The 72089-nt window shown below is 37.2% G+C and overlaps 1 protein-coding gene across 1 annotated transcript; it reads left to right on the plus strand.

Annotated features, from left to right (window-relative positions):
* Positions 1 to 11096: 11096 nt before the first annotated feature.
* On the plus strand, positions 11097 to 32995 carry smtla (somatolactin alpha). The gene is made up of 4 exons (XM_053235019.1): positions 11097 to 11162; positions 27642 to 27725; positions 31427 to 31602; positions 32920 to 32995. Exons 1-4 carry the CDS (start codon positions 11097 to 11099, stop codon positions 32993 to 32995), a joined length of 402 nt encoding a protein of 133 aa, XP_053090994.1.
* The last annotated feature ends 39094 nt before the right edge of the window (positions 32996 to 72089 follow it).

The following is a 72089-nucleotide window of genomic DNA, read 5'->3' on the forward strand; positions in this document are numbered from 1 at the left end:
GATAAGTCAGATTAAAGAGCAAAAAAGGTATACACTATATGGACAAAAGATTGTGGAAACCTGAGCATCACACCCATATGTGGTTCTTCCCCACACGTGCTACACAGTTGGAAGCAAACAATTGTATAGAATGTCTTTGTATGCTGTAGCATTACAATTTCCCTTCACTGCAACTACAGTTAGGTCCATAAATATTTGGACAGTGACACAATTTTCAGAGACAAAGACATTTTGCCTCCGTACATCACAACAATGGATTTGAAATCAAGCAATCAACATGTGATTGAAGTGTAGAATTTCAGGTTTAATTCAAGCTGTTTAACAAAAATATTGCATTAACCCTTTAGGAATTACAGGATTTACAGAAACCCTCCATTTTCACAGGCTGAAAGGTAATTGGACAATTGACTGATAAACAATTTCATGGTGGGGAGTGGCCTGACAAATTAAGGAGCTAAAAGGTCTGGAGCTGATTCCAAAATGCCTGGAAGACCACGAAAGAAAACTAAAGTGGATGATTGCAGAATTCATTCCTTATTGAAGAAAAACCCCTTCACAACATCTAGCCAAGTCAAGACCACTCTGGAGGAGGTAGGCGTATTGTATATGGTATGTGGTATAAGGAATAAATGTGGTAACAGCAACTCCGCTTCATGTTGATTATCTTCCTTTAACAGCATGCCCTTATACATTTCATCAGATATCAATTCTCAATTCAATTCACCAATTCTTGGTTTTTATTTTGTCTCCACACAGGTCTCAATTTGTAACTCAATTATGAAACTTTATGGAGGTTAAGGTTTTGGCACTCTCTAATTCAAAAAAAAAAGAAAAACTTTTGAGCAATGTGCCACAATGAGCTTTTTGTAGTAAGATATAATCACTGAATTGCAGAAAGTTTAAAAAATAGCTTCGTATTCATTCATCCATCTTCAAGGTTTTATCTTGGTCGGGGTTGCAGTACATAACCTCAGAACATTCCGCATTCAAGGCCTGGAGAGATGTCAGCCCATGGAAGTTATTTTACAGTTTTGTGTAAATTGCGTATTGGTGAGAAAATATAGTATGTTGTCTGAATTGTCAGTCGAAAGGCCACAAAGTCAAAAGTGGGCGGTTCTTGACCTCATTTAGTAAGTAAGTAAGTAAGTTTTATTTATAAAGCACACCAAAGTGCTGAACAAAACCAATACAACGAATTCTAAAATAGAATAAAAAAACAACAACAATAATAATAATAAAGCAATAATATCAACAATGACAACAGTACACAATAAATTATAAGCCCGGAAAAGCAAGAGAATAAAAATGTGTCTTAAGTCTAGACTTGAAAATAGAAAGAGACGAGGCACTCCTAATGTCAGGTGGCAACTGATTCCACAGACATGGAGTAGCGACTGCAAAGGCTCCGTCCCCTTTTGATTTAAATCGAAAATAAGTGAAAGTTGAAGTTTGGTGAAATGAAATGGTGTCATATTTTTGGATAAAAATTCTACCCAATATCATGAAAAAAAATCGTAGGAATTTCGACAAGTGAAGAACAATTTTGTTGAGTTAAATACAAACTAAGTGGAAGTAAAACGTACACATTTTTCTAATAATTTCATGATCATTAGTTCATCATCCTTAACCTCTCAACTGCTCAGTTGTATATTTATGGAATTGTAAGTCACATTGGATATTTAAAATGCACAATTTTCATGAGTTGTTTTAATTTCTTGTTAACCTTGTTAACCTTGTTAAGTGTAAGAACATCGAATATAACTTCTGTGTAAGAACATTGAATATAACTTCTCAGCCTGTGCAATCCTACAGCCTGCAAGTTGTTGCTCAGATCTGATATTCAGGTTGTATCCTTCCCATGGTACATCGCAATCCTTCAGACCTTCTTCTCAGGGCTTGTTTGGCCACTCTCTTAGATCTGGCCAAATCCTGGACGTTTGAAGACTCCTCTGATGCTGTATATCGATTGGGTTTTACTGAAAATGCTATCCTCGGGCAGGGTTTAGATAAAGTCCATGTTTAGTCATTGCGATCTTTTCAACAGGCTGTGTTCTACTTTGGAGTTACATTTTCCTCTTCTTATAACACTTTATTTTAGGATAGTGTGAACATCTTTGTACATCTTTGCATCTCTAAAAGGTGTGTGATTATTAAATTAGATGTGTTTTTAACATAGCAAGAAAGACGTGTTGTAAAAACATATGACTCTTCAGTTTCTGACTTTGGATTAAACCTTTTTTTTCTCCATCTTGCTCCACTCAGGGCAGAAGCAGAAGCAAGTCATTTTATCTAAATGGCCTGTGGTAGGAAATGCTTTGGAAGTCTTGCTCTTTGATTTTCAGAGGCGTCTGGCTCTCAATTGGATCATTACTATCATGGTTGAACAGTGTAAGCCAGGGTTGCTGGTCCCCTAATGTCCACCTCTACTGGCAAACCAAAAGCATGAGATGTGAGATCAAAAACCAGTCACTGTCTATGCCATCTCTGAGGAAAAGGGCTTAAAAAGACTCAGCTTCACAGCCTTGCCTTCTAGTTATTATCATGTATTTCTTCTTGATCAGAGCACATGAAACATCGGCTGCATTTCCCTTTTCTGAGATGATTGAAGCTGGATGAGATGTGCCATCTCTACATCTCTCTGTATCTGCCTCTATACATCGAAATATACATCTTTCCACTAAGACTCAAAGATATTTCTAAGTGTCATGATGGTCAGTGGTATGTAATAGGAGTGAGGCTCAGCTACGCGGAGTCATGGAGAGTGTGGGAGAGTGTCAGGAGTGTTAAGGGTTCGATCTACAAAGACCATACACCAGTGCAGAAATGGAGTGGAAATGAAAATGTTGGGAAGAAAGGAAAGAAAAATCAATAAAAAAGTGTAATAATTGATATGGCGAAGTTTCCTGTGAGGAGTTGTTTATTTAACATTTTTAAAGGTGTCTCCAGGTTCAGCTGTGTAACAGTCAGAGGTAAAGTTTTAACATTACATTTTCCAAAACGAGAAAGTCTAAGAAATCTGAAGGAGAGAGGAGTTCTTGGTAACAGGAAAAGGTTTTTTTTTGTCATATTAACATAAAAACAGACTGGTGAGGGAATGACTGTTTATAGCTGTTATAATATAAGTGATGTAATTTGTTTTGTGGACGCTCCACAACATTTAATGTAACTCTAATGGATAAAACATACAAGAAGTCATTCTTTAATGAATAAAAATTCTAATCATTGGCAAACTTGCAGTTGTATAAGAGGAATAAAACATTTCAAAGTGCGCTGTTATTGGAATATAATCAACTTAGGAGTGTTAACAGTAACTCCACTTTGTATATGGCCATATCGCACCACCTCATTGTAGGTTACTATCATCCTATAACAGCATGCACCTAAATGTTTTATTTGTTACATATTGTTTGTACAATGCTGTTATACACTTGCATGCAAAGGATACCTCCTGTTCAAATTGCATATTTTATTGATTTTTGAACTAAGAAGAAGTAAACACAACCCCTGCAGAAAAACGTGTTTAAAAAAAGGTTTTGACACCTTTACATTTGCAGAATCTCAAAATATCATTAACTTTTTAGGCCTTAATGGTCTTAATAGGACTTGTTAGGCAGGTCAAGAAGAGCATAATGAATTCTCTGACACTCCAAACCTCCTCTAAGTAGCTGAATGAGTATCTGAAAATTAAGCTAATTGATGCCTACAAAGCAGAGTAAAGCTATAAAAAGATATTAAAGTGCTTCCAGCTTACAATTCTCACTGTCTGAAATGGCATTAAGTAATGGCCAAGACAACTCTCAGATAGAACAGCCTGTAATGCTGGCCAGAAAGGCAAAGCAAAATCCCCATATGACACTAAGGACCTGCGGGAAAGTTTAGCTTACAGAGGAGTGGTGGTGCTGTTTTTGTGCAGCAACATGATCTGCATGGAAGAGTCATCAGAAGGAAATTTCACCTGCAACCTCATCACAAAGGTGAACTCCTGATGAATGCAAAACAATTTCTAGACATTCCAGAGGCATTTTGAAAACAAGTGCTGTGAACCGATGAAGTAAAAATGTAACTCTTTGGCCACCCAAGGTATGCTTGGAAAAAAGAGCAGTATTTGATGAAAAGAACACCTTGCCAACTTTTAAGCATGGGGGTGGATTGATTATGCTTTGGGGTTGTGTGACAGCCAGTAGCACAGAAATTATTATAGCACAGGTAGATGGAAGAATGGATTCCAGTAAATATCAGCAAATTCTGGAAGCAATTGTGATACAGTCAGTCAAGAAGCTGAAATGAGACTGGCTTCTACAACAGGACAATGATCCAAAATATACCTCAAAATCCACCATGAACTACTTCAAGAAATGCAATGCAGCTGAATCTTTTGGAATGGCTTCACAGTCCCCTGACATGAACATCATTGAAAATATGTAAGTAGATCTTAAACATGCTGTGCATGCAAGATGGCCCAGGAATATCTCAGAACTAGATGTGTTCTGCATTAAACAAGAATAGAAATACTCTTAGACAGCTGCAAAAGAACTGGCATCTGTGAAGTACTGAAATTTTGAATGTCACAATTACTATTTTCTTTTTCCTGTTTTTTAAGTTCATCACATATAAAGTAACTGTGCATTAATATTTGCAAATAAATGTTATTTTATAATATAACATTTGCCCAGGGTGTCTAAACCTGCATGCAACTGTACTAGTCACTAGTGTAATAGCTACTTCTTAGTATTATACTAGTATAACACCAATTGTTCATATCATTTCTAGCAAATAATGTCAAATGTTTAACTTTCTGATTTCCCAGGGTGCTCAGTGTAAGCAACGTGTGGCTAGGACAAGAATATATTTTCTATATTTGAGAAAATAGAAGTTGCTTGAAGTGTTTCAAGCTTTCTGTGTTTGCCTGCCTCCGCTGAACTCCCAAGGCCAAGAGATTAGGCCACTGATCTGGGGGAGTAAATCAATTAAGCTAACACGCCTTCACAATCAATAAACAGCAAAGCTCCCATCTATATTTCTCCTCTGCTCTTCTGTTATTGTGTATAAATGCCCTGCAAATCACCTAGTCCTTCAGGCGGATGTACAGAAAAAAAAAAAAAAAAAGATTTTCATATGACTTGTATGCCTATGACTCTCACTGTAGAAGAAGCACAGTGTACAGAGGCCAAGGCGCTGAATGCCGCTGAATCACAGCCAGATTTACAGAATGACTGTCAAGAATTTTTGATCCTGATTCCCAAGGCTTGATTTATATTATTTTTTTTTTTTTGTTTGTATAGCTGTCTGGTTTGTCACAGGCTGAGCATCAGGGACAGACATGTGTCTGTGTCTGTGGCAGAAGCAGTCAATGAGACATTGATTTAGGCGTCTGAAGTGAAGGACTGATGGATGGGCCTGATTTTTAAACAGACAACAAATAATAACAGAAAAGAGTAATAACTACAGAGAAAAATCAAATTATTAGTTTTTCTTTTTTTCCCCACAGGAGATGTCACCATAAGGCCAAACTGTGCTGTGTCACTTTTGTTCTGGACTTTTGTGGTTTCATTGTACTCATTTGAAATTGTAATGTGCAGCTCTTTTTAAAGATCAGATAAAAGGATATCAAAAGGACGAACCTATGTGGACTAAAAGTGCTACTTTCTGCTGTCAGCTTTTGGATGTGGAGAAATAAAAATAAATAAATACATAAATTGAGATGGTCATAATGCATACCTGTACTAATTGATTGGCAAATAATTTAAAACTACAAACAGATTGAGGTTCGTATTAATGAGTTTTGAAATTATAACTTTTTTTTCCACTCTCTTGCAGCAAAAATTAACATCCGTAACTTGGCACGCTGTCTTTGTGCTCCTGCGGAAGACAGAATTCAAATGAGAAAGTGACGGAAATCTGTCGCTGCCAGGTACATCACCCTGGGAGAAACAAAATCAGCTCACATTCTTGTCTTCTCTTGGTTTATTCTGGAAGATAGCTGTGTATCAGCATGTGTTTAGCTCTTGGTAGAGACCATATGTCGCCATAATTATAAGAATACACAACAATTGTTTGGAAATTTTATTAATTACATAAAAAAGTAATTTTTTATGTTAATTATGCCATAATTCCATGATTAGGGTGCAATGTGCGTCCCACTGATATTCCATTTACAAATATATACGTTAAAGAAAGATAAAACACATTTTAAAAATAGTAAAAGTGTACTTTACAAGAACATATGTGCATGTTTTAGATTAAAAACTTTGAACCACTACAACACTTAGAAAACAGCACTGAACCAAGACCACTATCACTGTTCTTTACCTTGAAATATAATCATGAAAATACTATAAAAATCAAAATATTTTTGAATTAATTTCAAATAATCGATTAAATGTACATTTTGGGTCACGTATCATTCACTCATCCCTGCTACTTGAACACATTCACCTGTATGAAATATTAGGACAATAAGTCACATGTTCAACAGGAAGTTGCATCATCGGAATTTATTGAAGATCATGAGAAGAAGAAAAGTAGCCTTTTCTTTGGAGGCGTATACACAATTAGACACACAGATAGCTATAGCATTAGCTAGAGTGTGTAGCACGAACAGGTCAATGATGAGTAATTTTTTATCTTTTTTTTCTACACAGACGAACCTGATTGGATTCTAAATTGAAATGATTGTATGAACTAAGCCCATTTGATCGATGTATAACGTTGGCTGGATGATAGATGAAGAGACCTATGAGATTTGTAATGAGTGTTTTAAAGGTCTATAAAAATGTAAAAATTAAAAAGTAAGCTTTTTAATGTAATCTAGTAAGAGTACAAGTATTCACTTTCAGTAAAACTCATGTAATGCGTACATAAATACACCACATTAATACTTAACTATAGTAATGAAAGTACCGTTACTCAAGTATTGTCCATGACTGCTTAACACATTTTTTTTAATGGATAAATGCCTGTTTTCTAAGATTCAATGTTGAAAAAGTATTTTAAAAAAGCAGTTACAAGGGCACGCCATCATGGACTCACCCATTTAACTACTGTAATACACAAGTCAGTGGAAACACCTCACAGAGACAGTAATACAATACTGTGTGTCTGTAAGTAGTCACTTTGGACTTCTCTTTCTTCTATCCTCTCGGAGGCACTGACTGGAGCTGCTCGGCGGAGGCGTGACCGGTGTCCAGATGGTCGGCTGACACACAGTTGTGTGTGTGGGAGTTGATCATCTGATGAACAATAATGACACATCATATTCCCTGGTGAAGATCGGCCCCTCTCCAGAGAGTCCGCATCACAGCCGAGATGGTTTCTGCTCATACAAAGAACCTTTCTATGGCTTCTTTGATCCGTGAGAGCCTCAGGTTAATAAACTTGAGTCGTAACAGTCTCACATCAGTGACCTGGACAGGGAAGTCGAAGCCCCCATCAAATTTTTTCTTCCAAGCCACCCTTTTCTCCCAGGTCAATCAGGATGAGGCATGAGGTAGAACTGCAGCGAGAGAAAAGGCTATCTTCACTCTCTGATCTAACCAGCTGGACGAGTGATTAGTCATCAGCGCATTTTGTTAATCATCAGGCATCAGTTCTCAGAATAATCTTGATGTCATCCGTGTCGTCAAGTAAAGAAGTAAATCATGATGAGTGGACTAATGCTAATGAGTGGGTTATAATTATAGAGATGTGTTGCCAGCTCTGAATGGATAAGTAAATTGTCTTCAAGGTTATATTATAAGTCCTGCTGGTTTTTCTTACTATTACTGGACATTTCAAAATGTCCACAAAGTCCTCCTTCTATGTAAGGAATAGAACACTTAAGACAGTGCTGTTATTGGAAAATAATCAATAATGGGATGGTGTGATGATGCTTGACACAAAATGGAGTTACTGTTACCAGTATCAGCACATCCCAAAGCATTTTATTCCTCTTATACTACAGCAATTTGTCAATAATTACATTTGTTTTAATTAACGAATGATTTTATCTGTTTATATTTATATCTATTCTGTGGAATGTCCACAAAAAAGTTAGTTCCTGTTATCACTTATGTTATAACAGTTATAACCAGTCCTTCCCCCACCATTTTTTTTTATGCTTTCTTGAAGTTAAAATGACAAAAATGCAGCTTGTGAACTGTTCTGAAAACATTCCCATGTCAGAAAACTTAAAGTTACAGCTTTACCACTGACTTTTTCAAACTTTTGACACTAAATAATCATCTCCTCACAGAAACCTTCGCTAGATTAATGATTACATATATTTTAATCTGTTTATGTCGAGCAGCCAACATATAGGTCTCTATGTAAGTTGTTACTATAGAAACAATAAGGTATTAGAATGAACATGTTATAATAAACTTTGCAACTCCTTAATCAACACCTTCTGAGCAATCAGAACTGAGAATTCAACAGCACTGTGGTATAAAGATATATTAACAGATTGCAGTGTGCTGTAACAGAGATAAGACAAAAGGTTGTAAATTGAGCCTGAAATGTTTGACTTTTTCCATATTAGCTTGTAAGTGCTTCCTGGACTAGCGGAACTGTTGTTAGCTGTTCATTTGCGACGTTCATGATGTGACACTTTCAACTGTAGCATCACACCAAGACCCATTTCATGGCTGGATGCGCTGATTGAGAGTATTAAGGGAAGGGCTGGGGGTGTGATGAACTGACAAGCCCAATAACTTTCATTACATAGCCGAAACCTTGTCTCACAGGCTAATTAATTTTCTGTGATCATAGGCCTGATGTGGCCCAGAGTGCAGGCCTAATCCTGCTCTAATCTCCATGCCTCTAAACAAAGAATGCTGGGCTAGCAAAAGACGGTGGGAACTAGGTTGTTTTCTGTATGATTGATTAAGTTACGTGGGGAGAAAAACTGTGTTGTGCTCCGGAGAGGCACTGCTTTACCAAGATAAACTGCTGCATCATCTCTGTGAGGGATCACAAAAACCGATTTATATAACGTAGACGAGTTACCCATCCACTCGGCATCATTATGCTAGATATCAGATTTATCAGATGCTTTTCCTCATCTGATCTTTGTTCCTCAGCAGGTTTATCTTTGATAAAGTAATCACATGCACACATAAAACTTTTGCATATATTAATATCTGATAATGAGATTTGATAAACAGATGAACATAAAAAACTTCACCAGTGCCTGAAAGGCAAGATCATGACATAAAGTTGGCAGAAGACAGGAAATGGTTAGAGCACCACCTACTGGACTGATTTAAATGTTCATGTTTCATGACAGGATTAAATCCTCTAAATGTGGAACAGGACAAATGGATCTTGGCAGAAATGACTCCAAACAAACAATTTTTCATATAAATCCTGTTATTTTTTATTTTAGAATTGACCTGATAGATTAAATTCTACATACACCATTAATGTACAGTGTCAAAGTCGTCTGAACCATTGCTGATACAATCTAGAACCCTTAAAGGAAAAATCCTCCCTGAATGACTTGCATATTAATCTTTAAACTTAACATTAATGTGATCTTCAATGTTGTCCAAGCTTTATTTTGTAAAGAAACTTGACTTTTTGACTTTAAACTTAGCTGAATCTCTAAGCACATCACAACTGTTTTAATATAAATATCTTTAATATTTTTTCAGGATTGAATTTTCCTTAGGTTCTCCAGTTGTTCCTCTGAGGGAGTTCTTTAGAGGTTCTGTGTAGAGCCCAACAACTGTGTGCTCTCCTGTTGGAAAGAGTTACACCACTAGTACATCCCATTTGTGAAACCCTTGCAGAAGTGCGATGGCATCATATGAGTTACATATGTTAAACTTTCTGGTCAAATCAAAGTGAAAAAAAGGGGAAAAATAGTCTCATGTTTGCTTCTGATGAAAGATCTTTGTCTTTTTACTAGCATAAAGAAGAACCAAGTGCGTAGATAATGGACTGATTGTTATAAACGACATTCTTATTTTTTGTGTTTTTAACCCATTTCTTCTGCTTTCTGACATTTTTTTCTTCCTATTTTTCAGCATCTAGAGATTCCTCTTCTTTGTCCGATATCCATATCTGTACCTGTGAGAGTTTTCTTAATGACACAGCTTGCTTTGTGAGGCTGTGATTCTTCTCCTTCCTTTTCTTTCTGCTCCGCTATCTGATTCATGCGTGTGTTTGCCTGTGAAAAACACTTGGGTATTATCTTTGTGTTGCTCAAGATCCACTCCTATGCACCAGTACTCACGATCATCACATAGGCTTACAATTGGATGGTGTAAACAGAACACAAACATGTACACATACATATTATTTTCATTCACATACAGAACAAATTACAGGAATTATTGCACTCTGAGGACAGATGGTATGATCGCCTTTTGCCAAAAACCTCATGCCAGTGTTGTGTTTAGGAGAAGAAAGTGCTCTAAGAAGGCTGCTATGCTACTATTAGACTTTAGCTTGCTGGGTTCCATGGAGATTTCTAAGTACTCAAACGGAGATGGAAACAAAAAGTGTCCTAGATTTGAGCAGAATGCAGACAGAGAATGCTGTGATTCAGCTTTAGTCATGTCATTCTCTCTCTCTCTCTCTCTCTCTCTCTCTCAGTGAAAGCGTGACATGCCTGTTGACGTGCTGTGGATTCCAGCCCCAGAGATTAGAGCTGGTGCCCAGATGCAGGTAAATAAGGTTTAGTCCTCTGGTAAACTTGCACAGCATCACCAGAACAGTGGATCCAAACTGCAGGAAAAGTTTCTTCCTCAAAGGAAGTGAAACTTTGTTCTTTGAAGTTTGGGCTATTGACAGAGTGGAGAGAGTGGCAAGATGCAAGGGTGTAAACTCAGTAGTCCTTTTATTTTGGAGAATCCAAGAATCATAATAAGAATCTATAATGAGCAATGGTCAGAACACAGGCAGGCTTAATTTAGGGCAATCCATAAACCAAAATAAAGAATGTGAACTAGGGGCAAACTCAGGAGTTACAATAAAACATTGATAAAAAGTATCTGACTTAATTATGCAAAAATTCACTAAGAATTCAGGATGATACATTGACAAATCAGGGTATATGTAGACAAACTAATCAAGGACTAACACAGAACAGGTGAACACGATAGGGTAACAAGGCAATGATAGGACAGGAGCAGAGACAGGAACCAAAACACAAGCACATCACGTTCGCCACCGTGGTAAAGGTGAGTCAAAGAGGAGATATTGTTTGCTGCTTTTGTTGTTGTTGGTAATGTTTCTAGTGACTTTCCATCCCTCTTATTTTACTCAACATATAAAAATGACCTTAACAGATAGTTTTAGGTGTCTTTAATAAGACAAGTTAAAAATGCACATGAAGAGACAAGTTAAAAATGCACATGAAGAGGTGGAAAAGTTGAAGTATAGACAGAAAGTGTGATAAAAGGTGAAGGAAACAGATGTTCTGAATTAATGAATGTAGAGAGCATTTGTGTTGCAAACTCTCTGTGTGGGTTGACATTCTTGTTTAGTGTTCCCATATCACTGCTGGAAAAAGTTCACATTGTTTTGCCATCGTGGACTCATAATGTGTACGATTTGTACAATTTATATGAAAAGATATGAAAGGTTGAGGATAAGGGCGGAGATAAAAATCCAGCCCTAACACACTGATACATTTGAATTCATGCAGATTTCTCATAGGTTACTGATATCAGGGTAGCGTTGCTGCCTCAGAGCCCCAGAGTCCTTGGTTGGATTCTGAGCTTGGGCTACTCTCTGTGTGGAGTTTTGTATCTTATCCCTTTTTCCACCGGTTCTTCCTCTGGGTTCTCAGTTTCCCTCCCACCTACAAACCATGTCGAGGTTGCCTCTAGGTGCAATTGTGTGTGTGTATGGTGCCTTGAGATCCCAGGTGTATTCCTGCTTCACTCCCAGTGTTCCCAGGCTCCGGATCCACCATGACTATGACCTTGACATCTTAGAATTTCCTTTGAATCATTTGGATGGGTTGCTAGTTTTCACACAGGTCTGATCTTTCCCTTCATCCCACTTGGCCCACGATTGAATGTCTTTCCATTTTTTCATTCCCTTTCTCTGATATGATGCACCATCACACATCATGAGCCTGTATTCTATCTTTCAGTGGTTTCAAAAGCATAAAACCACACACAAAAACAATTTGAAGGAAGCCCCAGAGACTGCCAGATTAAAAAAAAAAAAGTCAAAGTGTAGATGAATCCCAGAGTTCATAATGGTCACGCATTTGATTCCAGCTTATGGTTGCTGCCATGTGCCCTCAGCCTCAGCGAGGATCCTAACCTCAGCTGACTGGCTAAACTATTACTGGGTACATCTCATTGATGAATGTTTATCTACATAAGCTAGTGATTTTTTCCCCATGCTGTTTGTCTCACAGTGTGAACTCACACAGCTGGGTTTCAGCAATTTTATTGGAGGAACATACTATTGTAAAAGGCAACTGATATCTGTAACATTCATGAATAGCTCCAATTTAAGTCAATGTAACATTTTTGTTGCTGTCGCTGTTTTAAAGTTTAGACACCACAAATCATTTGCAGACTGAGATCAAAAACACAAGAAGACACACAGATTCTGATTCTGTATTTTGCTTTTTTCCATCTAGTTAAATTGTATTTCTAACAGAGCCTGACATGGCAAGCTACTATGTCCTGAATCCCAATAAAGGCAAGCCATGTCAGAGTGAAGGCTTAGCGTGGTAAAAAAGTTGGAAGAGAAAAGGTAGGACTTACTAAATGTTTACTGACAATCACGGATGTGAGCTCAGATTGGAGCAAGCGTGAGAAAAACATGGAGGAGATGATTTGTTCGCTGAATGTCAGCTCTCAGCTCTTGCCTTCACTACTGTAATTACTACTCAGCCTGTTTAGCTGTATTCTTTTCACCATGATATGTGATGGAGAGTCGACAAGAAAGTCCTGCAGTAGGACTGAAAAGACCAACATCCCACTCAGTGCTAGTAGAGAATCAGTCAGGGTCAGTCGTGTTTGCAAAGCCTAGACAGAGATCACTGAAAAAATGTTGATCTGCTCACTGTAAAAGTACATTTAATTTGGGTCGATGTTAGATGCTTTATAAGTGACATTAGATAATGATGACAATTTAAATATTTATTATAGAATTTGTATTACTGTTATAATGAATTCAACTATAGAAAGCTATAGGGACAGAACCAATGGATATGACGGAGATGTAGCCAGAGGGTTGTGGAGAATAAGCAGGGAATGAGTGATGGTGTACCTCTCTGTTCGGTACATCGCAGCCTATTTATGTGTCTTTCTTTTGTCAGTAGGCTACCAAACTCCAGAGAGACGTGGATTGAAGAACTGAGCAAGACTGAAATGTGAACTAAGCCAAGCAGCTGTGTGTTCTTCTTTTGTTTTGAGTGTGCCGTTTATTTGAAAGTCATAGTGCTGAAAAGAACTTATGGTGCATAATACCACTGTAGAAACTGTTTTTATGTGTAATGCACTATAACACTATAACTATGCTTTATATCTTGCAGTATAGATACTAGACTAGAGCCTGTGTTAGAGTGCTGTGTTTAGTTCTTACGAACAAATGTTATAATACATTATGTAACCTAATATTAAGAATTCGTATTATGAAGTGTTATACATGTAACTACTTATGAGTAACTATAAAGTATCCTAGGCATTATAATGTACACTATATACCACAGGGTTATTGAATTATGTTGTTGAATTATCCAGACTCTGTCTCAGCCTGCTGTTTAGAAGGGTCATGCTTTTATAACATCATCTATGACAGTATTTCCAGCTGTAGTGCTTTTATTCGGGAGAATCCAAGAACTTTAATAAGAATCCATAATAAGCAATGGTCAGAACACAGCCAGGCTTAATTTAGGGCAATCCAGAAACCAAAATGAAGAATGTGCACTAGGGTCAAAATCAGGAATTACAATAAAACATAGATAAAATGTCTCTGACTTAATTATGCAAAAATACGCTAGGAATTCAGGATGATACATTGATAAAACAGAGTATGAGTAGACAAACTAATCAAGGACCAACAAAGAACAGGTGAATACAATAGGGTAACAAGGCAATGACAGGACAGGAGCAGAGACAGAAACCAAAACAAAAGCACACTGCGTTTGTCGCCATGGTAACTGTGAGTCAAAGATGAGATATTGTTTGCTGCTTTTGTTCTTGTTGCTATTGTTTCTAGTAATGACTTTCCATCCCTCTTATTTTATTGAACATGCAAAAATGAGCTTAACAAATAGTTTTAGGAGTCACAGGTTGTTGAATTCTGTTGTTGAGACACAGGCATTCAGACTCTGTCTAAGCCTGCTGTTTAGAAGGTTCATGTTTTTTTATAACAGCATCTCTGACAGTATTGGCAGCTGTAATTCAAATAAAGCTTTCTATAAGGAGATGTTTATTTAACATTTATGCACAGAGTCTCCACGGACAGTGCTTTCAGTCAGTAAGTTGTCCACCGCAAGTGTCCTGACTACATTACCCATCAGCCCCTGCATATCACAAGATCACACCCACCTCTGTCACATTAATGTCTAATGAGCATGAGTATTTAAGTTCTGACCCTTGTAGCACTCCTTGTCTAGCATCTGTCGTGTTCACTTCATGTCCGTGTGTTTTTATGTTTTGCCTAGTTCTTGTTCCTTTAGTTCATGTTCTTAGTGTTTTTTGTTCATATTGCCCTTATTAAAGCTCTGACTCCAATACCCGATAACAAGAAAATCATCAGGGCAGAGAACTTTCTAGCTTATCACTAATGTGACAAGCTACAATTTTTTTGTCTTATTAACTTTTTAACTTGGTGTTATTTTTTTAATATGCTATAACGTAAAGTTATTTTGTGGACATTCCATAACATTAAATGGAACTGTAAATGGATAACACTATGATGAGTCACTCGTTAGTAACTTCTTAAATTGTGATTGTTGTAAATGTGTTCTATATAATATATATATATATATATATATATATATATATATATATTTTTTTATTATTTATAATAAATTGTGATGACAGGAGTCATGATTCGGAACACTGGATCTGAAAAGAAAATGTAGGCCTACATAAGGAATATGATTTCTTTTTTCATTGTCAAATCTGATTATTGTTTGTTTGTCCTTTAACCACATTGAAAGCAAAGCTGTACGCCCGCACAATGGATGAGATAAGCTGGGAGAGAGGGAGAGAGGGAGAGAAACATAGAGAGACAGAGAGATATATGGAAGCTGATCAGATAAATCCCTGAGTGATTAGAAACCATGCCAAGTGGAAAAGGTCAAACGGATGCAGGCATCATGCGGGACACCTCAGAGACATTTAGAGCTCACAGGCAGTGAATGCTTTGAAGAAAAAAAAAAAACAAATGGAGTGGCTCATAAAACAGTTTAGTAGTTATGCATGAGGCATCTCTGTGCAGCTCTCCGTCCTCTCTTTCTGTGGAAGATGCTATTGGAGCCCAACACTTGACATCTTGACTGCTTGTAAGACTGAGGCCTTCCCTCAGATGTGCACACAATAACCAGGGAGAGAGAGAAACAGAAAGAGAGAGAGAGAGATGTGGATTGGCAGAACTACAGAATGGGAAAAAATCTATCTCTCCATCCTCATCTCTTCAGTCAATAAGACGAGAAGAAAAAGATAGATTCAGATCCAGGGTACAGAAATACAGTTGAGTGCAAAAGTTATCATCCACCATGTGGAAGAGGTTAGAAAATAAAACAAGATAAAAGAAATATTATTTGAAAACTAAAAGTAAAGAAGAAAATTGTACCCTCTCAGAGCTGATGCATACAGACATTGCATGACATCTGGAAGATTTATAAAAGATGTATCAAAAGGAAATGAGACGAATCAAAAAAAGCTGCTCAGAGGACATGAAAAAGGTTGGAGGCAATTATAAAAGCAATGATTTGGCAAGTTATTAGCTATTAAAATTTATATCATTTAAAAAGGGGAACTTTTGCATTGATATCATTTTGATCTTTTTTTCCACTAGTATTATCTTAAAATACACTATTTTACCCTTTTTGTGTTGGTTAAGATGCATTTCTTTGTCTTTGTTCACATTTAGCAAAGGGTATGGAAACCTTCCCACTCAAATGAGTCATCATCATTAAACTAGTGGAGTCAGGACCCAAAGCATACAGGCTATCATCAGACTGAGGTTATGTCAGAAATAATACATAAACTCAGGAGGGAGAACAAGAGATAAGAGAAGTCAGTAGTGCTGTATGTAGGAAGAGGTAGGGGTAACAATAACAATGGGACTTGAAACTTACCTGTCTGGAAGCCAGAGAAGAAAGAGAAAAACAAGAAGAAGTGGAAACAAGGAGGCAAAACTGCTGTAAATATTGGAGAAATTCTAATAATTAAGGATGACAACTAGATGAGCAGCTAGCTAGGAGTTGGTGCTAGGTTTGGAGCATGTAATGTTAATTATTTAGCTAGCTTTCTTGGTAGAATATGGATATGGATATGGGGAGAACATGCGAAACACCACTAAGACAGTGACATGAGCTCATGATCTAACCAGGGACCTTGGAGCTCTGAAGTGGCAACGCTTTCCACAAGTATGTAATTTATTTCAATTAACAAGACATTTAGTGTGTTAGGCTTTGCAGATGTTTCATCATTATCACAAGTAAAAAAAAAAAATGTCAAAATAGTGAGCAATAAGCAGTCATTCACGGGACACAAGAAGAACATGTGTATGCTTAATGTGCTGTTTATTGGTTTAAATTTAAAATCAATGGTACAGTCCATAGCGGGGCTGAGAACACAGTAAGACAAGGTTCAGACAAGGTAACATGGATGACAGATGATTTACATGATCAAAGATCAGGTGAACAGGCAAGGGTTAAGATCAGGGACACTAGGAACACTGGGAAACACAAGGTGTGTATACACAAACCGATCAGGGGAAACAAGGAACAGGTGCATACACTTAGGAAAACAGACCAACAAAAAAGCGTACTGAGAAGCCAACAAGCACACTGAGAAGATAAGATTGATATAAAAAAAAGTTAAAATCTATCAGTTCAAATGTCTCCTTTTTTTGAAAATACTATATATATGTGCTAATAAATATCTTAGCACTTGCTCTCCAACCTCTTTCATATCGTCTGGGCAGCCTTTAAATCATGAGTCCCTGTTCGTCTTACAGTATCTATTTTAACTTCAAATCAGTTCTGGAGACTAAGGGGGTCATGGACAGACAGGTTTTTTTTTTGTCACCATGGTACATGGTACACCCACCCAAAACTCAATATATATATATATATATATATATATATATATATATATATATATATATATATATATATATATATATATAAAAACCTTCTGAAATTCTTCCAGTCAGCATGTGTCATATGTGTAGGTACTACTGATGCATAGTTCTCCATGTGCTTTTGTTTGTTTTGCCTTTTGCCATTGTTTTGACTCTAGTCTTATCTCTGCCCCTGTCCTGTCAGTCGTTTGTTGCTCTATAGTGTTCACCTGTTCTGTGTTAGTTTGTCCATCATTGTGTCTTTATACCCTGTTCCACTTGTTGTGTGCCATTGAGAAGTCTTATCATGTGGTGTTTGAGTCTGATCCTTAGTTCCTGTGCTCCATGTTTCCTGGTTTTGCCCTGTGTTTACATCTATGTTTGATGCTTGGGCGGTGCTTGGACCCATGCTATGGACTATGATTAGTAATATTGTATTCACCAAAACAAAACACATGCGGAGCACCCACACTTGTGTCCTACTTCTTTCATCCAAACATTACATGTAATCAGTGTATACTAATAAATAGCTGCACAGAAAACATCATAAATCCTAAGTGTGTGTGTGTGTGTGTGTGTGTGTGTGTGTGTGAGAGTGTGTGTATGTGTGTTGATACCAGAGCTGGAGCAGAAGGTGGGTAGGTGGCTGTGTATTTTCGTGGAGAGCTTAATTATGCCTGGGGCAAAGTGGTAATGCATCGCTACCCCAGAACTGTCATCTTTTTGCAATGCCACCCTCTCATTTCACGCTGTAAAACACACACACACACACACACATATTTGTTTTTGTGACATTTCAGAGCATAAGATTACACATTTTTCCCAAAGCAGCTTTGAATTCTTGAATTTGATTGTTCAGAAAGTGTTGAGTAATTTTAGATTAAAACTGTAGTTATTTAAGAAAGACTTATACTTGTTGATATGGTGAAGCCTTCTGTATAGAGATGTTTGTTTAACATTTATGGAAGGAGTCTCCAGTGCTTCATATCATTCAGTACATGCAGTTATAGAAAAAATAAATAAAAATAAAAAATAACGATGGTAACAGAAACTCTGTTTTGTGTCAGACCACATTATATGTTAATTATTTATCTATAATAGCATGCTCCCTACTGTTTTATGTCTAAGATAATGTACACACTCACCAGCTACTAGGAACACCTAGTGGGAACACCTACCCCTGCTCATTCATGCAATTAGCCAATCAGCCAATCGTGTGACAGCAGTGCAATGCATAAAATCAGGCAGATACAGGTCAAGAGTGTTCAATATGGGGAAAAATGTGATTTCAGTGATTTTGACTCTGGTCTGGTTCTTGGTGCCAGACAGGCTGATTTAAGCATTTCAGAAACTGCTGATCTTCTTGGATCCCCACACACGACAGTTTACACAGAATGGCATGAAAAAAAAAAAAAAACACCCAGTGAGGAGCAGTTCTGTGGGTGGAAATGCCTTGTTGATGAGAGAGGTCAGAGCAGAATGGACAGACTGGTTCGAACTGACAGGAAGGCTATGGTAACTCAAATAACCACTCTTTATACCCATAGTCAGCAGAAAAGCATCTCAATGCATAACACACCAAACCTTGAGGCAGATGGGCTACAGCAACAGAAGACCACATCCTGTCAGCCAAGAACAGGAATCTGAGGCTACAGTTTGCACAGATGGTTGAAGATTGGAAAAAGACCAGGCAACGTGTTTCCAAAAAAGAAGCACATAGCTTTTATAAAAAGCCTTTTGCATTGTCAGGAATATCTTCCTGGTCTTGACATAGTAAGTTTTGTTCCTGACAACACACACACACACACACACACACACACACACACGCACACACACACAATTTTTGTTTGGAATTTTCTTTACATAAAAAAACATCTTGCTGACGGAGAGACCCGTAACTCAAATAGTGTGTATGAATGCTAGCACCACATGCCTACATAAATCATTTTACACATAATACACAGTAAAAATCTTACACAATTCTCTCCACACAAGGAACCTCAAGGCCGGCATCCAGCCTCTGTCTCAGCCTGCTGATTTACGCCCCACCACCTTCAGGAAGACAATAAAAGTATGGGCCTGGAACAATAGAAATACATAAGTGCATAAGAGAATCAATTCAATTGAGTTCTGGAGTGTTTTCTATAGTCAGTCCATTCCATTAAGCTAATTGGAACATGAAATATGTATATTCATATCAAAACAGTCTGCTGCATGAATACATGAAATATTTACTTTATCAACATTCATTTCCATTGGCAGGCAAGAAGATGAAAAAGAGTGACCTCATTTTGACAGTCGCACAGATGAATAATTATGCGCAGCATTCTCTCGCTCAAGGATTGTGGATATTGCATTAGACGCAGCTCTTTGTGTTTCATCAAAGAACATCACATTGCCTCCGGTACGCTGTTTAATTCACTGCAGACATAAATAAATTGGTGGTTGCACTTACTGCAGGCTCTCCGAATGTTCCTTGCTGCCTCTCTACATAAGTTTATTAAATTTGATTTAACATGTTTGGAATTATAATGGCTCGGCTTGGTAACATTCAAAGCTAAAAGTGATTTCTGGGAGTGGATTCATAAATACAGCAGCAGGCTTTGCACGCCAGGCGTTTCCACATTTCCATGTCCCCTATTAGCATCCTATTAAAAGGTTTGTTCAAGCAGCACACACTGTTAAATAGGGGTCATCAGCTGGTGGACCACAGTCCAGTATTTACCAAGCACTGGAAATATACTGTAGCAGAGCTGATCAACATATGACAAAAAATAGCTATAGTTCAGCTGTTTTAAACATGAACCAGTTCCACTTCTGGAGCAGATTGTCTGTTACAGCCAAACACATGCATTTCTGTAAAATATTTACCTGAAGGCAGCTCATCAAGAAAGAGAAAAGTTTTCAAAAAAAAAAAAAATATCTTGTCATTTACACATTGTTTTGTGTTATGTCATTATTTGCCATACTGTCTTGTTATTTTGAATTAATAATGTTATTTCATGTTATCTCATTGTTCGACATTATCTCATTATCGCTAAACATTTGACATTTGACATTATCTCGTTATTTGACATTTGACATTATCTTGTTATTTCAACTCAACTCATTATTTTGGTTGAACATCTCACTTTTGTGAAATTATATCATTATTTTGAGTTAATACATTGCTATTTTTAAACATACTTTTTTTGTTATTTCAACTTAATAAGTCATTATTTTGGGTTATTATTTCATTATTTTGACATTTTGATTTAATAATTCTGCATTTCAGGTTATCTCATTATTTCAATGTATTATCTCATTATTTGGGCTTAATAATTAATACCGCACCATGTGCTGTTTCTGAGAAGCAACTAAATCAAACATTGCTTTATTGGAATTCAGTTAAACCAGTTTTGACTCCTAACACTCATTTTGAAGTTTTGATTGGTTGAAGTTGAAGTACTTAGTGAAGATTATTAAAGTGATGACGTGTTTTAAAAAAAAAAAAAGTCAATAACAAAAACAGAATGATTTAAGGCAATAGGACAATGCTTTAATTCCCCACTTCAAGTTCAAAAATTGTGTCTCATCTGTTCAGAGTATGTGATACCAAGTGCTGGTGGAAATAAACTGCTTTAAACTAATTATTGATCACTAAGCATTAAAAGATGACTGTTGTTGCCATTCAGACATGTTAATTGCTTATCCGGACTTCTGTAAGTAAAGAATTTGATGTAGCTGGACCTTCACAGATTTCAGTCAAATACCCCTGATGAAGACCCCTCATAAAAGAAATTATCACTCAGTTACAGTCCAAACCTTGATTAAGAAACACCAGTGAGGGAATTTCGCACAGTTTTGAGCCCATTGGAGATGATGTGCGGCAACAGAGATAAATTTTCTTTACAGGACTTTCAACCTTATTGAAATGAAAAAAGGGGAGCATATGCCAAGATTGGATGTTCCATTTGTTTATCTCGAGACAAACAGGGATGTAGTGTGGAGCCTGGCGATAGACTTAAAGTAATATTGACTCGCCCAAGTTCTTTTCAAGGTCATTGATTGTCTCTTCCAGTGTTCCTGAAACAACAATTCTGCCCCAAATAGAAGCAGATTTAGAGAGTCAGCACATGCTGTCTGGGCCCTCTTAACACATTCAAACACACGTCACCCCTACTGAGGTTTAATCACAGAGCTGATGGCCAACCACATTGATTAGTGAGATTTTCATTAAAGCATTGAGAAAAGTGAGGATCAGAACGTCTGGAAATCTACACCAAACATCAAGGCTCTCTTTCTCTCTCTTTCTCTCTCTCTTTCTATCTCTCTCTCTCTCTCTCTCTCACACACTCACATTCTGTGTCATACCTGAGGTAGAGAGACACTTCATATGAATCAGCTCAGACCTGACCTCTCCCCAGGGAAGCTCTTGAATTGGTCTGAACTGACGGCCCACTCGGTCCCTCCTGAGAGCTGATAAACACACTCTGCCAGCGCTGCAACCTGCTGAGGCAGAAGTTAGGATTGGCGAGCCTTAAAAAGATATTTCACCCTTATACACCCTTATATTTCTAACTAGAGCTCCCAACAACAACAACAATAACAACAAAAAATATGGCCAGGGATTTCCTTAACTGGATTTAATCAGTTTTAAATTGCTGCTGTGTCTGCAATTCCAGCTGTTGACACACGCGAAATGCATCAATACAACCCAGACATGTGGAACACTTTAATTAAAACAGCATGTTCTGTAAAGGAAATCAGTAACGTCTATATGTCTGGAGCTACACCCATGAAAATGCCACTATGGTGTCAGTGTCGCTTCACAATGATCCACTGCTTAAATAATATCCAGTAATGCCTTTCTGTTGATCGATAGAGGAGGGTTTTCAAATTGTGCACAACATATGAGCTACATGTAATTGCATCACTAATGGTATACCTATGAAGTGATCTCCATGCTTCAGATTATTATTATTATTATTATTATTATTATTATTATTATTATTATTATTTTAATAGAAGGATAAATCTCAATAAGGAAACAATGAAATCCTCAAATAATAATCATTACCTCCTGTCTGGCCAGCACTAGGCTTCGACCACAAGAACATCAGTACAATGAGACATCAGAAACAAGACAAATACATTGACTCTGGTTTTCATGAATTGAAGAATCCCTGACATTCGTTTTGGCTTTAAATACAGTGGATATAAAAAGCTTATACTCCCCTGTTAAAATTGCAGGTTTTTGTGATGTACAAAAAAAAAAAAATGAAACCAATATAAATCATGTCACATCCTTTTTCCACCTTTAATGTTATATACAGTAGCAACCAACAACAACAACAAATAGGAACATTTTAAGGAAAAAAGCACGAGTTGGATAAAAGTCTACCAACTAGCGCATCTTGATTTGGCAATTTGATTTTATTTTCAGAGCCCAGATCGAAATCATATTGAAAACCTGTGGAATGACGTGAAGAGGGCTGTGCACAGGACATCCCTCTGCGATGTGATAAATCTGGAGCGTTTTTGCAAGGATGAGTGGAATAAAATAGCCAAATCATGATGTGCCAAGTTGGTAAACTCTTTCTTTTTTTTCCTAATGTTTCTATTTGTTTTTCGCTTGAACTTTGTTGGTTGCTACAGTATATCACATTAAACGTAGAAAAAGATCTGACCTGATTTATCTTGGCTTCATAAAAACCTGCAATTTTAACAGGGTGTGTGGACTTTTTATATCCTCTGTATGCGTGTACTGGTTTGGTTAGATCTGGTCAAATATGCATAGTTGAAAGTTGAAAGTCCTTCCATTTGCGTAAGACATTGGTTTAGTGGCTGGATTTTCTGCATGGAGTCTAGGATAGTGTACAGATTAGTATGAATAGGTAAGTCTCATCTTCTTATATTCTGGTCTTCTGAGTTCTCATATGACCAACATTGCGTGTCGAAGACGTCGTCTTGACCTTTGTTTGACATTCAAGCTTAACAAACACTGAAATTGAATCCACCTTCATTTGCAAACCAAATGTACACGTTTTTCTACTTTCCTGATTTTTTTTTTAATATATTTGCAAAGATTGTGTCATGCCTATAACAAATAGCAAACTATTTTCATTATTTTTATTTGATTTTTTTAATTATTACATAAAATATATAATGCATATCAATTATTATATAATTAATAGCAGACATCCTGATTCCTTTTTGTAAAATGTATTGAAATAAGATTATATTTTACTCAATTGCCTTTTTTCTTTCCCAGATAAATATTTTTCTTAACATATGGATAGACTATATATTGATACATTGCACCTTGAGTCAAAATGTGGAAATGTTTTTGTTATTCTCTCTTTATGATTATGATTATGCCCATGCGGCTCTGAAATATCCTCTGCAGCTTCTACTGAGATGCACACCATCCCAACAAAGTTGGCTTAATTATGAAAAGCAAAAAGGCGCATCCCATCACTTTTAATGCGCAAATCCGATTAAGACACAATTATCTGGTTGGTAGGGACTGGAAAATGTAGGACACTCTATAATCGGGTGGGAAACTGCAATATGCAGCCACCTAGAGTGGCAATATTTCAATAATTTTGTGCCAATTACATTGGTTTATTGAGTATTTTCGGTTCTTTGTTTATTTAATTATGGCAATTTAAAAAATGACTGCTGCTGGGACATTTAAGATTCAAGAGTTCTTGAAAAAGAAAAGGCCAACTATTTTCCTGAACAGTTGGAAATAAGTATGTTTTTAAGAAAGGATTAAGAAGGAAAAGTAGCATCTAACTTGAACTTTGTTCTTTCTTTATGCTGTCAGTGATGCATATTTCCAATCCTCGAGACCCTGTGTTATATAGATTTTACACTAAAATGCTTTCGCACCTGATCCGACTCATCTTCGCCATTCTCTTATATACTTTATCAAAGTAAATATATACACAAATAAAATATGCATTTTTGGATTACAAATTTTCTACAAAGCTACAAGATTTTGGAATTTGCAAACTACTGTACTTTTGGAAGTACTCTCAAGTGCTAAAGAAGCGTTGAGAATAAAAACATTATTGTGCACATAAGTATGACTGTGACAGTTACTGAGTGAGCACTCTCCTTTAAGAAGAGCTACATTTTTACGCTAGCATGCTAATGATCGCCAATTAGCTTGCTAATATTAGGTGTATGTGAACCATTGACCAGTACCGGTATAACTTTGTGCATTCTGGGAGATAAGAACATTGCACGAACCTGATAGCAGCAAACACAAAAGATGCTAAAACCCAAGGCTGTGTTGAAGGAGAAGGGCTTATCTCTTCTGATCCATCAGAATGCTGCTCATGCAGGACCATGGTGTGAGTTTACCTGCTGTCCGCCGTGCTCTGTGCATCTGTGAGGCCAATTATTGTAAGATACCTGGTTTAAAGACAGTGGAGGTCTTGATGCAATGATGCCGGATGTATCTGAGCTATTTAATTCGCACGCAACAACTCTGACTGTGAATTAGTATGAATTACAGGGTTGTCAACAGCTTAGAAGCATCATATTTTACTGCATATTTTTATCCTATTTATCATAAATTAGCCTATTTAACATTTCCAGAAACAGTAATTATTAAATGCATAAAATAAAATGCATGTAAAAGCTGCAATATATGGTAAAAATATTCATTCAGTCATTCATTCATTTTTATTAAACTCTTTATCCTGGTCAGGATCATAGCAGATTCAAATTCATAGCGGATCCATCCCGGGACCACTGGGCATGAAGTGGGAATACACCCTGTCACTTAGGGCCCCAGGACCACCAGGGGGCCCAATTATTTCAAAATAGAAATGCAAAAAATCACACTTTAGTATCATTTGGCAAAAAGGTTTATGTATCAGACAGAGGGCAAACTTATGGTGTGAAAAGAACAGAAACTGCTACTTATGTTGTTAAATTAAGTAAATAGCATAACTAGTGTAAGAAGATCACAAAAATGTTGCAATCATGAAACATTCATAATGATCTGTGCAAAAAGAGAAAAGGACCCAAAAAAAAAAAACAGGTACGAAATTAATGCTATTTAGAGTTCATCTGCTTCCTTGCTTCCAATTCTTGACGTAATTGAAATGGAAAAAAAGTTAATGGCTAACTAGCTTGCTAGCTAGCTAGTGTCTAGAGTAAGAAGTGTTAGGCTAACGTTAAACTGCTAGCTCATTACTGCTAGCTGTGACAACAGTAGCCAGTTGATTAAGATAATCACCACTCAGGTTATTGAAATGTTAATTACCTACAGTTCATTTCAGTACTATAACAACTCAGACAATCACAAGCAATGAAGAAATGATTTCTGTGTTCAAACCTTTCACTACGTAAGTAGCCTAATGGTCTAATGGTCCATTTTCTGGTGCTATAACAACATATTTTGAGGTGCTGTCACCATTAGAACCAAATAAAAGTGATGCAGGTACATTTATATAAACCAAATTTCCTTATAATAAGCCTTATATTTCCTTGTGTATATAGGTTTTGTTCAGTTGTTTTTATTTTTATTGTTTATTAAACTGTTTTTTTCTGTCATCCAAGATAATGGACTATTAATTCTGTTCATTCTTGCAGATGAATTAATATGATTGGTGTGTATGGGGGACCCCATAGTAATGCTGAATTTGACTAAATGCTGTAACTCGTAATTTACAACTAGTAATAAATTAGCACTTCGTACCTTTAAATAAGTTATGCTGTATATACAAATATTTGTTTAGATCAATCAAACATACGGACATATTCACTTGTTAATTCTATTTATATAGAGGATGTAAATATACATTGTTCATCACAGTCAGCTGGCTAGCTTGTTAGTAAAAGAAAGACGAACATGGAACTGTCCATTTTATTTTTTCCCCACTGTGCAGCTTGAAGGCATGGAGGTTAAAAGTGGTGCAATTCCTAGTTCCCAGTGGGGTAAATGGTGTAATAAAATCAAGTGGTGTAATAAAATCAAAAGGTACTTCAACAGAGGTGTGCACACTTATGCAACTAGGTTATAGTAAGTTTTTATTTTTCTTTTATTTCCTTATAAAGGTTTCTGGTTGTTTTTCACTTTAGTTGTTTACTTTGCAACTGCATATTAAAGGTGAGAAAAAATCTGACATGATTTATCTTAGTGTCATTCTTTTGCGTCACAAAAACCTGCCATTTTAACAGGGGTGTGTAGACTTTTTATATCCATGTAAAGAGTTGAGTTCAAAAGTTATTCAAAATTAATTTATAGCAATAACACATTCAGTGTGTGAGGTTTCACAGATGCTCCTCATTAGCACAAGGAACAAAAAGGGACAAATAACAGATAAGATATTCATGGTGAGAAAAAATGATATTAGGTTGAAAGTGTGCACATCCTGCTATATCTATGAATCTGAAAGATGTCATACACCTTCTTCAAAATGAGATATGTCTTTTTAAAAAATATTTTTCTGTTCATTTTGCCATAATTTATTTTGCCTCATGTTTTAGATTGGGGTCTTTTAAAATGGATGTACATTTTCTATTTTTTTTTTTCTTTTCATTTGAAAAACATCAGGGACGAAGAATTTTGTTCTCAAATGTATATATCTGTTAAAATTTTATATAAAACTGTGTCACTGTATCACATGTATATATATATATATATATATATATATATATATATATATATATATATATATATTTAATTTATAATTTATAATTTATATTTATATTTAAATATATTTATATATATTTAAAATTATATATATATATATATATATATATATATATATATATATATATATATATATATATAATTTAAAAAATATCTTCTTGAATAATATCAACTGATTTCATTAGGCTCCTGAAGTAAAAGCTATTCTACAGTGGGATCTATTCTTAGACCTTACTGTAAGTGCACTAGCTAATTTATGTGCATTTTTCACAGGCATTATATATATTTTTCCCTGTTTTATTCAGGTGTGAATAAGAGATTAATGTTAATTAGTCTAATACTGACTACCAGCTGTTTCATAATAATACATATTCTGTATTTTTCTGAGTTACTTTCTGCAAAACTGTATTTTATATGATCTCTACGCATGCAGAAAGTTTATATCCATACTTTTTTCATAACTCTTTTTTTTTTTGCTATGGCAAAAGAGCATCTGGAGGTAGCATATGGAGAAAGTGTTAGAGATTAGCATATGCCTACATGATTATGTGATGACTTGTTACATGATTATGTGTTATATAATGAAATTGTAATAATGTGTAAATTGGTGCTCTGACAAGTCATCCTCTTCTCTTCCAATATTAGAAGTGCAGTAACTATCCACACCAGACCAAAACTGACCAAATTACATTTAATATGATTCTAATGCCAATAGTTTGTTAACAAGATTCTGTAGAAAGAGACGTTTATTCCTAATTCCGTGAGATCCAGGGAGGACTTTCCCATGCTGAGCTCCGAGACTGAGATTCAGCAGGAATCAGTGAGCAGATGAGTGTGTTGTGCTTCTCTGTTATTGATGTTGATTAATTTGTAAAATGAAACATGAGCTGTGGCCTGATTTCAATCCTTATTAAACCAAACCTTCACGCATTTCACACAGAAAATCCATGTTGCCGAGCTTCTTTCATGCTTAATGCTCTAAGTCAGGGGTATTCAACTAAAATTTATAGCTCCTTGCTTTCAAAGGTGTGGATAAGTAAGGAATAACACACTCCAGACTGCGCATGTGATGCCATTACCAACCCAAAGTGTATTATCCTCTTATACCACAGCCATTTGCCAAAGGTTACAGTGCTTATATTATTGACACATCACTCATTTTAACAGTTTATGGTTAGGTTCTTCCAAGAGACATGGTAGTTCCTGTTCTCCCTTATGTTATAGCTGAGACAAACAGTTATTCTTTCTCTCTCTCTCATTCTCTCTAGCTCTCTCTCTCACTCTCAAAGAGTTCAGCTTGTCATTTTACAGAGAACCCGCAAAGCATAAATTCCTCTGTCTTGAAGACTTTTCCATGCGGGAGACCTTGCAAAGCACCGTGACTGTTACAAAGTGCTGACAACCGAGACGCCTTCCATAAATATAAAATAAATGTCTCCTAACAAAAAAGTCTCCATGTCCATGTCAAAAAAAAAATATATATTTTACAGTTGTTTATTATTAGTCTTAGATTATGTAGAGCATCTGCTAGAGTAGTCCTTGTGTATGAACTGTTACTACAGAAAAAAATAACATATTAGAAAAAGCGCATTCATTTTTCCATATCATTCACGGTACAGATGAAACTACTGTCCAAGCCATGTTTTCTTACAAATATAATGCACACCATCTGACCAATCAGATTCGAGAATTCAGCTGTGGTATACTGTGGTAACTAACAGTTACCTATTAATGCGTTATCATTAATGATTAGTTTATAGTTAAGAATAAACAATTTGAAGTGGTTTTGTTTTGTTTGGCACTGGCGCTTCACTTTACCAGTTTTGCCCAACACCATGGAAAAAAGGACATCTCTGTTTTTAACTTGAAGCAGAGAATAAACTTCTCTGTCCAGTTGTCTTTAAACATTATGCTTTATTGTTGACTTAATGAACTAACTTGTCATCTGATTCACTTTATACCAGAACTGTGTACTAGTCTGTAACTGTGCAAATTACTGTGCCCATTGTCTTGTTTTGGTAGTTTTATACTGTCTTGTGCTGTCTGCACATGTTTGCACTGTACACTTTATGTAAATATATGTAGTCTCCTGTAGTTCTGTGTTTGTTTTATGTAGCATCTTGGCCCTGGAGGAATGTTGTTTCATTTCACTGTGTACTAACTAACTGTATATGGTTGAAATGACAATAAAAGCCACTTGACTTGACTTGATCAGCCACATCATCAGATTGATAATCAAACCAGAGAGGGTAAATAAAATGAACAAAAAAAAATCGACTAATCTTTACGTCTCCATCCATGTAGCTAGTCTCTGGTCCGATGGGCTGTCTTCAGCTGAATAATTTGTATAAATGCATTTGATTAGATAAGCTACAACATTGGAGCTGCTACAGAAGCTACAATGGTTCATGTTTAAATTCGCTGAACTACAGCCAAGGTTTTTTTTTTCATAAATTTATCTTCTCTCCTATGATATTTTTTCAATTACTTGCTTTGTCCATTGAAATACTTTGCTTGATTGCAGTCTGGCACTTGATAACCCATCTACATAATGTCTACATAACACTTAAGGTCTGTAGCAAACCAGAAGATGTCACTGGGTCTGGTGTACTAACATATTTGTACTCATTTCAAATGCAAGTTGATTTCTAAACCTTGAACCTACAATGACTAATGTGAATCATATCTGCCATAGGGTTCTTCCTGGAACTTTTAAAGGTCCCCAGATAGAGCTAAATAATCCCTCACCTTCCCTAACAGTGCAGCTGTGATCCTGGTTGCATCTGTAGCATCTTTCCATATCACTCATATGCAGTTTGTTTTTTTCTATAAGTGTTTTGGAATAGAAAATGGAAAGAGTTTCATGTATAAAATATGGCGTGGAGAGAGAGACATGCATTTTGGCTGTATAAATACAGCCAAAATGTGTCTGAGGGTGTAAATGGGATAAAAAATAATTATCAACAATAGCCATTAATCATCTGAATGAGCATTAGCACTTGTGTGTACTGACAGGGTTATGTACTCTGCGTGAGTGGCCACTTCACCACCAGCAGTTCAAACAGTTCTTTAGGGCATTTAGTTGTATAACCTTTTTCTGTGCTTGGTCGTTATATCACGTTCTGTTGACTGACAATAAAAAAAAAAAAGCTGCATTAAATTTCAAGACTTATCTATTATTTATTATTCACTTTCTTGACATTTTCTAACTGTATATTTCATAGCTACTAATTTTGTGCATTATACTTAAAAATGATATTAGTATGTCTAGTGATCTATTGGTTAATTTTGAGTATAAATATTTGGTTTTACAGTTTTTTGTGAATATTCAGTATTTGTGGAGCAAATTCAAGACCAGTCAGATACCTGATACACATGACAGATCGAACCTGACCCTTTCAATTGATTTTTGGCAACACTTTACATTAAGGTTCCCTTAATTAACATTATTTGCTGCATTAATCAACATTAACAAATGTTAATCTACAGCAGTAATTAGTGAGTAATATTAAAGTAAGGTAACACTGATGGAATTAATTGGCGTTTGTTTAAATGTTTGTTTAAACACCTGTTTACCTGTTATACACCTGTGTGAGATGACTTTTGCTTTGTGACATGGTGTATTATCATGATGGAGGTAGCCATTAGAAGATGGGTAAATTGTGGCCATGAAGGGATGCACATGGTCAGCAACAACTGATTGGTATTAATGGGCCCAAAGTGTGCCAAGAAACCTTTCCCCACATCATTACACCACCTCCACCAGCCTGGACTGTTGACACAAGGCAAATTGGGTCCATGGATTCATGCTGTTGGCACCAAATTCTGACCCTACCATCTGTGTGCCTCAGCAGAAATCGAGATTCAGCAGACCAGGCTACATTTTTCTAGTCTTCATCTGTCCAGGTTTGGTGAGCCTGTGCCCACTGCAGCCTCAGCTTTCTGTTCTTGGCTGACAGAAGCAGATCCTGACGTGGTCTTCTGCTGTTGTAGCCCAGTTTGACATGTTGTGCATTCTGAGATGCTTTTCTGCTCACCAAAATTGTACAGAGTCGTTATCTGTGTTACTGTAGCCTTTCTGTCAGCTCGAACCAGTCCGGCCTTTCTCTGTTGACCTCTCTCATCAACAAGGCTTTTCCGTCCACGGAACTGCTGCTCACTGGATGTTTTTCTTCATTGCGCCATTCTGAGTAAACACTAGAGACAGTTGTGTGCGAATATCCCAGGAGCTGAGCATATTCACACCAGTTTGTCTGGCTCCAACAATCATGCCAAGGTCCAAATTACTGAGACCACATTTTTTTTCCTCATTCTGATGGTTGATGTGAACATTACCTGAAGCTGCTGGCCCGTATCTGCATGATTTTATGCTTTGAACTGCTGCTCCACAATTGGCCGATTAGATAATTGCATGAATGAATAGGTGTAATGGTGTTCCTAATAATGTCTCAATGAGTGTATATCTATAAAGGCTGGTTTGTAACTGTTGTAGACTGATTTGCTCTGTGCTGCCCTCTACAGGACCAGTGGATCTTTCACTCTGTATTAATGCTGGTGCAGTCCCGGAATGAACCACTGGTTTACCTTCAGTCCACTCTGGACCAGTATAACGATGCACCAGAGGCTTTATTCAATTGCATACCTGAGAAGCTGCTCATTCTGGAGGAAAGAGTGGTGGTCCTGATCTCCAGGGTAAAGTAAAACACTGAAAACACACAAATTAAAGGCTTGTTTATTGTTCCTGCTGAAAAGGCTACAGAAGATTTTTTTTGACAAACTTTGGTAAAGTGAGAGGCTACAGTGGCAGGACGATGCCAGTCATTTTTCTTTTAAAATGGCCTGAAAGGTGAGGAAGCACCCTTAAAGATTTAAATATCTAATTATTATTAAAAGTAAACTATCATAAGCATCTCTTTCATTATATTCAAGTTGCAGTTAAATACTATAGAAGAAAGGCTTTATTTCTGACATATAATTACAGTATAGTGAAATTATTTTCTTTGCATGTATATGCATTTATTTACATATACATATACTGTACATCTCCTTTTAAGATACTTTACTGACAACTCAGTTAGAATGATGTAATCTGCAGCATCAGAACTAGCTGGTGTAAATGGGCAATCAATCAATCAATTAATAAATCAATTAATCAATCAATCCATAATGGTCCATTTTTGGCTTGAAGTAGATTATTAGATTTTTTTTTTTTTTTGTGAAACCAAAAACAACAACAACACCGCCAATATTGTGAGAGAAATACACATACTGGGGCTGATTTCTTTCCAGCCCAGACTGTAGATATATGCAGCCAATCACTGATAGTTGTGCCAAGTGATTACACAGGTGAAATTAAATGGCTGCTACATTTGGTGTCCACTGGGGTCAATTTATTTAAACTTTCATTGCTGACACTTTCATAACATGTCATTAGAAGTGACTGAGAAGATGCAATAGCGAGTTTAATTACCATCAACGAGATACTGTCTCGATGATTCAATTTGGAAAATGCCTCTGGAGGAGAAACTAGAAGTAAAGAGACAAAGTAAACAAGGCACAAATGACAGAACCATATCTGTTGTGTTCTTTGTTTTGTAGGGAAGAGCTAGCAAGCAGCAAGCACAGCTTTTCTGTTTACATGTTTGTCATTCCAAAACGACACAGCAAGACTATGAATTTGAATTTGAAAAACCCGACTTTAAAATTTACAAAGCACATGTGGTGTTGTTTATCTCTCTTCCAATGAGTGTGTGTAATTGTTTTATGCCTGCAATGAGAACCTGTGCTATAAGGTTCAACCCCAATAGTTACACAATAATTACCATGAGTTACTGACTATCATGACCAGCCGTTTTTTGTAATATTAACCTTCACAGCCAATAATGTTATAGTTCTTGGTAATGGACTCAGTGCTTTGTTCACCAATTCAGTTAAAATGAATAATGCTGCCAATATCACATAAACCCCTCAACCCTCATATCTACATTTCATATCTACATCTCTTTCATCTCCAGATGTTGGATGAGGGAATTCACTTGCTTCAAGAAAGATGCCCACAAGGTGGAGACCTTCCTGAAGCTTCTCAAGTGATGCCAAACCATCCATTTCAACTGTGTTCTATAGTGAAACACAACTGCTACTCTGCACACATTGTTATTTCTCAGGTTGAACTTTTTCTCAGAGAGTTCTGCTAGTTGTGCATTTTAATGTGGCTTTCATATAGGCTGCTGGCTAAAGATGTTTTATAAGCTCTGCCTTGAAATACTAGCTTGTTCAGTAAAGCCAATAGTCTGTACATTTGCTCCATATTGATATTAATGACTTGAGAATGAAAAAAAGGACCAGGCAGAGAATTCCTCAGTGGAGCTCAGGAATGTGAACCGTTCAGTGAATCTGCATATTTTACCATCAACTTGACTTCCTCTTTATTCTCAAGAGTTTGTATTGTTACTGATACTGCATGTTACTGATACTGATACTTTTTCCCCTTTGGGCTTCATGTGCATTTACACAGATCCTGTATTTTTCTTTCCTGAAGTGTGAAGTGCATGTAGCTTCACTTCTGTTTTAGTAGATGAAACACATTAGATGCAGATGAATGTAACCCAGGGAGAGACCCAGGATCAGCTGGTTGTAGATAATGATTGATATGCGTGTGTTTGTGTGTGTGTGTGCCCATCTGCTTTTTCTGGACTAAAGAAAAATAAAAATCTGCATGTTACAAAAAAAAAAAACAAAAAGAAAACTTAATAATAAGCACTTATCCAGTTTTGATGGCTCTGTTTCCACTGTAGCCTCAGATTCCTGTTCTTGGCTGACACAAGCGGAATCAAATGTAGTCTTCTACTGTTAGCCCATTCACCTTGGGATGCTTTTCTGCTCACCATGGTTGTAAAAAGGGCTTATTTGAGTTACCGTAGCCTTCCTTTCAGCTCAAACCAGTCTGACCATTCTCCTTAGACGAACTCTGATGTTTGATGTGAACATTAACTGAAGCTCTTGTCCTGTATCTGCATGATTTTATGCATCGTACTGCTGCCACATGATTGGCTGATTGGATAAATGCATGAGTGAGAAGGTGTACAGGTATTCCTAATAAAGTGACCAGTGAGTGTATGTAGAATTTACACACCCACACACACACCCACACACACATATACATACTCTAAATGTATAAACCTCTGTGTCACAACACAATCATCCTAAATACTGTATACGATATACTTTATATTGCATACATATAAATACGTATTGGACATTGGTGAATAAATCAATACATATTAGTACATTCACCAGTACATTCTGTTGCATCCACAAGCAGTTGTTTATCCTAAGTGACAAAAGCAAGAGAGTGGAGGCGGAACAAGTTGACTTCTTGTCATTGTGGTCTTGTTTTCACGAGGGTTAAGTGACCATTTGAATTATTACTCCAGGGAATGAAACAACACCAAACATGCCAGTTAAAGGCAATAATTGCATGGTGGCACAGTGGGTGCCTGGCCACTAACCCACAAGCAGGCAAACACGATACTCTCTGGCCTCTGAGGTTGTGTATCCCTATGGCAACAAAGCAAATGGCTGTGATTAAAGTAAACACTACATGGAGACAATAATCTGATATATGACAGCTTCTTTCACTTTCAGAGGACCTTTTTTACTGAAATCAGAGATGGGAAGTAACAGTGCAATTATATTGTTAGTGTACTTCTGTATGATTTGTACATACGTATCTACAATAATGCTTTTCTAATACTTTTTCAATACTTAGTATATTTCAAAAGAAAAAATATATTTACTTCCTACTCACTATTATCAAAAGTCCTTATGGAGAAATCACACACATTTCATGTGATCGTATATTTTTCACACGTCACCATCAGGTCACCATGTTATGCTCCTGAAATTACACATGTAATATGTGTTTACATGTGAAAACTGAAAATGTATATATGCTCTACACTGGAAAAATTAATAAGTAGAATATAAATGAATTATGTGTATAAATAAATAAATAATGTGAAAATAAATACAGTCCATGTGTACGACTGATATGTGAATCATGTAACTATTCACATGTGACGATACATTGGTTACTTTAGATTCAAAATAATCAGTAAGGTGTTTTTGTATTAATCTATTCAAATTGTATCTTATCAGTTAGGTACCGTATTAGCACCAAGGTCATATATATTAGCAGTCATTCGTTAGCTTTGCTTAATGTTTACTCGTGCTTCTTGGTTTATAGGTGAAAGGTGACTAATTTGACATTATTAACCAAAATCATTGTACATTTATACTTATAGAATTTAGCTGACGCACTTATCCAGAGTGACTTACAGATGTGCTTAGTAGTCTCCATTAAAAACAGATTACCATTAAAGAATACCATTAAAAAAAAACATGTAGACTTTAAATTTCATACTTGAATTAAATTTGTTATCAAAAGTTTGTACTTTTGTACTTCAACTTTTGCTAGTATTTTTTAAAGCTGCTATAATTTTGCGTCCTCTGTTGAGCATCAAATGTGAGTCTGAGATTTTTAACAATGAACAGATTAAATACTTATGTGATTTGTGAAGTAAATTAATATCTATGTTGTAGAATGGATTTTCACAAAAGACGTAGTGGACTGTCTTGAAATGTATTGAAGTGCGTAGTCCTTGAGTCCTAAATTTTTTCTAAATGTTATCTTTTTGTGACAAATTAAATTATTATTTGTTATTTCTTTGTGACAAGTTCTTGTGAACCGTGTTTTGGTACCTTGAACTTTTCAGACAGTGTATTAAAGAGTTTATTTCAAGCAGAGCGTTCTTTACTGAGTAGCACTGTCATACTATAATTCAGCATTTTCCTCTCTGGCCTTGCACCAGTGTATTTTCCTTTTCAAGTAAATAACATCTAATGTAAGTACATGGCAGACGATTTTCCCCTTTAGAAAAAAAATGCTCACTTCTATAGAAAAAGGAACAATATAATGTCATTCAGTGTAGGATTTTAGTAGTTATAAAAATTATTAAAAATTCTGCTATGAAGTTTGGGGATAATGTAAACTCAGGCAAAGAAGCGGACCATCTTTCCACCACTCCAGGGGGCAGTATAGTGCTGTGTTTAGGCATGCTTGACCCTGATTTATGGCTGAAGCAGAATGAAGAGAAAGTTCTTTATTTTTCCATGTAACTGTAGACACCTACAGGTCTCCAAAGGCAGAAAAAATATGTAAATGAAGCAACTGAATGCTGAAAGCTTGCCAAGGTTTCAGGAAGGAACAATTTGGGCTTCATAGTAATATGAGAAGATTTGAGAGGTGCATGTTCAGCGCATTCTATGAAAAATGCTGTGCCATTACATCTGTGACAAAATTTATTATGTAAATATTTTATCAATAGCTGAACTGTGAAATAGAATATAAAAAAAGATAAACAAGGTCCCTTTTAAACAAGTTCCGGATTTCACATCCACACCCATAAGCGTCCGTATTTCCCCCAGTTCCTCTTATCAAAATGCATAAATCAGACTGGCCTGTCAGGGCAAATGGAGCATCGATGTGTAGCGAGGCTCTTGCGGGCAGGATGTGGTGGTGGGACTGGTGTCAGCAGTGTCAGGTTCAGCTTCCTGTGTCCTAATCATTTCAACATGGAGGGCCAGGGCCTCAGCATGGGCTGCTTAACTGCCACCCAGAACCCCCCCTTCCCCCCAAATTACACCACACCCCACTCCACCCCACCCCTCCACGAGGGCTACCCATGGAGCAGGCCCTCTCTTTCCCCCCTTCTTTCCGTTCCCCTGGCTTCAGAGCTATAAATATTAAAGATCTGCTATGAGAAGAGTGGAGGAGAGGGAGGTGGTGAGGAGTGCTGGATGATTTCACAGTCCAACTATTATAACCTGGGGTAATGAAAACTAGACCACTGGGGTGCTGAGCTGAAGCTAAGTGTGCAGCAAATGGGGGAAAAGTTGTAGTTATTGGACACAAAGAGAAAAAGAGAGAAAGCGAAAGGGCTAATGTGAGAGTGGTGAGTGAGTGATTGAAATAGAAGTATTTGCTAATTATTTAAAAATGTCCATGTCAGTATCTTTTTGGCAGTTAAGGGGAAAGCATAAATTAGCATAAGCTGTCATGTTTGGTGTTAAAATTGAGGAACTTGCACCAAACTGAGCAAACCACAAGTCCCCTTTACTAGACAACCACTTGAGATCTGGGGCTCCTCACCTTCTATTATCAAGCCTAAGCAGTGCATAGACTTTCCACCAAACTTCAGCCCAATGTCTATCTCTAATCATTAATAATCCACCAGTAATGCATTCACTCTTCCCTCAACGCCTGATTGAGGGAAGGTTGGGGAAGCGCAAGCCCAAGGCTGAGGCGCCTGACTGGGGGGACTGGACCATTCGACTCCCCTGCTTAATCTGTGGCCTCCCTGGGGGCTGTCTGAAACAGGCTGCATAGACGTGTCAGAAGAGGCTAGGTCACAGGGTCACAGGGTCAGGCCTGCTTCTAACCATTCCAATGTGTGCAAAGATGGAGTGAGCAAGGGTGTAACAACAGGGTAGGATTTCACACTGTCTGACCAGGAAGAGTAAAGAGAGAAACAGAGGCCAGGATGCATAATATTAATTTCTAAGACAATTAATATTCATATCATAATAATAAAAAAATAAAGTTACAAATGGTCAATTTGTTCAACATCAAGTATCTAAATGGACATACAGTTTATTTTTAAATATTCAGCATTTCTTTCTTCCTTACACTACATACACTACATACACTATATATATATATATATATATATATATATATATATATATATATATAGTCCTATAAATAAACAACCCCCAAAAAAACTTTTAAATTTCTAAAAGGAATCTGTTTCTAAGAGTTTACGATATAATCTTTTGCTATATAACAATGGCAGATCCTGTATTATATTAATAATAATGCAATTTCATGTAGTAAAAATGTCAGGGAGAATTTAAAGCCAGACAACAGACAAAAGCAGCTGGGCTGTAATTGCCGGGTCTGGCTAGCCGTACATGCTGTAATAGGCCTCTGTGGCAGTGCCCAGTGCAGAGAGAATTTATACTCAGAGGAAATGAGGCCATTGCTCAGACCAACGCCTGCACTGGGTGCTTTGCTGGAGGCCAGTTGTTTGAGACTTCATCAATCCAGCATGGCAGACCCACAACATTCCCACGCCACAGCAAGTGGATAAAAGTCCACGAGTAATTATCTAAATAGCATCATCATTTATAGAGCAAGGCAAAATCAATTTGCAGGAAAAATGGAAATGTTCATATGGAAACCATCCCCGACTTTAAATCATCCGATGCTAACATATAATGGTTGAGATAGGAGGTTTATTATGAATATTATTACTGATTATTATGAATATTATTACTTTATAAACTCCTATTTGTCCGTATGCAACTCCTATTTGCCTGGCATCATGTCCATGGTGTGTTCTCCAGATTCATCACAACTGACCAAGATAGAGTAGCTAATAAAAAAAATAAATAAATGAATGAATTTCCATTTGTTAACAATTCCAATAATTACTTTTAAAATCTCTATCTTTAGTTCATGCACTCAGACTCAACTCAATTGAGAAGCTAATTTTATTTTCAGAAATTAAATACATGTTATTTTCCTTTCAAAGACTAAATGCTATTTTTAAGCAACTGATTCCCTATTTCTTTGATAAGGGCTCATTGTACATATTACAACCTCTGGGATAGGAAAATTCTTTATTTTAGCAACTACAAGATATCTCACCTCTATTTTGCAAATATTATAATAGTTATAACTTGCCCTGAGATGCATCCCACCCTGGCATCCCACCGAGAGTGTATCCTGCCTCGTACCTAGTGTTCCCTGGATAAGCTCTGGATCCACCAGAACCCTGACCAAGGTTTCGGAAGATGAATGAATAGAATTGTTATAACTTCTTAACCTCATTCAAATGAAATATAATACAGGATGTCCCATAAGTCTCCATACATAGGGGAAATTAATGCTTTTTAGCAAAATGTAACTTTATTCACAAAACATTCTCTACATGATTGCCAATTTTTTTGTAAAATCACAAGAAGTCGTCTCTACTAACTTTGGCTACCGGTTTGGCAACAGTGTCGTGTGTGATGTGTTTGTCATGTTTCCTGTTAAAGTCCATCACAAACTTGCGACAGCTTCCTGATCCAGCCATGAGAATGATTTCAATACTTTCTTATTTTTTCAAAGGCATTCTTAAAGGCTAGCTGAAATAAATAAATAAATAAATATGTATATATATATATATATATATATATATATATATATATATATATATATATATATATATATATATATGATTGTGTTTTAAAAATTTTGGAAGACATTTTGCTAAAAAGTGTTAATTTCCCCTATGTATGGAGACTTTGGGGACACCCTGTAGAATCTCAGTGCAAAGCTTCACCCACACAAACACAGATTGCACACAATCCTGCCTCATATTTTCATCAGCATCATAGGTACAACAACTGAATTAATCTATTAAATGCAAACCATTTGGACAAGAAGCACAGTGTAACATCTTCTTCAGGAACACTTCCATTTCCCATCAGCTGCAAATATACTCCTGTCTGCAATCCCACACTCACACACTCTCAGGGATTGTGAAATCTCGCTCCTGGTTTATACTAGTGTCATTACTAAGCCTTGTTTACTTATTTTGCTCTCGCAGTTTCGATTCTACTTTGTTTGCTACATTGATTCTTGTCTTCACCTCTACTAGATGTTGTTTGCTGATCGCCTGACCTGTTTGGGTTTCTTGGTTTCTTGACCATGTTCTTTGAATGCCCTTTTGGGTTTGTTTGTCTGTTTTAATATAACCTGTACTAGCATCCACCCTGAACCGCCTCCATGGCACACTGCTGCTTTTAAAGCAGTCACACGGAAAGGCTGGGCTGCTGTTAGGAGGTATAAATTGGCTGAAGCTCCTCTTTGAATCAGTTTAATTTCCCCCACTTGATTCTCTAGCCAGAAGCACTAGCTGAATCCTCCACAGATTCACCAATGTGGATATATATTGCAAGACAGAACACTCAAAGGGCTGGTATATATATATATATATATATATATATATATATATATATATATATATATATATATATATATATATATATATACACAATTTTTTTGTCTGTTAGGCAGTGACTATGTTTGTCTTAGATCAGGGAACAACAACAAAAATGGAGTGTATTTCCACTCCCTCAGGAAGCCATGCCACAGCATCAGAATCTAATAATTTCCTTTTCAGAATGGAGGGATAATCCTATACTATAAGGCTTTCATTTCTATCCTTGCCATCTCCAAAGAAAACAGAAATAAAAGAAAAATGGGGTCATGAGCGGATACTAAATTGTCCGGACCTCTCGCCACTGATCCTAAATGAGTTTTGAATTTTGTTACACCGCTGGGAATAAAGCCTCATTGCATCCAGCCATCCATAGTCACTCTCTGCCCTCCCCAAACCAAAAAAAAATTCTTCCTGACAGCAGCAATAGCAACAATATTCCAGAAATCCAATGCTTTCAAACAGCTGATCAAGATGCAGGAATCAAAGATTTTTGCGCGAAGAGTTGCGCGACTGATTTATATGCAGCCATAATTGAAAGCAGCACCATACTGACAGAAAGATCCAAACATCTCTGCTGGAGTGTATCAAACTAAACAGGTCCTTTCTGCATAAGGCAAATGGCAGGCATATGTTGTGTGAAAGATTTCTTTTTGTCTCCCTTCAATCTAAGATTTCTGTTTAGCCCAGGTCATTTGAATGGCATCAAATAGTCTTGAATTACTGGGTATATTGTTTTTATACCACAGCACTGCTGAATGCATGATTCTGATTGGTCAGAAAGTTCTATAACAGCAGCTTAGACAGTAGTGCTGACTGCAAGTTTTATATTAATGCATTTGTAATAATGTGTTATCTATAGTAACAAATAATACAGGAACTTTTATGGCAGACACGCCACATATATAGATTTTTTTTTTTTAAATGTTAGTTGTTGATATGGTGATGTTTTCTGCATTTAAGGAAGGAGTCTCCAATGTCAGAGCTCTGTAACAGTCAGAGGTAAAGCTATAACTTTATGTTTTTTTGACATGGGAAAGTCTTCAGGACAGAGGGATGTGGTTTCTCTGTAAGATGATAAGCTTCAGCTGTTGTTTTTTTGTCTTATTAACTTCAAGTAAGAGAAAAAATTGAGGCTGATGAGGGGTAGGCTGTTTATAACTGCTATAATGTAAATGATTACAGGAACTAACTTGTTTCATGGATTTTCCACAACATTAAATGTAACTATAAAGTAATAAAATATATGATGTGTTCTTGTTTAATTAAAAAAATTGTAATCAGTGCAAATTGCAGTGGTATAAGAGGAATAAAACACTTTGGGACATGGTGTTATAGGAAAATTATAAACTTCACATCAGGCCACATCACACCATCCCAAGTGTTTTATTCCTTATAGGACATCATTACATTGTTTCTAAAACACGAAGGAAAATAACTCCTTGTGGTAACGTTTTGTGGATCCTTGTGGATAGCTCTGTCCTTTGCATGGTGGTGAACATTGTGCATTTGCTCTGAGATTTTTGACTGAAAATCTAGCAAAAAAAAAAGCAGATAATTAACATATTTAGTGCCTATAACAACTGTCTAATTACATTTCTGACTATATCACATGGCAAGACTTCTTTTCAGTCATTAAAATGAAGCCAGTTTAAAATAAGCCTCGGTTCATTCCAGAGCGAGATGAGAAGTCATAAGCTTGACTCATTTCCCCTCTAAAACCACCACATCATCTGTGTCCACTGCCCCTTCTGATCAAGCTTCTTTTATAACATAATGCATAATTAATGTATTCAAGCATATTGTACTGGGCACATGATAAGGTTGGAAGCTTGATCAGACGTTGAAGTAGATACAGACTGTGTGGTGGATTTAGAGGGAAATTGAGTCCAACATGACCTCAGGCTTCCCAATATTTTTTAAACTGGTTTAATTTTAACGAATGAAAAGGTGCATGTGAAATTGTCAGAAAGGTAATTGGACTAGTGATATAGGACAACTGTATCGATATATCAAATGACAGCTAGGACCAAAAAGGGGGGGTGGACCATGAAGAGATGTGCCTGCACAAGCTCGTAGAGGAGCTGCATATGTATTCATGTCATGTAATGCTGATTTGTCCATAATTTGGATTTTTAATGGTTTTATTTTGTGTATTTTCTGTGGTACAAGGTGTTATGTGTGTAATACACTATCTTTCCAAAATCATCCAGTGCTCACAACACAACCAAAACGCAAGAAATTATGCAGAATGCAGCTCTTAGCATTTTCTCCTCTCTACATTGAGCAGTTTGTAGGAGTTCTGTTATGTTTATGTGTTGTGGTCTCCAATACTGACCTCAAATTAGTGGCTTCCTAAGCTGTCTCTTTATGACTGACCAGGATTGTTTCTGTGGTCGCTCTGTTTCTGAGCACCACTGACAAACCCAGGGTTCTGCAGGCCCCGTTTCATCTGTGTGATCTGGGCTTGCATTGACCTCAGTATATAATCTATTTGCTTTAATTGTGTGTGTGTGTGTGTAGGTGTGTGTAGGTGTGTTTCTTCACACAGCTGCATACATAGGAGAGCCACATTGTTTGTACTGAATGGTGGGTTTGGGGTAATGTTTTTCTGGCATGAGCTGATTCTTCGGGGAGCCGTGGTGTATTTGTGTCAGGTTGTAAAGGAAAGGCAGACTGTTTGAGAGTGAAATCTTTCCCCCTCAGAGACACACACAGACAGATTACAAATTCAGACATTACCTCACCAGCAGGCACAGGAGCCAGCAGTGGACCAAGCAGAGAGACAAAGAAAGAGGGATAACATATTCACCCAAGGAGTTCAGATAGTGAGTAAGGACAGAAGGCCATGTAAAGAGCTACCTAAGGGTGTAAAGTCACCCTAAACTTTATAAAATGTGTGTTTTCCTTATGTCTTCCTAAATCTATTTGAGGTATTGCATAATAAAATATGAAAATGAAGGCCGTAATTATTGCTGGGGGTGGATAATTAGTGTTGGAGATCTTTCAATTTGTGTATTCAAAAATATGGCTTTCTTGCTGAAGGTAAAAGTGTAGGTGTGTCACAGCAAATTGGCAAACTGAATACTGTAGAATACTGAATACTGATAGAATAGAATACTGTAGCCGATCCAAGAAATGGATTAAAAGACTAGCTTTATCTCAACAGCTCAAGCTTTCTAAACATGAACCACTGCAGCATCTGTAGCAGATCCTTTGTTGCAGTTTATTCAGTCATGGGGATTTATGTACAATATTTCACTGAAGGAAGCTATTAGGAGAATTGTAACAAAGAGAGTTAGATAGGTTATGAATGGAAGTTTTTTTTAATTTATTTAAACTTTCTGGTCTGTTTAGCGAAGTGAAGATTCTCATCAGTTCACAGAAGTGGGTGTCAGATATGAAGCTTGTGGGACAATGAAAGGCCACATTCATTAACATGGAATGTACAAGCTGCTCATGTGGCTCTGTGCAACGCATTTCCTGCATTTATTCATCTCCAGTAACTGCTTTTTTCTTGTCAGAGGTACATTGTTTTAAATGACTAATTTGTTCCTATTTTGGGAATAGTGCCAATCAATGTGGGCCCCTGAAGTGGCGCAACAGAAAAGCATTTGCCTTATCATCCGGAGTTCACAAGTACGAGTCCCAGCAATGCCACAACCATCCATGGCCAGAAGTCTAAGAGATCAAAACTGGCTGTGCGTACTCTCTCCCCCTATCAATCCCATTGACACTATAAAGAAAATAATAATAATAATAATGATAATAATAATCAATAAACTGTGGGAGCAGGTGGGATTGGTCAGATTTTCCGTGAGAGCAACCTTGAGTGGAAATAAACCTGTCTATGTCACTAGTCAAAAGTGGTGCCCATGAACTAATAATTAAGGTTTATGCATTAAGGTAACTGGTGTCGTCATCAAAGTTGTGGTTTTTACGCCAAATTGTGCTAGTTGTGGAACAACACTTCTGCGGGTGGAAAAAGCAAACCCAGGCGGTGGATTAGAAAAATAGTCCATGACCACAATAGAAAAAATCCACAGCCGCAATAATCTTGTTTTAAAACTGATTTAATATTGTATTGTTTTAATCTGAATTAAATCTAATCAAGTTCTGCAAACATAGGCTATGGCAAACAAAGGAAAAGTGTAAGTGCTGTATGATGTACATATGGAATTTATATTTTATAAAATATTGTAAAGATTGGGAGAGGGAAACGGGCATTATGGAGTGGAAAATGTCCATACCATGCAATAATAAAAAGGATGTATTGCAGTTACTGCAAATTAGAAATGTGTGTGCACCATGGTGAGCATGTTTCCCATGCCTTTGTGAGCAAGGAATTTTATATTGTATTATTTTATTATATTATATTATTACTTTATTTTATTATTTATATTTATATTTTACATTTATAAAAAATTTTAGTTGAAATCCAATTCACTCATTTATTTATTTTACATCATTACATTCCATTTCAGCAATTACATTTGTCTCTATAAGAAGAAAAATACTTGAGTGTTTCCCTGCAAAATGTAAATGTAGTTTCCAGACAGAGAATTGGAATGGGGCCCAAAACCAGATACCCCAAATCCCTGCCCTGCAACTGCTTACAAAGTATCCCACACACATGAACATAAATATATATATATATATATATATATATATATATATATATATATATATATATATATATAAAGATCCTTTGCACTGAAAGCAATATATTCAAATCCAAGATGCATTGTATGAGTAAACTAGAGAGGGTTGACAGTGCGTGTGTTTGAAGGAGGCCTAACTGCCTGAGCGCGTGGTGGAATGGAGGTCTACCGCAGGCCCCGGCATGCAGTCGTCTGATAAAAAGCCAGACAGTAAATCAGAGAGGGAACGGAACGGCCGGAGCATGCGGTGGCAGTGCAGTCCCTACAGCTGTACAGCTCACACACTTCCAGCTGCCACAGAAGCTAACGGCCACCACGCACACACACTCCATCTGGAGCTCCCACAGCCTTCACTCTAACCGCCTTCAGTGTTTCCGAGCATCCACATCTCATGTTCTGTGAGAGTTGATCAGTCGTTCAGGTTTTGGACAGCATGTCTTTCTAATAACTTAAGCCAACATGTCTATGTTATCATTAAGTATTTTGCAAAATTTGCTTTATTTAATGTTTGTTTAACTGTCACTGTCGAGACTGTTAACAAGCTCTACGTGAACTTGATCACTGTCTGCAATCCTGAGATATTCGAATGGTTCCGCTGTCACTTGTCATTGAAAGTTCTGTCTGTGGTCAAGTCAGAACCTCCCAGCAGAGGCAACCAGGTTTTGGGCTGAAATTTCCTGGTACTTGGCTGAAATCATCATGCTATGACTCTTCACAAGAACCCCTGAAATACCAGCCACAAAACAGCCCCAAACCATCAATGATCCACATCAATGTTTTACAGTGGGTATGGGTTTTTTTTTTCATTCTAGGCAGTCCTTTTGCAAATTTGTAATAGTTCACCTGAATCAGTTTGTACTGTATGAAAAGCTATAAATGTTAGGGGCAGGAATAAGGTGCATATTGCTTTTTTTTTCTTTTTTTTTTTAATTTATTTGAAATTGAACAAAATCCAGCCACATTAAGCCCCCTTGTTTGAATTTATGCAAATTTAACATCAGATCTTGATCATTTTCATTGTTCATGTCTGCTCTTTGAATAGTTAACAGTTCTTAGCTTCCTAAAAGCTGTAACACTTTCTCTTAGGGAAATTTTTGGGGGTTCCCTCAGTGGCACAACTGAAGAACCCTTATGAATGTTTAGATTTCACCTCTTTTTGTAAGAGTGTGTGAAACATTTTGTCTTGATAAAAATTCTTTATGCACTCATTGGGGGCAAAAAAGGTTTCATTGTTAATGATCCTAGCTTTCAAAAATGGTTCTACTTGGGTTGACTTCAGAAAGAAACCCATCTGTTGAAGTTTCTTGAGGGCAGAAGGATAAACCAAGCACCTCATTGCTTTTGTTTGAAGGGTTCTGCAATGGGGGTCAAACTGAAGAATACTTGATAGTGCTAGATGGCTCATTGTCATGCCTCCACCAATAGGCTGTGGAGGCATTATGTTTTTGGGTTGTCTGCTCGTTCCGTCCATCCATCCATAAATGTGTCTTAGATTCTAGTTAGCGTGACATCAGGAACTAGTGGTTGCAGCAAGGTCACATATCTGAAATAGTTCTATAATAGCGTCCTTCTTGTTTGTCATACAGAGATGTTACTTACACATTCATTTTCAGGAACATTTTTGTCATTGGTCCGTCTGTCCGATCACTTGAAATTCTTGATAGCGAAAAATCTCAAGAATGATGATTGAATATTTCTAGGATTTATATGGAATTAACATTGTAACCAGCACATGAACCGATTAGAGTTTGGAATTGATGTAAACAGAGGTCAAGGTCACAGCAAGGTCAAATATCTGAAATTGTTTTTTTCTTCAGTAACTTCTTTTCTGTTTGAAGTATATTGTAAGGGTGTCTGGGGCATACAAATTAGTAACAAAAAGGTCTAGTTTTGTTGGTATGGAGTTCTAAGATTGTATTTTGTGTATTTTTCTATGTATTTTAAATGATAGATATGACACTGACATAACAGGAAGTTGTCAGCAATATAAAAGTATGATCTTGCATGTTCTATATCAGTGGACTGTGAATCTAATCTACTGTATATCTGGAATATTGCTCAGGCTACCTTTATTTCCATATCCATTGAGGACAATGAATGAAGCTGCAGATGTGTTTAGCATTGCATATACTGTAGATTGATTGTCTGTCTGTCTGTCTGTCTCTCTCTCTCTCTTTTTTTCCTCTAGCACCCTGCGTTTCCTCTCTCCATTGTTCCACACAACAACAAGTGAACGCTTCCTGGATTCTCATTGACTCAGGCAAAGGCCGGTGCAGCTCGTCCTGGCCAAGACGCCTTATCAGGAGCTGACAGCCGGCAAACAGGATGGGAGGACTGTGCGTTCAGTCCCAGGGTTTTTGCTCGGTGGTAAGGCCCCTGGACTCTCTAAGGTCGTGGGTGGCCCAGCTGTCCATTCACAGCTCTGGCCCCTGTGTGTGATGAATGCAAAAACTGTGGCCCAGCCCTTTCAGGATGTATGGTAGCAACAGGGAAAAAAAAAGATTGTTTGCTTGTTTTGCTCTCCCAGTGTCAGTGCTCGAGACACTAGCCAAAGCATCTGATCAGGAAAGATATACATAGTAACACAGTTGTGTGTTTACTCAGCAGTGTTTTGTCTATTCATCATAATGACTGATTGGTGCATTTACTGAAGTGCATTGCTAAACAACAGCACTTTTTGACTCGTCTAATGCTAATTAATTTTAGACAGGATTTTCTGGCAGCATTTGTGAAAACATTTAATTAAATTCCAGGTTTAATGAGAAATTTCTGGACTAAAACCTTTTCTGTAACCCCTTAATTTGGCTTAGAGCTCTCACTTCACGACTTTCAGTTTGTCAGGAGTTTGGATGTGTCTATGGTGCTTGTAAAATAAATCTGAAAAGCTGTGACTAATACAGCAGACAAAGACATGACTGACATGTTAGTTATCCTTCATTTCAAGGATTTTGATTTTTTTTTTTTTAGCCCCTTGTAGGACTGGTTTGAATGGCAAAATAATTCTTTTCCTGAAGGATAAACAGTTTGCTGAAGTGGAATATATAGACAGTAGCAGCGATTTGCAGCTTTTTGTACTCCTGGGCTTTGTAAATGCTGGATGACAAATGCAGGCTGTCTGCATCTCGGGAAGTCTGTTTCCCTTTGTGCTTCACTAAATTTTTTAACAACCATCAATGTGACACGAACACGCCGTAACATAGTCCCCTAAGTTCAGAGACGAGACAGTTGTTTCTGCAGTAAATTCACTTTCTCTGTAGGAAATATTAATAATTGCTAAGAATGATGCTGTGCACTGTGTCTTTTATCTCTCAAGAGCTAATATTAAGACACATCAACAGGAAGTATTGGAAGTAGTGGTGTGTTTGCATTGTTCTTTTCCGTTTTGGCCTAAATTAATGATTTATGAAGTAGAATTTTCTAAAATTGAATGCTCTGACAGTCTAATTAACTCCTCTTTAACGGTGGCTACAACTGTAACCCATTTTCATTAAGGCACAGCAGTAGATCATGTTGAACCTCATGGTCTTGAAACAATGAGTAAAAATAGCTCAGTAATAGATTTTTTTTTTTTTGGGAGGTCATACAGATGTGATTTTTATCAATTCTCATTGATTATTAATGCAAATTCTGCATGTTATTAAACAAATTCACTTACAGAATTTGTCAGATTATGTGGTGTATACTCTATAATACACATTTTAAGATAAAATGAGGCTATAAGCACAAGGACAAATTATGCTTATGACATTTGTTACTTTTTACTCTTTATATATACTGCATAACTCTTATATGTATACACTGTATACATGTGAACACAAGTGTTTACTTCAAGCACTACAGCCCTCAATGCACTTTTCCAGACTGGTTTTCTCAGCCACATAATGCATTTGTGTTCATGCCATTGCTTAGACATTTTTTTATCAAGTTCTACATATTTTCTAGGTTATTTGTACAAGCAAGAAATTTTTATAAATCTACTATTGCTCCTTTAAAAAGTATAATGATGTACTTGCAACTCTATTGAAATACTCAACACTATATCTTTTTAAATGTCATTTTAATTAAGTAAGGAATAAAACACTTGCTGTTATTGGAAAATAACCAGCCCAGAGGATGGTGTCAGGTCATTATCATTACCCAAAAGGTCATTATGTTTCTTTAAAAGCATGTCATGAAGTGCTTTATTTTATACCACAGCAGTTTAATATGCTGTGTCTGCAGGGGTTTCTGCTAGGTTTCGTCCCAACTCTCAAAAACATGCCAGTATGTGGATTGGCTGGGAGAAGTTGTCCTTAGGTGTGTGTGTGTGTGTGTGTGTGTGTGCGTTCATGGTGCCCTGTGATGGACTAGAATCCCAATCAGGATCAAACAAGGAGCCCTGGCCCTGAACAGGAAAGAGCAGTTACAAAAAGTGAGTGATTATATACAGTATATAAGTATATATGTTTGATAGTTAACATATGTATTTTTGTGCAGTACACTGTTTGCTGTTGCACCATGAGCCTGGAGTTAGTCTATTTCCTCCCAGGTTCTATGTGTATATGGATGGAATTCCATGATAAATAACATGACTTGAACAGGGTCAGTGCCAAAGCTTGTATTTCACCAGTGTACTACATCTGTCCAGGAAATTGTTTAATTAAACAATACAGAATCAGGTGGAAAATGAAGTCCATATTGTTCTTCCGGCAGAGCTAGATATATATGTTGCGAATCAGCTCCACACCACTGGAGGACCAGGGGAGTCTTCCAGATGCTAGAATCTGGGACACTTGGAACCAATTAAAAGCAGTGAGGCATGCCAGCTTCTTTGCTTGTTATTTCCTCCCTTTCCTTTCCTTTTCTTTCCCGTTCTGACCTCCTGTTCTCCTTCCAGTTGGCTACAGGAGCAAGTGAACTTCCTTCCGCTTGCTATTTCTGGACGGAGGAGGATAAGGTAGTGACGGCGTGGGATGCCAAGCCCCAGTGGAGGGATTAAAGACGAGGTTCTCCTGTAGGCCTGTAGGGGTTCAGGGCCTGCTTTATTTCAAGCACACTTCCGCTTGCTCTTTATGTTAAGATGAGCTAACTGAGCGTTTAATCTGAGACTGGCTTTCACATGCTTTACATGTATTTTGCACACAGATACATCAGCCAATCACTGTCAGTATTCAGTAGTGAGAAATTCTGTCATGTGTAGCAATGATTTTATTGTTAACAGCAGTCTGGAGAGGGAATTTATTGTTTGATAGCTTGTTTTTATTAAATAGTTTTATTAATTATTTTTATTAAGTAAGGAATAAAAAACTTGTCACGTTGTTATAGGAAAATAATCAATGACAAGGTGATGTGATGCAACCTGAAACAAAGCAGTGTTACTGTTACCATCCCAGTGTTTTTTTTTTTTTGTTCCTATAACAGCACATCAGCAACATCAGTAATTTTTCTGATAATTGCATTTTTTATTTATGAAAAAAGTACATCATACATTTGATTTGGTTATAGTTACACTGAAAGTTGTGGAACATCTATGAAACAAGTTAGTTTCTTATATTCAACATATATTTAACCTATAATTTATTATATATTCATGCAACATGCCATTAAATCATGAATAGTAGCTCTTTTAAAAAAATAAAACTCTTAATATTAGGCTTTTTTTCTAACAGTGTCTCATATTTCAGCCATTTTACTGCTACAGTTAGGGCTCTAAAATCTGGGCCCCAGTTTCCTGGTAGTGTGCTGCATTAATACAAAACAGACAGTAGAGGGCAGTAAAAGCCTTCTGAACACTTTAATAAAACAAGCAAACATTTGTGTAAATATTTATTAAAACACACACTACAAATAGGCTAATCTCAACAGAAAGAAATAAATGTTTGGAATAGGGAATTTTCCTCTCCTTTATTTATGATACACATGTCCACTAAAGATCATTGCAAACAGACTAGAAAATGAGTTTTCCAGATGTTACGGCGCAGTTTCAGCCATTCAATATCTGCACTGTCAGAGAAGAGAGGAATGAATTACAATTCGGTCTGACCACACATTCCTGTGCCACATGATCCAATCAGGTCCTTGCACGCTGTAATGACTTTTAAATAAGTGGGTTAAAGTGTTGGATCGTCCGGGCTCAGCTCCCCCGTGACGTTACTGATGAGGAATCATGGGCCAATCTGACGTCTCCTCAGGGAGAATCACATTCTCTCTCTCAGATTGAGTTTCTGGTGTTAAACTCAGCAGTAAAGTAATGCTGGGATAACACTGATGGAGGGTGTATGGCACTGTGTAGCTGAGTGTAAGGGTCAGCGGAGGAAGCACTGTCTTCTGGAAGCACTGGAAGTTTTACTGAACTACACATGAACTCTGTCACTGTATGTGTATGTGAAGAGATGCTTCTGGCAACGCATCAATCAAAGCTCATTGGATTGCATGGACACTCCCTATATTTCTTTCTTGGGCCCTTCAGCGTGCAAAGGCTGCCAAACACAGCACCATTGTTTAGGGCAGGGTGTGTTCTCCAGAGCCCCTCCCGGACCCTAATTGCTCCAAATCTCTTTCAAAATTGCAATTAAAGATAAACAGAGGCCTGGATGGGGACCACTGATAAGTCAGCCCTATCTGGCATCGGCCTAATTGTCGCAAACAGTCTGTTCAACAAGCTTTTTTTTGCCTCCCAAGTCAGCATGTGTGGTACGTACTTTCAGGGCCGATCTGTTTACGAGTCAGCTCATTTGCTCCACTTTGATGTTCAAGCCAGCGGTTCTTTAAACAGTTATTCTAACAGTTTGCATTCGCTGATATTGTTTAAACAGTTTCATTATTCCAAGGCTACATGATGAAGGGATCATTTCGAATAGTTTGCTGATATGTCATCTTTGGATTCAGTGAGCGCTTTTTAAACAGAACAGACAGAATGGCAGCGAGCGGCTGACGTTATATTTTCCCAAGACGCAAAACTCTGGAAGAGAGAGTGAGAGAAAAAAATGACAGTCCTATGGTGTGAGAAACAAGCACGATTTATGAAGACACTGTCAATTTGTGTCATTAAAATTACGCTTTAGTGTGTCATTTCTTATTATACAATATGTAGGAATATTAATCACCAGATTACTGAATACTCGTCATCCAAAAGTGACTCACTCTAAGAGAAAAACATGAGCATTTCCAGAGCTTTGAAGCTACTGCGTATATGGCTGGAAGTCCCAGACATATTTCTTGACCTTTCTACTTTTTTTATGTGAGAGAGAACAAGTGGGATTTTTTTTCTCTTCCAGACACGCTCCAAATTCCACTAAAACGGACAGACTCCCCTGTGAGGACAGAGCAGGAAATGAGTCAGTGCAAACAGGAAGTGCTGTGAGGTGACCAGTAGCAGCCTGAGTGGGGAATGCAAGAGAGACCCTAGCTGCTACTGCTGGAGGAAACAGCTGGGAAGAGATACAGAGAGAGAGAGAGAGAGAGAGAGAGAGTTACCTTGACCTACTGCCTAATGGGCTTGTGAGTAACAGCCAAGTGAAAGAGTGCAAGAGCTCTAGCATGGCTCTCAGCCCAAGCAAACACTGGGCTGAGTGTTTTTATAGTTCAAGCTTTAGCCCACGTTAATGACATATCATTGTGGTTCTCATCAGTAAAGTCGATGGACACTTAACACAGACATAATAGCAATAATCACAGTCTGGGAGGATAGTTTTACAGCACCATGGAGAGAATAAAATGACTCATAGTAGCCTTGTGTTGTGATGCATCATGGATTGAATTGAGCTAGGGCAAGCCTGAGAGCAATGTTATCCTCAGGGTTTTCTCATGATGCCAGGAAAACTCTAGCACAGTGCAGTTTCACACACATGATTTCATGGAAAATTCACATGAATTTTTTGACAAGGAAGTGTAAATGAATGCTTTTTTTTTTGGATTTCAAACAATTAAAGTTGGTACGTTCACTAATCCTAACAATAATCTCAAACTGAACCTTCAGACCTTCATCATTTCTTTTAAACAAAGGATGTAACAGAATACGAAAAAATGATACGTCATTACCAGGTAATGTGTTCATTACGAATAATGAAAATAATAATAATAATAATAATGTGTTGATTAAAACTAGCAGACGAAACTAGATTTCCTGTTTTTTATATACTTTAATGCAAGCGAGCGGTCGGACATGAAGCTCGCAAAGGAAAGAAAGCTCACATTCATTAACGCAAACGTGAACAATGAATTTACAGCAATGCCTTTACGGTTTTCCTTCGTTCATCCTTAGTAACTGCCTGGTCAGGGTTGTTTAGTTAGGCCTATATTTTTGGAAATAGGGCCAACAAAGGAACTGTTAGAAAATAACACAGGCAGGTACAAACAAACTAAAACAAATTACAGCAGTGGGATTTATAAAAAATAGCCCCATTCACAGGGAGAAAAAAAAATCCTTCTGGTTTAGTCCATAACCACGTCAGGTGGACAGGTGGATAGTTGGAGCACTAAACAGAAACATACCCAATAAAGTACAAAAAAGAGGTATATGAACATATTTATACCTTCATTCCCTAGATGCAAGGATCTATGTCTATGCAAGAATATTTGGAAATGTCCTACTGCCATTCCAAACATCTAGCTGGCTAGTTAACCGCTAATAAACTAGCTCACATTTGTCAAAGGTAAACACAGTTGATATTTTGGTGTCTGAGCCTTGATTTTCATTGTCATGTTTTCATGCTAACTGTATCCAATCCTGTCATACCATAATAGCTATGATTTTGTTCCTCACTAAAAATAGCTTAGCTAGCCTGGCTAGTAGATTAGCTGCTAGTAAACTGTCTTGTATTTTTCCATATAGACACAAACAGTGATACAGTTTATTAGTATCTTGATTTCCCTTGTCATATTCTCAATAATTAATTGAACAGCAGTCAAGCCTGCTTTACATAAGGAATAAAACATGATGGGGAGCACTCATGTAGGAAAATAATCAGTGACAGGGTAGTGTGATGTGCCCAGATGCAAAGTGGATTATATTACAGTAACAACACATCATGAAGTGCCTACTGTCAGCTGCTGCTATAGAAAAATAATCAACATCTTCTGACCAATCAGATTCAAACATTTAACAGTTCTGTGGGATAAAATACAATAACGGCTACATATTATCCTCACTAGCATTAACATAAATCAGTCTCTGTAGCTAAACGCTATTGGGTGTAACCACATTGTCTTCTAATATTTGAATTTAGAGCTGCGTTAACAAGTTAAATAGGAATATCATTCTGTATAGCCTAAAGAAGCCATCAAAGAGAAGCTACAAAATGGAAAAAAAAGAAACAATGGGCGCCTCCATGTTCCTTTTTTTGTTATCAATAAGCTAGCCAGCTAAATGTAAGGAATGATCAAATGTGCTCAAAACAGCAATCTGTATAGTCAATATGATACATATAACAAGCTGATATGTGTGTGTGTTGATTGATCTTAAGCAAATACTTGTGTGTAAACAGCAGCCATGTTGATTTGATGTCACTTGCTGAACTCAGCGTTGAGGAGACTATCCTGATCTAAGTAGGAATTCAGAGTTGAGGGGCGTTTTCTTTGTTTTTTCCTAGCAGATTGTTGGAAATTACCCAAGTTGAGTGCAGCACTAGTTACATTTATATACATATACATGTTAAACATATATTACCTCCATTAGTAGGAATAATATGTTCATTAGCTACAAACACTGAGCTTCTGCATTCAAGTTGTATTTAACTAAAATCAACTATCTACCCATACCCATATGTCATTTTCTAAAATAAATAAATAATAATAAAAAAACAGTAGCTCATGTATATGCTAAAGGTTTAGTGTATCATGTGAAATAATGTCACTAAATTACTTTAGCTAAAATGTAGCTTTACTTAGCAGATTAAATAAACTTTTTTATACAATAACACAGGCCCATTTTAAGCTGGATCTTTTTACAGTGTGTGAACATCCATCTGTGTGTCTGGAATATATAGAGAGTGTATGACAGTAGGAGCGCAGATGTTTTTGCTCATGACTATTAAGCCAGTCTTGCACTGGAAGAAGTAAAAAAAAAAAAAATAGGAAAAAAAAGTAGAGACCAGAGAGCAGTACTGCAGATTTGCTACAGTCCAAAGACATTAAAAGTGTGTGAACTCTTCATACTGCATTTAACTCTTCTTAAAGTAAGAAACTTCACCCTGAATCATATTAAATATGTTTATATTGAAATATTTGTGATGTGTTTAGCGATTTTGTTGGATAGTGCTGTATTTTCATCATTCCTGTGAGAATTACAGTTTAACTGCAGAAAAAAAAAATTCCAACAATCTCAAAGGTAAGTGATAATGGTAATGGTCAGGTTTTTGTTGTTTGCTCCTAGAGATAAAACAACAAGAGCTTTTCTCGCTCTATTTTTTCATATCATATTAATGCGAAATTAATTTTGTATATATTTTGGTTATTTTGTAGCTGAGTTACGGCAGAACCTTAGCTCGGCTATTTAGTGATCTATAAATTGACGAGCACGATGACGTTGATGGCTGTATTAGCATGAAAGTTGAAGCTTTCGAAGCTGATCTGTTTAAGCAGAATATATAGATGAGGAGGCGTAGAGTAATGGAAAGACTAAAGTACTAAAGCTCTGCTGCATCACTGCCACATGTTGATGAACGAATTTTAAACGAAATGAAAAAAAGTCATCTTACAAAATAAATCTTGGACGCCACCAAAGACAATGTTAATTGTAAAGATTAATATGCAAGTGTGGATTTTTCTGTGGACAAAAGTCTCCCCTTATAGAGTATTTTTTAGTCACTGTGGAGACATGCCTCTTAATCCACTGCATGTCAAATACATTCAAATCACACATATGTTCCTGCTGCCTTCTCGCTGTTTCTCGTTGTGCCTCTAATGACTGGGTCATCCCCGCAAAGCTTATTAATCACAGCTCACTCGATAAGAGAGGCTTAATCTGGGGCACCGCTTAATAACCGTCACATTCTAATAAATACCATCTGGTCCTGGTATTTATAGAATGATATAAAATTTCATTGTATCTGTCACCCAGCTGCTGAAAGCTGCTCTGGCTGCTGTCCCACACTCACTTGGAAGCAGCTACTCTCTCTGCTCTCTCTCTGTTCCTGCACATAGTGCATTTTTCTAAAGCAATGAAAATAGAGTTTTTTTTGTTTTTTTTTTGAATGAAAGAACAATGGCAAAGTTCCACGGCTTGGCTCGAGGTGGAGCGGTCTGGGAGTAATCGGCGTAGAACAATTATTGTTAGAAAAGTCTTTTCGCCATGTTTAAAAAGTTACTGTAATTGGAACACGAGGTCAAATAACAAAACTACTAAACACTGCGTGGATTTGGTTGCAATCTGTGCGTTACTTGTTTCTTAGTAGATGTGATGGAAACTGTTTGAAAATGAGTGAATTCATTTGGGTGCTCAGGCTTATAAAGGTCATAGAGTGCACTCCAGTTTGAGAGTAAATAATAGATGAGTGGAGCTGCGTTAACTCTCTGCCTCATCAGTGTTAGAGAGGATTGAGGCAAAAGAGATCTATTTGTGTAGGGGTAGGACTGCTTAACAATTCACATTCATCAAAATAGCATTTCTCTTTCTGTACAATTTAAATGCAGGGTTTTGCATCGCTCTGGTCATCTCGTAGATGGTTAACTAGCCGAGCCAAATCTCTGCTGTAACACAGCACAACTATGTTATATAGCTGCATTGCGTTGTGGAATGCACTTTGAGTCCAATGTTTGCTTTCTCAACTACTTCTACACTGGATTTCTTCTTAATATGACACTGAACGTAGTGACAAATGGTCTTAACTTATCACAAGAATAATGAAGATACAGCAACAAGCAACACATTAGCATCGGAATCACTAAACGCATCACAAATATTTCAATATGAACATTTTATCTGTTAGATGGTAGACTTTTCCTTTAAAAGGGTAGTAAAATAGTGTTATTCCACTGTGTCACTGTGTGCAAATGGTGTGTATTTTGCATTCTTGTCTAACCTTGGTACTGATATGATAAAAAAATATGAACATTTATGAACATTCATGAAATTTTATTAAACACAAAGTGTGCATGATGAGGACAAAGTGTAACGAATCTACTTTATTCACATTCTTCCATTGCTATTGTATCTCGCACAAGCAAAAATAAAGAACATTCCTGACAAATGTTGTGACTTTTTCTTTACCTGCACGTATGAAGTAGACGTATACTTTATAAAAAGGTCATGCCCTGTGATAAGCACCTCCTCCATCAGGCAGATTATAGTGACATTAACCCAGCGTCTGCCCTCAGACACTAATCAGGTACGAGACATAGGGATTTCGGCGCTATCATTCGTTTTAATTTGGAACTGTTCCAATTCAAGTTAAAAGAGTGATCATAATAGTGGTTATCCTTTACATTGCTGATTCGTATTTGTGTAAGGCTGAGTGAATGACACTGGGGTGGAAAGAGAAATATGGAGGGTAGAGAAAGCTGAGAGAAAAAGAGAAAGACGGGGTAGCAGAGTGTTTGTATTGGAGGTTTTGGCTGCATATTTGGGCCACATGTGCGCTGAGTTTGGGAGTAGCAAGCCAAATGAAAGACACATTGTACCCCAGAAGTGCAGCGTCTGCACTTGTGCCCGTGGAAAAGAACCAGCCTGCCTGGAGAAACACGACCCAGAGCGACAAAAAAAAAGAAAAGAAAAACCTCAGATGGAATCTGATGCCATTAGCCAGCCAGTCATGCCAAGTCTGGTGCTGAAACTAAAATGCCAATAGCTGTGGTTTTAAACTAATTTGCGTAGTTTTCAACAAATAGTGAAGTTACATTTTATTACTTAACATTCTAACCATAGAGGTCAAAAGATTAGAAACAAAGAACACTAAATACATGTGATGTTAAATATAGCTCGTGATCATTTTGCCCACTTACGTCTTGGCCAGACACAAGACCACTGTAAGCCATTGTAGACCAGACTTCAGGTGCAGTAATGAAGTCAGAATGACAGGGGGCGATGGCGAGCTGTGAACCAACTGAACCAGACTTTGAGTGAATTACCAGTAATACGGCACAAACCCAAACACTCTGTATGTTTCCTTTTCATCTTCTGTGTAGTACTGAGTGTTTCTCTGAACATGGGATCACTCTGCTCCACTTGTTGTCCTTGATCTTTGCACATTATTGAGCATTTTCCAGCCGCTTCTGGAACATTCCTTCTTTCCTTTTTATTTGCAGCTATTTGTCATGTTAAAATGAAGCCTAATTTGAGAAGAAAAGCGGGGCCTCTTATAATGAATATCACACGATATTCAAGCTGTTGACCAGGCGGAAAATTCAAATTGTTATTTGGTTAGCACTTTATTAATAATAAGAAAACCTTGTGTTAACACTTGTGAGGTGACAGCAGAGGTTTCATGCAGTAAGAAAAAAGAGAAAGTTGCCTCAATTAGCATTATGTTTAAAAACTACTGTATACTTTTTTATCTTATCTTGCAAGTTATTTGTTCATTTAGGATTTATCTGGACATGTTCTAGCATATGGATGTAACAGTATACAGATACACTATATGGCCAAAAGTATATGGACACCTGACATTCACACCGATATGTCTTCCCTAAAAAGTTGGAAGTTCCCACAAAGTTGGAAGAATGCAATAATGTAGTATATACTTGTAGCATTAAGATTTCCCTTCACTGGAACTAAGAGGTCCAAACCTGCTCCTGCATGACGATGCCCCTGTACACAAAGCGAGCTCTATGAAGACATGGTTCGCCGAGTTTGGAGTGGAAGAACTCGAGTGTCCTGCACAGAGCCCTGACCTCAACCCCACTGAACACCTTTGGGATGAACTGGAACGCTGACTGCATGCCAGGTCTTCTCAGCCAACATCAGTGCCTGATCTCACTAATGCTCCTGTGGCTGAATGAACACAAATCCTCACAGCCATGTTCCAAAATCTAGTGGAAAGCCTTCCCAGAAGAGTAGAGCTTATTACAGAAAAGAGGGAGGAAATCTGGAATAGGATGCTCAACAAGCACATGGGTGCGATAGTTAGGTGTTCACAAACTTTTGACCATATAGTGTACATTACTCATAATGAACCGATAAAATGTTCAGAATGGAGACAATTCTGCCACGAATAGGAAGCAGGCTGATTTTTTTTTTTTGGCATCTGGTTGAGACTACAGCTGTGTATCAGGACTGGAATCCCACAGGACAACTAATAACTTCAAGACAAACTAATACCTTCAAGACAAACTAATAACTTCAAAGAAAAGTTTTTTTTTAAAAAAAAAAAAAAAAAAAAAAGAACAAAAATGATAGATGATGGTCTTACTTCTTTCAAGTGTATAAAGACAAAGTTACATGCTACATAAAACTTTAATGCCACCTCAGAAGTTTCTTACATATATCCTGCAGCACTGCTTAATAATAAAAGGTTTATGCACTGCTTATGAATGTGCTACAAAGGACCAATGTGAGACCTTTTAAATATCTGGATCTCAGGTCTAAGATTACATCTGTCCAGTTTAGACACAATTCCTTATATTAATTTATTTAAGAGAATATTTCTACAGATGTTTACACAGCAGTTGTTGGGATCCCCACTGTATTTTAAGTCACTAGGAGGTTAAAAGGTTACAGAGAGCGCTTCAGCAGGTGAAAGGTAATCCGTTATGTGGCAAGTTGTAAAGGCTGGGTCACAGACTGTGTGCCCTTTTTATTTATTTTGTTTATGCTCACCATATGGTTAACTGTCAGTGCCTCTTTACACACTATGCAAAACATCTAATGAACATCTTTGCAAAAATTGCATGAATTTGTCTCTTGGTCTATCAGCTGCTTTAAGTCTGACAGGAAATGAATAATTGCAGCTTATTAGAGGCCATTTTATGTGTGTGCACTGTGGCCCTGATTTCCTAAGATCAGAAAAATGCAATAATTTGCTTGTGATTGTGAATTTGATAATAGAAGTTATTTTGTGAGTGAATTTCAAATAATAATTGCATAATAATTGCATAAATTATGTCACATGCTAAAGAAGATATGAACTGCAAAAAATGTTGGAGTGATATGTCATTATTACTTAATATCTTATCATTTTGACTCACTCTTTCTAATATATTATGTTGGTATTTTGACTTAATAATGCCTTATTTTGAGTTTTCTCATTATTTCAACATATCTGATTATTTTTATTATTTTGATATTTAACTCCCCACAACCTGTCAATAAGACAAGTTTATTGAATATAAGCTTGTAATTCTTATCCCATATGCTGCTTTCCAGAAAGTCAGTAAGTCAGAGGTTTCTTTAGTGGAATTCAGTTGATAAATATAAGTCTGATGATTGGTATTTCACTTAAATGCATTTAGATTTGGTCAACATTTTGACTTCTAACCATTAAATTGATAGAATTCCATACATATTGCATTGCTTATGTTAACCTTTTAAATTTACATACTTTTTTGTACAATAACAATAACCTACTGTCGGTTTGTTTGTTTGTTTGTTTGTTTGTTTGTTTTTAAAAATTTGTCATTAAGAAGGTATTTAAGGTGGTGAACCAATTGGAAACAGATTTGTTCAATATGTAACATACATGTAAATAAAAACATCAGCATGCATTATGTAATAAGCTGGGTCTACATGTATCATGAACGCCTTTTCACAAATTTTATTTTATAGCTGTTAGCATTGTGGGTATGAGCCGTATATGCAAAACGGGGACAAGAAGTATCATTTGCTCATTTGAAAAATGCAGTTCTCTGTGCACTTAGTGTACCTATTTGATAAATCAGCTTAGGTTGTATTTTGTCATGACCTAGTAATCAGGATGAATCATAGCTTCATGGCAGATACGTGACACTTGTGTGGTGTAGAGAGGTGTAGCTAGAGGGGTTGAACTCCCACGAAATATTTTATGACCATTCCAAATGTTTATTTGTGAGGTTAACATTACATACACAGCATGGCTGATTTTACATGCATCAAATAACATTTTATGCCATAATTGTGCTCATCTAGCTACGTTCAAATCGTAAGAACATTGAGGTGACAGCTGATGAAATGCAAGTAGAAAAGAGTATGTGTAGTTTTATAAGGTGAAAATTCCATCTATTACCAACATCTTCTTTTAATCATTTTTTTCAGTGGAAATGTTGTAAAGGTATTTTATTTTCTACCCCTATTAAAGTTAATAATATGGCAGGATTGGCTGGTGGTGGATCATGTCTTAAATAATTAAATTCTGAATAGTGCCACCGTTTTTAATTAATTTCTGGCTACATCACTGGATAAGACTGTACCTGCAAGAAAACAAGGGAAAATGGTGAAGACAGAGAGCCCAAGGACAGTGGACAAAGGTCAGTGTCCTCTCCAAAATCCTCCCATTTTCCCTCCTCCAAGACTGTACAGTATTTTTCCTCGAGTCCCTCACTCCTCCACTCTCCCCTATTCCAGTCCCATAAGACTCACGCTGGGATGCCGAGTTCATGAACTCCAGCTTGGCATCTTATTTGCATTCCATCATGGCAACTCTTGATCTGTTTACGACAGCCTTTGCTCTGATGTGATTATTTCAATTTACGTTGTGTTGAATAGTCAAAAGCTCATCATATGTAAAAGAAATAAAACCTGCCATTGTATTTTTGTTAGAGTCAGTATCATGTGGGTCATTCCCCCAAGTAGGTTACTGTGCATCCTCCTGCCTAACACTGTTATTTTATCTTTCACTCCAATATAGAGAGCGGAACAGGAATAGAGATATCCACCATAACCAAAAAAAAGTAAAAACGTAATGGGGATTAACTTTACGGCATTCCCATAGGGGTGGTAATAAAATGAAAGAGGATGAAATGACAAACATACTATTTTGTGGTACAGTGGCGCCATATCCAACAATACACATTCACGTTAATCCACGTGACATTTTACAAAATACAATCTATTTATAGTTGTATAAAGGCCTCAAAACCTTATACAACTATACCTTATACAAAACAACCTTATACAAAACTATACCTGTTATTATTAATTCATTGAAATAAGCTACATATTTGCGGACTTCATTTTTCCAAAATACATTTATACATAAAATAGTTCATACACCTGTAAATAAAAATATTAGTATGGGGAAAGCATACAAAAAAGCATATGTGACTATCAGTATGGGAGAGTGTAATGTTAAACCTCTTCACCCAAATTAGACCATGTCTGAATTTCACACTTGAAAGCTTAACTGTGGTTGATAGTGTAATGATATAGTAGAGTCTGTTGATAAAAAAAATGGACAAAAGAAAATATTTCCAGCCTTATAATTAGAAATTCAACACGGTACATACCATGGCTACACTAAGACATTCAGCCTCTGACAGTGGAAAATTGATTTCTCTTTCTATATGAGAAAGACTGACACTAAAATAGTGTTATTTCAGAGTGACTTTCATGCTCTCTTCATCTCAAAGGTCAGTATTATGATTCATTGTGAATCACAGAGCATGAACGTTGTGACTACCTTTAGTATACACTTTTTAAAAAAGGGTTTTTCTAAGGCTATGGAGAGTTACAGGTATCTACTTGGAAGCTTTTCTGTTAAATACCCCTCTGCTGTAGGGTTCTACATTGAACCATTAAGAATTTCTCCAAACAAAGAGACTTTAGTATTAGTAAACTTAGATTTTTTTTAATTAAAACTTAAGCTGTCTCAAACATGATGTTTCGTCCTTTCTCTCCTATGGTCTTTACAAAGTTTCTTAAGATCCTGAAATGTTTAAAGCTATACTCCCAGAAATAAAGGTATCAAACTCTACTTTCACTTCTCGCTGGGGTGGATATCATCAAGGATACGTCTTTAGTATGTATGTCAATCCATCCTACTATCTCTAAGCCTCTCTCTCTCTCTCTCTCTCTCTCTCTCTTGCTGTGTATCTCCACCCTTCAGTAATCTTCAATTTGTGGATTTTGGGAAAAAAGTGTTGGTCTTGTCACTCCAGTGACCCTGCAGGACATCCCTAATCATCATCACTCTTTAGTCCTGAAACAACACAGACAAACCTGCGTAAATACATCTCTCTGCAACTCTAGACTTGGCATGATCAGAATATTTCCAGTCTATTAGAGAGCCACAAAGTGGGTCTAGCTATCTTTTCCGGCTTATCATTCAAACACTGAGTGCACCACACCCTTACTTATAAATGTTTTCTTTCTCCACTCAAGCTGTATCCAACAACATGGGAGAGATTTGAATGGGTGAGTCACTTGTTTGAAGGTTTGGTGGTCTGAATCAAATGTTTTGGTGCTTTTAATCAAGCAATATATGATATCTTGATAGATCATGAACAATTGTGAAAATAAAATTAGAAGTACTGAAACATTTATTAACTTTTATTAAAGATTCCAATGACTACTGTGATCTCACATCTCTCATACTTTATGTTGTTTCTATTCATGTACTCTGCAGACCTACAATCAGCCTAATTGAATATTTGATGTTAAGCATTTTCTGCAGTTATATATATATATATATATATATACACAAAATATACAAGCAAGCTATTCATATAAACCCATACATATTGTATAAGGGTGTCTTTAAAGGTACACTGGTCAATGTTTTGTAATGTTCTTACTATTACAAATATCCATAAAAAAAAAATGTAATTGTTGATTCCATCTGGAAAAAGCCAGTATGATGAAAACAGGTGTATCATCTACTTGGGAAAATAATGGCTGAAAAAAAAATGCAGGCCCAGGCTGGACATGGTTTATATTTATGTTATAGACACACCCATTTTTCTTTCTTTCATTCATGTACTCATCTTCTGTTGCCTACAGTAACAACATAGAATCCAGAGCACATCCTGGGAAAACTGAGTAAGAAAAAGGACATTCCTTGCTGCACCACCATGCTGCTCATCCCCCATATTACATTAAAATGAAATACCCCATATTACATTAAAAAAAAACCCTGTTAACGAATGAACAAGTTTTACCTCTGCTAGCTACTGTAGATTCTGAGAGGCGGAGTTTTCTGTAAATGGGCATGGATGGGGTGGAGCCAAAGAGTATGCAAATGATTGCCATGTTTCTTGTTCTGTCTACTGCACCTTATCGACAACACATATAGACTGAATAATAGAAGATAAATAATAAACACCACATTGAATAGTAGATTGCATTCGATGAAAATACAACCAATATTTCATAGTATGCTACAAAATAAGCCTTTAAATGTTGTAATCTGACACAGTACATGCATTCCTAAGTCAAAGGTTGTACAGAGGGTTAACTCTTGTATATATAGCTAAACTGTAATTTACAGTTTATTGCCTTCAATGCATTAAAAAAAAAAAAATCTAAAATATTTTAATAAATGCCAGGTGCATGGTCACAGGAGGGCACTGGGAGTTCTCAGGAAGGAACTGGATACTGATGTGACATCAGTATTCTCCCAGCAGCTGATTCTCCCATAGTGGCCATCTTCATTTATGGAATGAGGGATCATGTTTTCACCATAAGAAGATCACTGTGACAGGAAGCTAGCAGACACCATGCTGCCTCTCGGTAGCTCAGCTTGGCTCAGCCCAGGGGCAAAATACTCACACAGACACACATACTGCTCAACTTCAGCTGAACCCCCACATCAATGTCCTCAGAGACTGGCCTCACTAATTGGAGAACTACACAGTTTGGGTTCAGTTCTCACGAAGAGGCAAGGGAACACCAGCAAGTGTCTTAAACACTGCCATATGAGACTCATACAGCTTTAAAACTCATTGAAAAGGTTCTATGGGCGGATGGTAGATACACATGGATGTAATATTGACATGTGAGGGATATGGTAGCTGTGAAACCACAGTGATCCACTGTATGGGCAAAGAGCCATGAAGGAAAAGTGTTTGAATAAAATAAAATTAAGTAAAATAATTTAATGAGAAGAACAACAGGGAGTTGCCACTAGATATAGATGAGCATGGGGCTGTTCCCAGTATGCAGTGGTTAGTACCTACCAAAAGTGGTCCAAGAAAGGACAACCAATGAAGTGGTAACAGGGTCATGGGCGCCCAAGGCTCACTGATGCATGTGGAGAGTGAAGGCTAGCCCGTCTGGTCCAATCCCACAGAAGAGCTACTGTAGCACAAATTGCTGAAAACGTTAATGATGGCTGTGATAGAAAGGTGTCAGAACACACAATGCATCACAGCCTGCTGTGTATGGGGTTGCGTAGCTGCAGACCGGTCACAGTGTCCTTGCTGACCCCTGTCCACCGCCAAAAGCACCTACAATGGGCACATAAGCATCAGCACTCAACCATGGAGCAATAGAATAGGCGGCCTGGTCTGATGAATCATGTTTTCTTTTACATCATGTGGATGACCAGGTGTGTGTGTCACTTTTCCAGGGAAGAGATGGCACCAGGATGCAATAGGGGAAGAAGGCAAGCCGGTGGAGACATTGTGATGATTCTGTGCAATGTTCTGCTGGGAAACTTTGGGTCCTGGCATTCATGTGGATGTTACTTTGACACGTACCACATAACTAAACATTGTTGCAGACCATGTACACCCCTTCATGGCAACAATATTCCCTAATGGCAGTGGCCTCCTTCAGCAAGATAACGCATCCTGGAACACTGCAAAAATTGTTCAGGAATGGTTTCAGGAACATGACAAAGAGTTTAAGGTGAATGAATCATCATGTTTCTGTTAGTTAATGCAATTGTTAACCGTAGTGTCTAGTCTCTGTTCCCAACACAATACTGACCAGGATAAAGAGGTTACTGATAAGGAATGAATGAATGAATGAATGAATGAATGATATATACATTTTTATTTTATTAACAGTGAATTTTAGGAATGTCCATGAGCAAGCCATCAGATACTGTTTCACAAAAAAACTCATTTAAAACCCCCAACCTTCCTCAAATCTTCAATCATGTTCTCTCCCTACATCTCCACATTTGGAACCCATAAACCCCCTTCAGCATAGAGTCATAAACCCCCAAACCACCCCCCCCCCCCCCCCCACACACACACACACACACAAGAGCTGGCACTCTTCCAACAAAGAGCTAAAGAACAAGCTCCTGTAAATCAGTTAAAACACTGAAAATCCAGGGCTTGCAGGTGTGTGAGGGTAAGGTGTGTGTGAATGTGATCAGTTGTGAACACTGGGACCATGAAAGTATGGCTCTGGTTTTGATCAACCATCACTTTTGCAGTTCTACATACAACCCTGCTAGCACACCCCTAAAAGACCTGTCTATAATAAATCCAGAATAAAGTAAAACAAACTCTAGTTCAGATTCGTATAAATATATTTTATAATAAATCACCTTAAAGACTTTGGTAGACTGTACACTCGTTTATTGGGCTGCTCATACTGGCAAATTATTTTTGGCCAGCAAAAATAATTACTGGCACACTTGAACAATGCAGACCTGCCAACCCCGAAGAGGAATAATGAGCAGTTCTGGGAAGGGTGGGTTAGGGTGGGGGTAAAAGTAAAAATGCAGTAAACAGTTTAAAAAAAAAAACTGTACATTTTCAATATAGTCAATTTATCTACTGGTCCCTGGACAAATTGTGAAATGTTTCCACAAGGACCAAATTTTCTGTTCAAATTTGAAGTGTCCAGGTCGAAAGGAAAGTAGCCAATGATAAAAAGTCAATGGAGCATGGGAAGAAGATGACATGAAAGAATCCCAGAAGAAATTGAAAAATAGGATGCTAATGAGTCCAGAGAAAATGGAAAAAAGATGATGTCAAAGAAGAGAAATAGAAAAACAGAAAAGCATTTGATCTATCATCTGGAGATTGCAAGTTTGAATGCCATAGCCATGCATGCCTGGGAGTCCACAAGAGGGAGGGATGGCTTTCTCTCTCTCTCTCTCCCCTGTCAATCAACGTGACACTGGCCAATCATGGGTGACTGTGAGCTCATGTATGTGGAAGAGGGTAGATAGCGCTGCAGCAGATCAAAAAGATGGCTGGTTTCACATGTCTCAGATGAAGCACGTGTTAGCCTTCACCCTCTTTTATATGATAGTGGAGAGCTGGCTGGTGGATGGGAATTGGCCAAGCCCAAATTAGGGAGAAAAAAAAGTAGAATAAGAGAAAACCAAAAGGTTAATTAAGAAGGATAACACAATGCTCAAATGGGTATGGAGAAAGGGAAGAACACACTCCTAAAGAGTTAAATAAAAAAGGTATAGAAGAGGATGTTAAAGAGAGAAAAGAGGAATAAGATCATGCCAAAGATTCGAGAACAAATAGGAAGTAGGCAATGCTAAAAATTCAATGGAAGAAGGAAAGAAGAGAGTCAGAGGGAAAAGAGTGAACACAATGCTAAGACTTTAAGAAAAACAGAAGAGAAACTAATGTCAAAGACAGAGAAAAAGGAAGAATATACTAAAGAAGAAAAGGTTCAAGAAGTGACCAGGTTGAAAGGAAAAAGTAAAAAAGTAAACAAGTGAAAGAGGGGAAGACAATGTTGAAACATCTAGGAAAAAACAAAAAAGGTGGCATTTAAGTATCAAGGAAGAAATAGAGGCACACAATGCTAACAATTCATTCATTTCAGTCATTCAGAAATAACTAATATACCTACCAGCATGTTTTTGGGAGGTGGGAGGAAACTGGAGAACCTGGATGAAACCCACATGGACATGGGGAGAACACATGAAACTCAAAGATGATGCTAGGGAAAGAGTGCTAAAGAGGGATGACACTGATATTGTGTGGTGCAAGTAGAAACAGAAGAAGACTAGATGTTCAGGAAGAAAATAAGAAGAGGCTAGAGACAGGTCTGAAGTGCAGAAACATGTCCAGGGTTCAAATCCAGGTAACAGGTCAATGTTTTCTCAAAATGGCGGATATGTGTTTCCCTTTAATGCCTTTGTATGTATCAACCTCTCTCTCTCTCTCTCTCTCATTAGGGTCCAGGCTGTGGGGTTATGAATGGGACGTCTGGCCTCCTCCAGCTGTTCTCTGTTACCCAGCCAGCGTGTGTGTGACATGTCCCAGAGCTCAGCCAAGGCTTAAATCCTTCCAGGTAGCTGTGATAAGACCCAGTGCTCAGGTGCAGTGTGTGTGTGTGTATGTGTGTGTGTGTGTGTGTGTGTGTGTGTGTGTGTGTGTGTGTGTGTGTGGGAGTGCACTTCCGCACCCAGCACCAAATGCAGCTCTAAGCCTAGTCTCCCTTTTCCTATTCTCTACCTCACTATTTATATCACTCAGGTCTTTTATTGCAGTAACTCTTTTTCCTTTACTTTCTCTTTCTTTCTCTCTCTCTCTCTCTCTTCTGCTGTAATTTATCGCAATAGATGAAAACTACGCACACCCTCTCTTTTTCCGAGGGGTGTAAGTGTTACTTTCCTGGACCATGGCCAGTGATGAAAGTGTACGTCTGGACTTGACCAGACTGAAAGTGAGAGGATCAGAAAGAGAGACAGAGAGAGTGTCACAGAAAGTAAAGGAACCCTTTACGTTATCTCATTTACATGCAGTTATATAAGGAATTAAGCACAACAGGGTGTGCTGTTATAGGAAAATAATCAAGGACTTTCAAAGTCCCAAAGTGCAACTTGCCATCTTTCATTTTTTTAATGTAAAATGTATTAAATAACAAGACATCATACTTTTTTTTTATCCTTTTATAGTTATGTTTAATGTTGTGGAATGACAATGAAACAAGTTCCTGTTATGACATATTATTGCAGCACCAGTCTCTCTTTTTTATGTCTTGAAGCTAAAAAAACTAAAATGATGCAGCTTGTCGTGTTACAGAGAAGGCACAAAGTCCTCCATCCTGATGACCAGTGTCAGAAAATATTATAAAAAGTTATAGCTTTTTTCCAAAGTGCTGACACTGGAGACTCCTTCTAAAAATGCTAATTAGACATCTCCTCACTGAAAACCACATCAGCAATTACACACTTCTTTGTTTGTTTGTTTATGTTGAGTGTCTTCCATACAAGTTGTTACTATAGAAATGATAACAAATTAGAACGAGTGCATTAATATAAACCTGTGATTCGTCTTAGAACCAGAAGTGTTGTCAGAGCCGCTGTTATAGAAAATTAATCAGCACCTTTTGACCAGTCAGACTGACTAAAAGAAAACTTTTATAATTTTGAAATGAATGTAACATATAAGTCACTTCTGTAATAATGTTCAGAGTGATGCAGATGGGCCTAAATGACCCAATCCAAACCCACCACCCTCTCGCAGGGCTTTTTTTTTCCACCCCCACTTTAGTTCTCAGCTCTTTCACAGCATGTGGGGGTTTCAGTTCTCATGCCCAGCTCACGCTCACACTAACACACACATGCACACACAATCGTTCACACGCATGGTTTGCACACAAGTGATCCTAAGAACTGCTCTCTTTCTCATCAGCAACACACAAGTTCGCAATGAGGCCACACACACACACACACACACACGCACACACAGACACATCCCTAGATTCTTTACGCAGAAATAGAAGGTGTCAGTGTCACCTCTTCATACACACACACACACACACACACACTTCATCTTTGTCTTCTCTATTTTCATACAAAGCTATAAACTTCTTTATAGATTTACTTAAACTTTTACACATATATTTATTTTAAAATATGTATTTTTTGCTGCTTCTCTTGCTTACAAGCGTCATCCGTTTTCCTCACGATGAACCCGAAGTGCCGATGCAATATTGAAGATGCTTAAAGTGAATCATGTCTTATATGCTGTAATTTTTAATAAAACCACTAGAGGTGCTCTAAGTACACACTACAGAATTGGCAGGTACACAAAGGGCTAAAATTCAGTTTCACACTTTGACAAAACACTGATGTTCTGTGCAGGCAGGGGAAAGTAGCTAATGCATGCTCAAAAAGTCAAAAGAAGTCTCCAGATGATGTCATTTGGCTAATCTGCATATTCATTGAATCATCATGATCATCAAAATGTGATACTTCAGAAGAAAGGAATACAATATAGTTTTATCAGAACAGAAAATGAAAGATTTTTACTTATTTATTATAAAAAGAAGAAGTCTTTTGTCACAGTACCAAAAACCAACCATTTGCATACAAAATACTATAATTTCTATCAAACACACATACACACACACACACACACACAAAATGAATAAGTAGTAGTAAGTAGTCAGGAAATAGACACAAAGGAAATAGTTTCAGATGGAATAACTCACTTTTATTACTTGTAAATATTGTTAAGAAAAGTGTTCAATATGAAGGTGGAAAAACGATGGTGATCAGTGATTCGTTTTTGGGGACAATCGAGACCAGTGATTGATTGTGAGTGATTGTTGGGAACAATGGCGATCATTAACTGGTCGGAAATGATGGTGATCAGTGATTGTTTGTTGGGAAGAATGATGATTGGTGATTGGTCATAGGGAAAAATGGTGATCAGTGACTGGTTGTTGGGAAGAATGGTGATCAGTGATTGGTGATAGGGAAGAATGGTGGTCAATGATCGGTCAGTAGGAATAATGGTGATCAGTGACTGGTTGTTGGGAAAACAATGGTGATCAGTGATTGTTTGTTGGGAAGAACGGTGATCAGTGACTGGTTGTTGGGAAGAACGGTGATCAGTGACTGGTTGTTGGGAAAACAATGGTGATCAGTGATTGTTTGCTGGGAAGAACGGTGATCAGTGACTGGTTGTTGGGAAGAACGGTGATCAGTGACTGGTTGTTGGGAAAAATGGTGATCAGTGATTGTTTGTTGGGAAGAACGGTGATCAGTGACTGGTTGTTGGGAAAAATGGTGATCAGTGACTGGTTGTTGGGAAGAACGGTGATCAGTGACTGGTTGTTGGGAAAAATGGTGATCAGTGACTGGTTGTTGGGAAGAATGGTGATCAGTGACTGGTTGTTGGGAAGAATGGTGATCAGTGAATGGTGATAGGGAAGAATGGTGGTCAATGATCGGTCAGTAGGAATAATGGTGATCAGTGACTGGTTGTTGAAAACAATGGTGATCAGTGATTGTTCATAGGGAAGAATGGTGATCAGAGATTGTTCATAGGGAAGAATGGTGATCAGTGATTGTTCATAGGGAAGAATGGTGGTCAGTCATTGGTAATTGGAAAAAATGGTGGTCAGTGGTCTTTAGGAACATAGGCCCCCACTAGTGCAACTCTTTCAGGCTTTACACACTGATGGGTATTCGACTGAATCTGCTCCTGAACCTGCTCTTCTGAGAGCTCTTCTGCTCTTCTGAGAACGTTGTATCGAGTGCAGACAGTCACTAGTCTCTGCATAAAAAGGGTCTAAAAGGTCACCAGATCTACCCACGAAACCACATGTTGCAGATACTGGATATATGATGTTATTCTGAGCAACAAATCCAGGATTTAAATAAGGTTCATGTCTAAGATTATTTAGAATAAACTAGCCATGTTATCAGCCACAGGCCTAATTTCAGCTTGCCAGCTATTGCCACATTACTGTACACCAACATGCAGCAGAATCACCGTCACCTTCCAAACCATCAAGTTCCTGCCCAGAAACGCTCACAGTTAGTTTACTTAGCTGGCTTTGCAACAGCAGAGTAAAAAGTGTGGTAAATGGCCATGTGACACTAGGTCATGTCAGATGCTTATTCTGTGGGGCCAGACCTGAATTTGTATCACATGAACATAGATGCTAAAATAAGCACCAGTAATGCACTTGGTAAAGCTGCTGATGCAGTAAGTGTTAAGAGTAACACAGTTTCATATACAGAAATAATGTGTTAAAGAACAAATGTTTGATCTTTGTGTACATATGTTTGTTTTGCCTAAATTCAGACCATAACAGATGAGAAAAATATATCTTTTACTTTTCATTTTATCTTTATATTCTGTTTTTGCTAACTAGCAATCTAGCTATCAATTTAGATGCTACCTAAAATTTGTTTACAATGAAGTAAATATATATACGTAAGTGAGGATGGCTAGGTTTGGTTTTGCAGGAATTCTTAAGTTTTTAAATGCAAAGATGGTAACAAAAATGCAACAGTTCATCACTGAAGGCCAATATATCAATCAATGTTAGTCATGTTAGCAAGTTTTGAGGTAAAATATGTGAGGCATAATGTGCGTTGGCTCATTAGCTGTATCTCAAATTCCACACAAACAGACATTTATTTATGTGTACATAACTGTCAAGTATTGTATGTTCACACTATCGAAACAAATCGAAATCAAAACAAACGCAGTATACTTAAAACATACGCATATGAGTATGAAGGAATTCAGCATTACCAAAACTTTTAAAATCTAGCCACATTTATTGATTTGGTTTGGCCTACACAAACATAGTTAGTTAACGCACTTTGCAATTTACAGTATATGTGATTGGCATTTATCAACATATATACACGAGTACGAAGAAAATCAGCATTACCGAAACCTTTTTTTTAAATCTGG

Source organism: Pangasianodon hypophthalmus, chromosome 6 (genome assembly GCF_027358585.1).
Source record: "Pangasianodon hypophthalmus isolate fPanHyp1 chromosome 6, fPanHyp1.pri, whole genome shotgun sequence".
Taxonomy (NCBI): domain Eukaryota; kingdom Metazoa; phylum Chordata; class Actinopteri; order Siluriformes; family Pangasiidae; genus Pangasianodon; species Pangasianodon hypophthalmus.

What these genes read in the sequence shown, in the direction of transcription:
- smtla (XM_053235019.1), top strand. Translation starts at nt 11,097, where the DNA reads ATGATAGGACAGGAGCAGAGACAGGAACCAAAACACAAGCACATCACG. An exon ending in CGTTCGCCACCGTGGTAAAG is followed by an intron (nt 11,163 to 27,641) that starts GTGAGTCAAAGA and finishes AAGATTCTGTAG; the next exon opens with AAAGAGACGTTTATTCCTAA. An exon ending in CTGAGATTCAGCAGGAATCA is followed by an intron (nt 27,726 to 31,426) that starts GTGAGCAGATGA and finishes TGCCCTCTACAG; the next exon opens with GACCAGTGGATCTTTCACTC.